The following is a 52,048-nucleotide window of genomic DNA, read 5'->3' as shown; positions in this document are numbered from 1 at the left end:
AGAGCAATTCAGAGAATTCCAAATACTGTGACTACTCCAGCCAATGGAGGCTTGAATGGTTACGAATGGAGTCGCTGGGAAGTCATAGACAATTGTAAGACAGCTGAAGAACGTTTTCAAGATCAGTGATCTGAGTCTGTTTATTTACTCTTGTCAAGACCGAGACCATAGTTTGCTTCTGACCTAATGAGCCTCCTCCCTCCTCACACCCTTTCTTTTCCCTTTCCAGTCTAACTTAGCACTTTTATTCCTCTTCTAAATATCTTCCTCTTTTTCTCAATCGCTTCACTGCTAGTTTTTTTTCGCATCTTTGGTCTGCATAGCTTCAATTTTCGTAGTACCCGACTGGCCGTAATGTATACAAAACAAGGAGCTGTGCGTGTGGTCAGAGTATTGCAGGTTACGCGGGGTAAAGTACAGTGTGGCTTTTTTTTTTAACCAACTAGAAAAATTAAAAAAAAAACAAAAACAAAAACAAAGGAGTTTGAGTGTAATAAGCTTTTGTTTCGTAAAATGAATAATAACAGATCGTCACCATGAACTGTAAACATGCAGTTGTAAAGCAATCTCAGATCACAATTTTGAGCAGCAACCTCTCATTGCCCAACAGAATCCCTCTATTCTTGAAATGTCACTGAATGTCCTGATTCAGCTCTAACCTGTTTCTATCATGTCGGTCGCCTTATTCACTAGAAACAAGATGGGCGTTTTGGGCACTGAAAGGCAAGAAGTTCATGTCTCATGATTTTTTAATATAATACTTAAAATCTTCGGTGACAGCTAGAATTTCTACTACGATTGGTAAAAAGCTGTGATACTAGACCCTAAAGCAGGTCACGTGAAACAAGACCTGTTTGTAGGCTCAGTACTGTGTTAGGTTATAACCTTCATAAATCATTCAACCCTTGAAAACCATTAATAAACTTTCTTTTTTCTTGTTTGGCTGAGCCACACAGCATGAGAGATCTTGGGTCCCTTGCCAGGGACTGAATTTGCATCCCCTGCATTAGAAGCTGGGGTCTTAACCGCTGGACCACCAGGGAAGTCCTCCAAATTGCTAGTTTTGAATATAACTTAACCCTGGCTTTTGATTTGTTAAATTGCTGATTATGGCTGTCTTTGTTAAATTTAAACTGAATTAGCTTAACTTGCGACGCAGTGATTTTTTTTCTGGCTTCTTATGTGGTCAGTGTAATCAGTTATATTTAATGGTGGCAAGCTGAGATTAAAATGTTAAATGTAACAGCCAATCACAATGTTATTTTTTTTTTCAAAGTAATGAAAACAGTACTTTATCTACTGTAAAATTGCAGGTTAATGACTTAGTCCTACAGAGTCTCAAACCTTCAATTAACTCACACCGATTTTAAAATTATAAAGTATCATTTCAAAGATTAAATAATGATGAGGGTAAATCACATGTTAAGTAGTGCCACTAAATAGAAGTTTTAAAACTCTCAGTAGAAATTTTTGGATAAAAAGATAAGAAATTATTCAACCAAAGTGGAAGGTAATAATTTTAAAAGAATGAAGTATTATGAGTCTTTAAAAAAAAAAGTATTCCAATAAATATTTTAAAATCTAAAAAAATAATAAAGTCTCAGATCCAGCTTTTAAGCTGTATGACAGAAACACATCAGATTGAAATGCTAAAGTAATGGGAAGGAAATATGTGTAAGCTTTTGTCCCCCTAAGGTTTCAGATTTATAGCTTGAGTACCATTTCAGTTTATATTTACTCTGTGAAGATTTGCAGCCACTATATCCATGACTCTGGATCAAGACCAGCTAAGCTCAAGATCTTAACCTCATCATCACATGACTCTAAAGCAAACTAATTAAACCTGTCTATGAAGATAAAAATAGTACCTGTTGTGAGGATTAGAAGAAATAATCTACTTAAAATGCTTAGCACAGTGCCTGATACATACAGAATGCTTCATAAATAGAACCGATGGATCCAGTAGCAACCTGAATCCAGAGATAATAGGTTAATAAAAATTAAGCCTCTATGATTTTAGTGCCTTGTTCTGTTTGAAGACTAAGCAATAAAATTTCCACAAGAATGTTGCTACAATGACTGCATTTCAAAGGTAATTTCTCTCCTATTTGTATCGTACAAACACTGCAACAAAAAAGTTTTTTAAAAAATTTTCCCATGACCCAATTACCTCAAAACTCATTTCCTTTCAATGTTTCCTTCTAATTTGTTTCACATATAAGTGTGCACTTACATTGTTAAAATAATATAAATTTCATGTTCTGATTTTCTTTTCATATAACATTTTTCCCTATATTTCCCAAACATAGTTTTCAAGTTATCACTTTAACATATATTTGGTATCTTATACCAATCAGTTTACTTTTTAATAATAGCTGTTACTCTGTTATGTTACCCTGTGAACTCAATTTGTCTTTGAATAACAAAGTGTTCTTTTTATATTCATTCTAGAATTGGACTACAGTTAGGTTTATATGCTTGCCATGAGGTAAGAGTCATTTAAGAGACCTGGCTATGTTTTATCATTAACCACATTTTTTTGTTGAAAGAAAGTTACCAGCTGGAAAGTTTGTCAATAGAAGAATGTAGAATTGAGCAGCAGACTCTTCTTTCCCTCTGTGGCATCCTCATCTTTGCTCTGTGTGTGCGTGCATTAGAGTTCTCCAGAGAAGCAGAACCAGTGGAAATACAGATGTGAGTTATGGAGCCTGAGAAGGTCCACAGTCTGCTGTCTGCAAGCTGGAAACCCTGAAAGCTAGTGATGTCATTTCAGTCTAAACCCAATGGCCTGATAATCATGGGAGCTGACAGTTTAAAAATCTCATTCCAAGGACAGGAGAAGGTGAGATGGGATGTCCCAGCTCAATCAGGGAAGCAAGAAACAAGCGGGGCAATTCCTCCTTCCTCTGACTTTTGTTTTATTCAAGCCCTTTCTAAACAGAGAAGCTTGGCAGGCTGCAGTCCATGGGGTGACAAGAGAGCCGGACACGACTGAGCATGAAATGCAGTTCGTGGATTGGATGGTGCTCACCTCGCCTGGGGAGGAGGGGTCTATTGGGTTGGCCAGAAACTTCATTCAAGTTTTTCCCCATAAGTTGTTATGGAAAAACCCAAAGAAACTTTTTGGCCAACCCAATATTTTACTGAGTCCACTGATTCAACTGCTAGTCTTTTCCAGAAACACCTCCACAGTTCTTGCTGTTCAGTTGCTAAGTTGTGTTCAGCTCTTTGTGACTCTATGGACTGCAGGTTTCCCTGTTCTTCGCTATCTCCTGGAGCTTGCTCAAATTCATGTCCATTAAGTCAGGAGGCTATCTAACCATCTCATCCTCTGCCCCTCTCTTCTCCTTTTGCCTACAATCTTTCTCAGCATCAGGATCTTTTCCAATGAGTCAACTTTAATACTTTGGCTACCTGATTTGAAGAACCCCTACAGATACACCCAGAAATAATGAAATAATGTTTAATCAGGCCAGTCAAGTTGACACATAAAATTAACCATCACGGTGTGATGGTTACTGTATCATACATAATAATTGTTATATAAACAATAATGTTATTTTAAAATCAGTGACTAGAATAACTTTTGTGATGAGCTACAAACTCAATGACCTTTTCAGTATGCAGTTAACAAAGCCTCCTTCTGAATGTGGTTAGTTTGTGGTTTTTATCTGTCTTCAAAGTCTGGATCTTTTCCAAGACTGGCTCATTGGCTTACACAACATCTCCTCAAAATCCCAAGGACTTTCTGTCCTTCTCCTTTGCCATCCTCTGACTCTTGACATTGGGCCTCAAGCTTGTCCTCTCAAGCTCACAGTTTAGTGGTCACAGCTCTCATCATCACAATCCACACAAACACGTGGCAGGAAGCAGAAGTTTCCCTCGTGCATTTCTTTCTATTAGAAAGAAACATCTTCCAAAGAAGGCCTAACAGACTTCCTTCTGTGGCTCACTGGTCAGTATCAGTCACATGCCCATACCGAAACCAGTCCCTGGCTGGGGTGAGTGCCTCAAATGAGACTCGCTGAGACTGGTTATGAGCCTTCTCTTGGAGATGGAGCAAAATATGGCTCCATAACTAAATGAAAGTAGGATTATTGACAAAAATGAAGGGGGAAATGGCTGCTAGGTGGGGAATCAATACATTAATATCTCTAGTAGGGAGACATTTTGTTCAGTGGAGTTCAGTTGCAGAATACTTTAATTGGACACATACATAAAACATGCAATATAACAGCCAAATGATCAGGGTGGAAATAAAATGATGAGCCGCTACAATTTAATTCAGCCCTGTCTATGAATTATCATTGAAACCAAGCCTAAAAATGACACGAGTTTAATGAGGAATATTAAATTCATGAGAGGTTGTTGGCACTGGTGCCTTGAGAAGATAAAAGCCCTGAGCTAGCCATTGCATCTTGTTAAACTGGGTAAAAGCTGGAAGGTATTCATGAACCTTTACTTCGAAAACTCTTTTAAAATAACAGTCATACCCAACTCTTTGGGACTCCATGGACTGTATAGCCTACCAGGCTCTTCTGTCCACGGAATTTTCCAGGCAAGAATACTGAAGTGGGTAGCCATTCCCTTCTCCAGGAGATCTTCCCAACCCAGAGATCGAACCCATGTCTCCTGCATTGCAGGCAGATTCTTTACCATCTGAGCCACCAGGGAAGCCCAAAATAATAATGTTAAACCAAACAAAAGTAAAAGTGCCTCCTGTCAGACACAGTCTTTTTCTGAAGCTAGTTACAGTGAGATCATCCTGGTTAGTTTTTTGCAATGAGTTTTCAAACATATTAATTTTAAAATAATGTGAAATGTGATCTTCCTGGCTATGCCTTCTTAGTTGTTTGCTTTGGGAAATGGTATTAGTTGTCTGTGGTTTCAGGGAAGTTATATTTATTAAGATGTTTGTTGTAGAAAATTATTTATCTGAAGTTGTAACATAGTCACCTGTACCTAACCTGTGACATAGTCACCTGACATATCACCAATTCAGTGTTAGGACATCACTGATTTTGTAACTTTATTAGTTTAGAAGTAACTTGACCTCATTGGTTCGCCATAAGGTACTAAGAATCCTGTTTTGATTTTCTTCCCATGGACCTGTTTATAATGAATTTGGTAGCACTAGTAGACTTATTTCAAATAAATAACACAAGTATGAGTATTTTCACTTCCTTCCTTGTGAATATTCATAATCAACAGCTGTTTAGGCCAATCAGACCTTGAGCAAATACAGCCAGTCACACAAAACCAGATATCAGAAATGGAGAACCATTTCTAACCATCATAATTGTTAATGTCACATTTAAAACCACTTATATTTATGGAAAAAGCTAATATTTCTGATTAGTGACTAGTAAAATAATAAGGTGAATCTCATCATAGAAAACGTAACAAAGTAGGAAAAAAATAAAATGGGTAGAAAATTTTAATCTATGTGTAAAAGAAAATCTTTGAATAATGCAGTTTGCTTCATATATAACTTTTTGTGTGTGTGTAGCCAATATGAGCTCTTCTAAGCCAAGCATTATTACAACTTTTTAAGCTAGAGATGAAAAAGCCACTGAAAATGAAAAGCCTACAGGATTTAGTTTCTAATAAGGTAATGTTTATAACTATAACCCATTAATCAAAAAACTCTTGGGGGATCTTCAATAATTTATTTAAAAGAGTAAAATGATCTGCTGCTGCTGCTGCTGCTAAGTTGCTTCAGTCATGTCCAACTCTGTGCGACCCCATAGACGGCAGCCCACCAGGCTCCCTTGTCCCTAGGATTCTCCAGATAAGAACACTGCAATGGGTTGCCATTTCCTTCTCCAATGCATGGAAGTGAAAAGTGAAAGTGAAGTAGCTCAGTCATGTCCAACTCTTTGCGACCCCATGGACTGCAGCCTTCCAGGCTCCTCCATCCATGGAATTTTCCAGATCTAGAGTCCCCAAAATGAGGAAATGGGCCCATTTCTTGATACAGTCTCACAAGAGACAATCATTATAAAATTTCAATCCTCTAACTCTCTGGCTGGGCTGCTTTTCAGTTCTTCTAGCTCAAGAAACTGGTTTTCAGTGACCAGAACTCTGACCACTGTTTCTTGTAGATACAGAGTTTTTGGCTGTTACTAATTTTTACTTTTCCTTCCCCATTTTCTCTTGGTTCTTTTTTCCTTCATTTTTAAAAACTCTTTTCTTCATTTTCATCTTTACTTTTTTTCTTTTTCTCACTTTTTTCCTTTTTAAAACTTTGTTTTCTCTTATTTAGATTTGTCAGTATTTGGTTTTGTTTATTGGCATGTCTGGCATTATGTTTTGGTTCCATTATAAGGATCAGTTCATCAGAGGGCATTGGGAAGTGATTTTCTTTGAGGTGATTTAGGTCAAGTTTCTGACCAGCTTTCCTCAATTTTAAGTTGACCTTGAGACACCTTGACTCCCAGGTCAGCAGTAAGTCCAACACGCGCCTGGCCTCTCAGACATTTCTGTTGAGGATGACTGCCATATTGACAATCACCGACAGTCAAGACCATCGCCACGGGCAACATGACCAAGCTAAAGCTGGCTCAGTACATCCTGACTTAGGAAAGAGGCAGTCAGGCAGATCATTGACAAGACTTAGCCAAACTCCTCCGGACTCCAGAGACAGTCCCTTGAGTAAGAACCATGAAAGACTTGAGTCCTCCCCAAACAGTTATTTGTAGTGATCCATTCTGCGTTCCTTGAGGAATTACTCAATGGAAGAGACATATTTGAGGACCTAGTGGCTCATGGAAATCCGTAAGAAAAAGAGGTTCTGGCAAATTCCATCAGTGACATACTGTCACCAGAAGTGCATTGCTCATAGAGTTAAAGGCAGAGCACCTGCTTTTGGATACTGATATGAAAAAAACATTGAAGACTATGGCTTTGGTGTTACATTCACCTTTGGCAACAAACTAGATATCTTCATTGGCCATTCCCCTTTAGGCTGCCCTGGAAGTCTTCCAAGTCCAAATAAGATAGACCCACAGTAGATGTGTGGAATCTGACGATCATCCTATATACACTGGTCTGCAAACCCCTTACCTTTTGATGGACCCCTTTCTTCAAGGAGCTGCAGGAGTCAGTACTTAATGAAGTAGACCATATGCCCTTTCACATGTCCAGGAAATGTGAAAAAACTGCTCAAGAAGTTTCTCATTCTCAATCCCAGCAAAAAAGGCACTTTATAGCTCATCAGGAAAGATCCATGGATAAACACAGGTCATGAAGACGAACCAAACCTTACATGGAGCCACTCTCTTGACTACCAGGAACCCTGATGGTGGTGTCCAGTGTGACAAAAGGGAAGAAGTCCAAGGCTCACTGATGGCTGGAAGCACAACCAAGTGATGGCCATCTATCTGCTTCTGAGGTACAAGAGAGCCGAGCAGGAGGGCCACGTCATTGCCCCAAAACCCCAGACTTTGGTAAATCTAATCAACAGCAGCCCACCAAGGAACCACCCGAAGTTTCTGCTAACACACAACAGTGAGGTGTCGGCAAGCTGGCAGCCCCTTCCACTAATTCCTATTCTAAGAATACTCAGAGGGGTAACACAGAACATAAGCCACCTGAAGAGGACCAAGTGTAGGGCAGAAGGGTAGCGGACAAGCCAAAGAGGGGAAGAGACCACCTAGCCTCCAGCACAAATCAGTGCAGGAATTGTCTGCTTTGGGAGTGAGCAAGCCTGGGCCAGGCCTCCATGCAAAAGGGCAAAGGCAGCCTAACCCTGCCAAGGTCAAGGGCTCTAAGGTGTCTGCAATCTCCCAACACCTCAGTCTCCCTGACAAAGCCATGCCTGCATAGAGATCCACGCATTACGCCTCACCAAGGCCTCAGGGCCATGCCCTACAGGGAAGCTGGGATGTGTCCCCAGCCCAGACTCCCAAGGGTGTCCTTTTCTTCCACCCACACATCAGCAGTAGTGGCAGAGCCACAGAAGGAACCAGCGTCCTCCAGGGTGTGTCCAAAGGAAGCTCCATCCATCGGGGAAACCTCTGAAGGATAAGCCACCCCAGCCTTTCTTTCGAAGGACCAGCAAGGGCTTCTTCACCAGGTTCAAGTTCAAGTTCATACTGAAACTTCTGTGTTTTGGCTTTGTCAAAAGAAATCTTGACAGTATGAGGCAGGGAGACACTTCCCCCGCATGGAGTGGGAGCACAGGCAGTGACAAAGAAAAACCGTGGGAAGGCCAGGTCGTGCTCACGACACTTGAAGACTGTGAACTTCATGGAGCCCAGCGAGAAGGTGCAGGTCTTCAACCAGGCGCTGGAAGCAAAGGGCGGTCAGTGCGAACTGAGCAGGAGGCCTGCGCTGCTGTGAATGCCTGGCACCGGGGCCAAGAGGACAGGGGTCCAAACGATCATGGCCGCCTCTCAACGTAGCTCCTTTTCCGTGGAGAGCTGAGCTTCTGCGGATTTGGAAAGTATTGTCTCCACTCCTCCTCGCTAAAAAAATCATTGCATCTTCTGCCTTCAAAAAGTGGCCAGGAGCCTCTACGGAGACAAAAGGTGGGGCAGTCCTTGCCCCCGCACCTGACTGCATCCGGGCCGCCTGGCCGCGCATCTCGGCGCCGGCTCTGCTTTCGTGCTTGTGGGGGAGGGAAGCCAGGGTTGCGAGAGGGCGGTTTGGTACCGTATCAGAACCCCTAACGGGTGCTTCCGGGGAACATCTCTTGGGCGAGTTTTGCTGAGCAGGCCTGACTAGTATTACAGCGACCATTGTGCCGAAGAGAGTTTGGAGTTGATCATAAGAGAGCCGGGATGAAACGGAAATGTGCGCGCAGCAGGCACTGCGATGCTGTTTGCGTTATAGGACGCTCGTTCTGGCTGTAGGTTAGAGACTCGAAGGATAAGCGGCCAAGTTCTCTTTGTGTTTTGAAAGTGGCCTCTTATCGCAAGGACAGTGAGGGAGACAGCAAGAACAAGGTCAGCGCAAATCACTGATGGCTGGGCAACCTCTCGTTTGTCATTTTTTCCCCATTCTACTTGATTTCTTCCAGAATACAAAAACGAGAGGATGCTTCCCCAGCTTGTTGTATGTGCTATAATTTCCATGCAATGACAAGAGAAATTCAAGAATCTTCTATGGAACTCAACTCATGGATATTAAAATTTATATAGAAGAGCAAGGTGCCAAGGACAGGCCTTCCTGAAGAACAAAATTAGGAGGCTTTAATAATTAAGACAATGTGATGTAGGTGGGGGGATAAACAAATGCAGAGCCCCAGAAACTTAATATGTTATCTCTCATGATTTCTCTTAAGTGAAAGTGAAGTCACTCAGTTGTGTCCAGCTCTTCAGGACCCCATGGACTATATCTCACCAGGCTCCTCTCTCCATGGAATTTTCCAGGCCAGAGTACTGGAGTGGGTTGCCATTTCCTTCTCCAGGGGATCTTCCCAACATAGGGATTGAACCCCGGTCTCCCGCACTGCAGGCAGATGCTTTACCCTCTGAGCCACCAGGGAAGCCCATGCTTTCTCTTAAACCCACCCTAATCAGGCTTGTTCCCCCAGCCCCCACACCCATGACTGCTTTAAAACTTCCCTTCAAGTCATCAGTCAGTGATCTGGAGAATGACCTAAATCCAATAGCTAATTCTCAGTCTTCATCTAACCTAACATACTTTGGACATGAACTTGGGCAAACTCCAGGCGATGGTGAGGGACTGGGAAACCTGGCATGCTGCAGTCCATGCTATTGCAAAGAGTTGGACTTGACTTAGTGACTGAACAACAACAAAGAAACATACTTTCTCACTAATGATGTTTTCTCAACACTGCATTCTCTTGGTTTTTCTCTCACCTCAGTGATCACTTTTCTGTCTCCTTCGTGCTCTTCTCCCCAAATATTTAGTGTTGAAATTTCCCATGGCTCACTCTTCAGTTCTGTTTCCATCTCTCCTCCATACACACTGAGTTTCTAGGGCCATCCTATCTCATTTCAGAAGTTGAACCTTTGAGTTCCAGATCTATATACCCAGACCAATCGAGACTTGAATATCTAACTGCCCATTTCACATTTCCACTTGGATGTCTGATATCTCAAATGCAGCATGTCCACAGTGGAACTTCTGATGTTTGTTGCTGTTGTTCGGCTGCTGAGTCATGTCTGACTGTTTGCAACCCCATGGACTGCAGCACGCCAGGCCTCCCTGTCCCTCACTATCTCCCGGAGTTTGCCCAAGTTCAAGTCTGCTGAACCGGTGATGCTATCCAACCATCTCATCCTCTTTTCCTTTTGCCTTCAATCTTTCCCAGCATCAGGGTCTTTTCCAATGAGTCAGCTCTTTGCATCAGGTGGGGAAAGTATTGGAGCTTCAGCTTTAGCAACAGTCCTTACAATGAATATTCAGGGTTGATTTCCTTTGGGATTTGACTGGTTTGATCTTGCTGTCTAAGGCACTCTCTGATCTTTGCCACCCCATCAGGCCAACTCCACCTATAGTCCTTCCAGTTACTCAAGGCAAACATCTCAGAGCTGTCCTGACTCCTCTCTTTCTTTCATACCAATATAGAATCTATCAGGGACTCCTGTTGACTTTACCTTCAGAATAAATGCAGAATCTGAACATCTCACCGCCTCCACTGCTGCCACCTGAGTTGGAGACACCCATTAAGTTCTCCCCTGGATTTATTATTACAGTAAGACTCTTGCTTCCAATGTTGTTTTTTGTAGTCATAGTAACAGAAGAGATTCTTTAGAAAACAATAAATAAATATAGTCAGATCATGTCAATCCTCACTCAGAACACTCAGTGGTTCTGTTTGACTTCCCCTTGAATCCAAATGCCTTCAGGCAAGGTGTTGTGTGATTAGGTCTCCATCTCCTATCGTCTGACCTCTTCTCTTGCTACTCCGCTCCAGCCCCGTTGGCATATCACACCTGCCAGGAAGCTCATTTCTGAGTACCTTTGTGCTGGATGCTGTTTTTGCAAGGGAATCTCTTCCCCAGGGATCTTCCAGGCCACTTCCTCACCTCCTTCAACTTTTACTCAAATGTCATCTTCCCAAGAGACCCATCCTGATGACCATGTTTATAACGGCAAGTCACCTCCTCACTCCACATGCACAAGATTCTCCATCTCTTCGCTCTGCTCTTTTTGAAAACGGCACCCATCAGGGGCTTCCCTGGCGGTCCAGTGGTTGGGACTTCACATCCCAATGCAGGCGGCGCAGTTTCGATCCTTGGTCAGAGAGCTAAGATCCCACATGCCTCATGGCCAAAACCCCAGAACATCATAAGATGGAAGCAATACTGTAACAAATTCAATAAAGATTTTATTTTTTAATGTTTATTTTTATTTTGGGCTGTGCTGGGTCTTCATTACTGCATGAGAGCTTTAGTTGTGGTGAGCAAGGGCTACGCTTGGTTGCAGTGCACAGGCTTCTCATTGCAGTGGCTTCTCTTGTTTCAGTGCACCGGACCGAGGCACTTGGGTTTCAGTAGTTGCAACTCGCGGGGTCTAAAGTGCAGGCTCAGTAGTGGTGGTGCATGGGCTTAATTACTCCGCAGCATGTGGGATCTAGTTCCTGGACTAGGGCATACCTGTGTCTCCTGCATTGGCAGGCAGATTCTTAACCACTGGACCACTAAGGAAGCCCAATAAAGACTTTAAAACTGGTCCAAGTCAAGAAAATCTTTGCAAAAGAAAATAGCACCTATCACCTAACATCTTTCAATAGATTGTATAATTTGCTTTTTTTATATGTTTATTATCTGTCATCCCCTACCAAAATGTAACACAAGGATAGGGATTCTTGTTTGTTTTGCTGACTGATGTTTCTCAAAAACCTAGAAGGGTGCCTGGCTCATGTTGGCACTCAATAACTGTTTGATTAGATGAATGAAAGCGTGAGAGAATAAGGATAGGATGGACTGGAACCAGGAGAGTCACAGAGGTAAAGGGGAAGGTTCTATTTCATAAATTGGTGGTATGTTCATAAATGTGCTGTTTATTTTAAAAAATACATGTGTATGTATGCATACTGGTTTATAATCAATATTTAATAATAATGAAAATAAAAATCTTTATTGTCCAGCTTGACTGACTCCCTAAGGGTTCCACAAAACTGAGTTTTCATTGTACGCAGTAAATTATGATCACTGAACAGGGGACATTGATGTTTCTGTTGTTTCTTTTTGCTCCTTGAGACAGGCCAGTCATGGCTCTGGCAACCAGTAGGAGGATGGCAACTCAAGAGAAGAACATGTCTTGAAAAGAGTGCTTAAAATAACATTCTAGACTTAGAGAATAAAATGGAGCACAGTGTATCTTCCCTCTCTTTTCCTCCTGAGTTTTTATAATGACTATATCAAAATGTCTCAGCTGCAGATGCACAGCGATGCCAGAGCTCACTGCAGTATTTCCCAACTCACACACCCTGATAAAGAGGGTTTTCCCCAGCAGACAGAGCACTTGCTCTTCTTCAGCTGTTATTTTCATTGTGCCTTTTAGCGTGCTTCTCATCACTGGGAAATTTTGAAAAAAGTTCTGCCCAGTACAGAAAAAACAATTTCTTTTTCTTTTTTCTTTTCTTTTTTTTGGGGGGGGGGCGGTGCACACCACATGGCTTGTGGAATCTTAGTTCCCCAACCAGGGATCCAATCTGGCCCTCAGCAGTGAAAGCGCAGAGCCCTAACTACGAGACCACCAGGGAATTCTCCTTTCTGTATATTGTTCTAAAATTTGCTTTTTGTCCCTTATTTGGAAACTCATTGATTTCACCATGAAAATAGTTTTGAGGAGAAAATAAAAAACCAAGGGATTTACATGAAGATGTAGCAAATAATTTTTAAGTGTAATCTTATGCAAAAACAAGGTAAAATGTTTCTTATGCAAAAACAAGGCAAACCGTTTTAGGCCCTTGAACTCCTGTATCTTGTTACATTGTTAGACATTTCAAATCAATAGCTTTCTTAAAACTGAGTTTGCCCTTTCTTCCAATCACTTTGCTCCACGAAGACTTCCATGTAATGAACTCCTCAGATGACCAGAAAATGCAGTTCCAGTTCTTCGAAAATTTAATCAGATGTGAATTACAACCCCGTTCTGTGTCTGCAGACGAGTGACACTGGGTTTGTTCCCCTGGAGAATGGGGTCATGTTGAAGAGTCCTGTGCTTTTTTTTTTTTACCCTAATTGAAATCCAATTGGGATAACTGCAGAGCGTGTTCCGAATATAAGTGGCTCTCCTTTTATAACGAGGAGAAAAGAGGCAAACTACCTCTTTTCATTCCTGATGGGCTGTGCCTAAAGACGGGTCAGGAGACAGAGACATCAGATAAATGCTGTCTGCCATCTAAGTTCTTAGAATCATGCAGAGGACAGAGGTATATATCAAAAGGAATCCCAAGTGAGGTCAGTGCCCTGGAGAGACCTCTCAGGACTTCCTGCAAACAACTTCTAGAGAATGAATACAGCGAGTCAGGGGCAGAGAGGAGCTCATTTATATTCTCTTCCCTGCGCCTTGCCAGTTGCAACCCCTGGCAGCGCACAACTCTCTGTAGGGCTTGGGCTGGGAGAAGAGCGCGGCTCAGCCGGCCCGGAGGGTGTCACTCACCGCCCAGCCTCGCCCTCGCGGGCCAGCGACCAATGGGCATAGGCCGGGCCCGGGAGCGCGCCCAACGGGAGCCGGCGGGCGGAGGCGCGCTGCCCTTTAAGGAGCCGCTGGGCGCGGGGTCCCGGGAATCCGGCGCTTGGAGACAGGCATCGTCCACGTTTAGCCGCCATGTCCCTGCAGGTGAGCTGGGTGTGCTACCGCTGCTAGGGGCGGGGAGGAGCGTCCGTCCCGGAGAAAAGCGCTCGAGTGGGGCGTGGGGCCGGCGTGACGCCCCCCTGGGGGCGCGGCGCATCTCTGACCCGCCGCTTCGGGCCGCTGCTGGCAGTCGCCTTTGTCCCCGGTGGCTGTCCGCGGGGACCCCCGAGACACGCCCACCCCATCCCCAGCGCCCCCTTATTGCGCGGAGTCCGCACCGGTGCACTCTGTTGACGGCGTGCCGGGCTCCCTATAGCAACTCTTGTGAACCCCGGGGACTGGTTAGACGCAAACCCGGCACCGGCCCGGGGAGGGCGGGCGCGGGGCTGCTCCCGGCGGACCCGGCGGACCCGGCGGGCACTGCCCAGCGCTCTCTTCCCATCCTGGAGAGGGAGGTGTGAGCGGCTGCGGCCTCCCCTTGCTCCTTGGAACCTCTTGGGGCTCTCCCAGGCAAGTGCAGAGATCTGGAAAAATCACAATCTTAAAATACTGTTCTTATGATCTTTGGAGGAAAAAATATGTATATTCAGGGTGGAAATTTGGGGGAAAGGGAACAAATATGAAGTAAAAAAGAAAAAAAGGGGAAGTGTTAGTTTCTCAGTCCTGTCCGACTCTGACCCATGGACCCGCCAGGCTCTTCTGTCCATGGAATTCTCGAGGCAAGAATACTGGAGTGGGTAGCTATTCTTTTCTCAAGGGGATCTTCCCAACCCAGATATGAAACCAGGCGGATTCTTCACCAGGGAAGCCCATAATATAAAGTAAAACATCAGGCATTCCTTCACCCTAGTGATAACCACAGTAGCACTAAGTTACTTTCTCAAGTGTTCGAGAAACATCTTTGTGATATGTGAATATATATGTTTATATACACACTTTGCTTTTTATATAATTTTGCTCGCTCTCTCTCTCTTTTTTTTTTTTTTTTTTTTTTTGGTACTATGAGCTTTTTGTCACCACTAAATATTCTTTAAAATGTTTAAATGTCTGCATTGGGTACATGACAGGGTGCACCCCATGTGACATCGGTGACACCAGGATCACTGCTACACCAAGGGTGGGGTCGGGGGGCCTTGTGAAAACATGAATGGGAGAGGGTGTAAGGAGAGGTTTTAAGGGAGTTGTTTTGAAGACCCGTCAGACACAGGCGCCTGGGAAATCCAGTGGGTCAGCTTTCAGACAGGGTGCTGAGGACTCGACTCCAGCAGAGTGAGCTTAACGGAGGTTGAAATTCCTCACCCAGAGCTGCAAGCCCAGCTCTGCAGCAGCACGACAGCATTATCCAACTTTCCCTTTGGCCCAGAGTGCTTGGAATTAAGTGTAAATGACTGTACCTTTAAATCCCTGTTTCTGGGATTTCCCTGGTGGTCCAGTGGTTAAGACTCTGTGCTTCCATTGCAGGGGGTGTAGGTTCCATCCTCGGTCAGGGAACTAAGAACCTGCATGTGGTGAGGTGTGGCCAAAGATTAAAAGAAAAAGAAAAATCTGTTTCTCACCTATGATAATTTCAGACTCTCCTAATATCTACTCACTTTTCATTCATGTATTCAACAGGGAGGTACAGGGCTCAGATGGGCTCCTACCACCTGCCAGCACTCTGTAAGGCAAGGCTCTTGCTACTGAGATGAACGTTTGTGCCTATCCTCTGTTCTGAATACTTGGGGGGAACAAATACATTCCCACCAGCCCTTGTGCTGAGCCCTAATAGATACTGTTGGGGCTGCCTAGAACCCCCTTCCCTGTCTCTGCCCATCCCCTAGGCACTCACCCCTCCCCAGGATCAGCTAAGCATCATCTCCTCGGAGAAGGTGCCTTCCACCCTCTCGACTGCTCCCTTCTCCCAGGGCACCCGCTACTCCTCTGCTTGAGCAAGTATCACATAATCACTGTGACCCACTCATCTCCCACAGGACGCTGAGCTTTGTGAAAGCTGGCTGCCCTGTTCATCCCTGTTTGCTCTCCCAAGGCCTGGCCCCTCAGAGGTGTTCAATACATATTAAATCAATAGTGTGATACAAGTGGTGAGCTCTGGGCCGGCAGAGTCAACAGAATGAAGTCAAGAATATTTACGGTCTTATTCTTGTTTCATCCTCACGCTTCCTGGCTGAGGTTGATGCCTTTTTTTTTGAGCTGAAGCCAAATCTCTCCATTGCTTACACAGGGTTCCAGGGCAGTGTGTCTCCAAGCTAGAATTAAAATCCAGGATGCTGATGCAAGCCCGATGTTTTTCCCACCACAGCTCATCGTGGTTAGGCTGGGAGAAGGCACATCGAAACTGCCATGTAAAACACGTGTGTATCACGTTGGGGTGCCAGGGAAGGGCATGCTGGAGAGAAAGACCGGCCCTGGGCCCTGCTCTGGAATGGGTTTTTCTTCTCTGCCTGGGGAGAGAGTAGAGAGGGGACCCCTGAAATTGCCTGGGAAATGGTCAGGGGCTCCACTTTTGACTTGATGGACGTGAGTCTGAGTGGACTCCAGGAGTTGGTGATGGACAGGGAGGCCTGGCGTGCTGCGATTCATGGGGTCGCAAAGAGTCAGACACGACTGAGCGATTGAACTGAACTGAACAAGGCTTTCATGAGCTTGTCAGATGGTTCCATACCCTTCAAAACATGAAGCACAGTCTTTCAAAAACTCCTTCCTGGAAGGCAGGGAGTTAGCATGGTTTCTGAAAAGCCTTAGAATTCGTATCAAGGCTTAGTTTGCCAAAAGGACTTGAGTTGCTGTCATTGGAAGATGGCACGGGACTTCACAGCAAATAGAACACCCGAGATGCCTGCCACCCCTGAAGGGAAGGATCCTTATACCTCCTGGACAGTCTCTCCCTGTCCTGCCCTTAGGAAGCTGAGGGCAGTGATGTAGCATTTTAACTTTGTCCTTATTATAGACACAATATGTGCACATTATGGGAAATTTGGAGAGTATAGATGGTATTTTTTAAAAAACAGGAAACTTACCAATAGAGGCCATTAATATTGACACATTTCAGTATATTTAGATGTCTCTTCAAGATACTGATTTCATTTCCTTTGGATAAAAACTCCAAAGTGGGTTGTGAGATCATATAGTAGTTCTTTTTAAAATTTTTCTGAGGAAGCTTCACACTGTTTTCCACAGTGGCTGCACCAATTTACATTCCCACCAGTGGTGTATAGGGTACCCTTTTCGCCACATCCTCATCAACGCTGGTTATTTCTTGCCTTTTTGATCATAGCCATTCTTACAGATATGAGGCTGTATGTCATTGTTGTTTTGATTTTCATTTTCCTGATGCTTAATGATGTGGAACATCATTTCAGGTCCTTATATATCTTCTGTGGAAAAATCTCCTGACTCTTTTAACATCAGATTGTTTTGTTTTGCTTTTTTAGTTGTTGTGGCTGTTCAGTCATATGAGTTCTGTATATATATGGAAATTAGCCCCTTATCAGATACAGTTTGCAAATATTTTGTCCCGTGCCGTAGGCTGCCTTTTCGTTTTGTTGATGGTTTCCTTTGCTGTGCAGGAGCATTTTTGGTTGCTGTCGTCTCTTGTATTTATTTTCCTTTTAACTAGTTTTGCTTTCAGTGTCACATCCAAAAATCATTGCTAAGAATGATGTCAAGGAACGTTCTCTGTCTTTTTCTAGTAGTTTACAATTTTGAATCTCATGTTCAAGTCTTTAATTCATTTTGATTCGATTTTTGTATGTGGTGTAAGATGGAGTCCAGTCTGATTTTTCTTGCATGTGTATTCAGTTTTCCCAGAATTGTTGACTGAAGACACTGCCCTTTCTGCAGTGTATATTCTTGGCTCCTTTGTCATAAACAAATGGACCATATATGCACGGGTTTATTTCTGGGCTCTTGACTCTGTTCCATGGATCTTTGTGTCTGTTTTTATGTCAGTACCATACAGCACCATACTATATATTTTGCTTACTATGTAGCTTGTAATATTATTTTAAATCAGGAATTGTGATGCCTCCAGCTTTGTTTTTCTTTCTCAAGATTGCTTTAGCTTTTATGGTTCCATACACATTTTAGGATTGCTTTTTCTCTTTCTGTGAAAAATGCCATGGGAATTTTGATAATGAACTGCATTGAATTTGTTGATGACTTTGGGTAAGATGAACATTTTACTAACTGTTAATTTTTTCTGTCCATGAACAGGGAATATCTTTCCATTTCTTTGTGTATTCTTCAGTTTTTAAACATTTAGATAAACATTTTAAATATTAAGAATTTTAGTTTGTTCTCTGTATCAAATACATAGGTGCATTGTCCATGTAACAGGTAAGGACCAGAGGAAGTATGCACAAATTAAAATAAGGATAATTCTGGTGGAACCAGAGCAGTAATAGTTCGTTTCTGATTGAAAGCTTCCTGTCCTAAGTTCCCCTGAAGCAGATAAACCTGCCAAAAGTTAGCAAATGCACTGTCTTTTTGTTTTAGGCTGATTTTGACAAGGCGGCCAAAGACGTGAGGAAGCTGAAAACCAGGCCAGATGATGAGGAATTAAAAGCGCTCTATGGACTCTACAAACAGTCTGTAATTGGAGACATAGATATTGGTATTGTGCTGTCATATTAAAAAATAACAGTACACTTTGTTGAACAGTGTAGAAGCATAAAATAACAAGTAATCCTGTGAATATATCTGTCCCTCTTTCGGCAGAGTGTCCAGCACTGTTAGATCTAAAAGGAAAGGCTAAGTGGGAAGCCTGGAACCTTCAAAAAGGTAGTTAGTTTTTAAACGTTACATGAACCTTCTTAATTTCCACATGCATCAGGCGGTGAGTCAACCTGTTTGTATCTTTCTAGGATTATCAAAGGAAGATGCCATGATTGCCTATATTTCTAAAGCAAAAGAGCTAATAGAAAAATACGGAATCTAGAATTCAGCCTGTGAGAGAATTTTCCTTCTGAAGCCTTCATAATGGTATCGTGACCTAATACTTAGGGGAGAAATGCACTGTAACTCTTGACGGATCATCAATATTTTTGCTAGTAATATGACTTGTCATTCTGAATTAGAGGTATGCTGAAACTACATGTTTAATGAAATTTTACTTGCTAAAACCAGGCAATTTTTAAGAGTTCTTTTTAAAGTGTTGCTCTGGTAGTGTGTACATAAAGACATCAATCATTGCCTGTTCTTTTGACTCCTCTGTTTTTTCTGCAGTGAACTGGTCTTACTGGTATAATCAGCACAGTTGATTAAGAACTAATCACAAGGGTCTTTGTTTCACTGTGTAGCTTTGGGGTTCACACCAAGGCGGCACCTCGGCAATACAGACACACCTGCTCCAGGCTCCCTTCAGTGACTGCCTTATAGGTAACCAAGGCAAGTTACTGAAGCTTTGCCAAAGCTCATCTCTAGGGTAAGGGGAAAATGTCGATCTCAGGGGGTAGGAGTTGAATGAGGTACCTATAATTTTCCTACCTTCATTTTAAAGTGTGTACTATATAAAAGCTGATAGCAAGCAACACAAACCTTATGAGTCTGTCTCAAGCTCTTCAAAGAAAGAAGAAAAGCTATCATGGGCTATCAACTATTCAAGTTTCTATGCTTGAGACAAAAACATCAGGCTGAAATGCAGTAGCTGGTGATGGCAGACTGTACACTATGCCTCTGAAGTCCAGCTTTATCAGAGTGAAAATGCAGAATCTGGAGTGTCTGTTGGACCAGTTTGCAGTCTCACTTGGCTGTCCACAGGCTCTCTGAAAGAAGGTGGTCTCATTTTCAGAGTCCTAACATCCGTTTGAGATTCCACAGGCTAGAAATCTTCCCAGACAGGGTGCCTGTCCCCTGCTGAAGGGTGTAGGTTTGGTGTTGTGTAAGAGATTGATTTCATGTGACTTAAGAAATAAATTTTTGGATCGACTAGATGAATTTTCAGGGAATTATGTTGGGTGAAAAAAAAAGCCAGTCCCAAAAGGTTGTATACTGTATGGTCCTGTTTATGTAACATTCTTGAATTGGCAAAATTACAAACCTTGAGGACTGAACAGGGATTGCCAAGGAGGAGGGGAATGGGGGAGGATGTTACAAGGCCAGCAGGAGGGATCCGTTGGTGATGAGATATTCTATATCAGTGTCATCCCCTGGTTGGGCAGTGACCCTAGAATTTCCCACGATGTTGCCATCTGGGGAAACTAGGGAGCTCTGTGTTGTTTCTTAGAACCCCATGTGAATCTACAGTTCTCTCAAAATAAAAAGTTTAATGAAAAACAAATCTAGCTTGATTTCTAATCTGGAAAAGTTTGGAAAGTTAAAGTGATTCTCCTCTCTACTAAGTGTTGCCTAAAGACAGAAGTCTTCCACGATGAAGTCAACACCCTCTTCCAGCGGAGGGCTCAGAAACTCTTCGAGCTGTTCCTGCGTGGACCTCACCTCCACCCCAAAAGCCTGGTGTTGGCTGCATCATGAGATTCCTATTTGTGGACTGTAGTAACTACAGGTTGTTCGAATGAATAATCACAAATCTAGATTCCTTTAGCACCAATCCTTCCAGAATGGAGCCCTGTATCCTACCAACGAGTAAAGCACAGTTCAGTGTGTACTAAACAGGGAACATAATTTCTTGAGGTTACCTTTAGCTCAAATGTATTACATGAATTCTAACTCAAAACCCTTCTCCCTGCCACAATGAATTTTGTATTATTTTCACTTTGTTAAAAAGAAACAATGGGGACTTCCCTGGTGGTCCAGTAGCTAAGACTCAGAGGTCCCAATGCAGCGGCCAGAGTTTGATCCCTGGTCAGGGAATTAGATCCCACATGCTGCAACTAAGACCCACTGCAGCCAAGGAAATAAATAAATATTAAAAAGAATGATACATTCTAAAAAATCCCTCTTGTGTGCATTTCCCTTAATCTTACTCACTAAGATTCTCTATATACTATTTTTAAACCAACAAAAACACAACCCCATATTATGTGATCCCAAACACATCCGTGCTTTAGAAGGTGACATTTTAGTGTGTCAAGCTGTGTCAAGCATTTGAAGCCGTAAGGAAGAGACACTGGTTGCATGAAGTAGGAGCTTTGTTGTGAAGACGGAGATAACAAATCAAGGTGCCAATTGAACACATAGGATTCCAAGAGACACACACAGTTTGGGACTTGGCAGAGATGGCGGGACCCATGTAGCCCTGGGGATGTGGTGCCTCTCCATCCTGGGCAGTAGGCATCTGTGAATCCTACCAGTGGTGTTCTGCCGTTGCTCTGACTCAAGTCATTCTCCTATTTAATTTTTTCCCTTTTCTTTCCTGTCTGTTTCCAACTGGTGTGCTTTCTTTCTCTGTCTGGTTCAGATGATCACACATGAAGCTGAGGCAGCCTGTTGGGTCTGGCATTTGTGTGTGACCCTCTGTACGCCAAGGGCTAGACCCCAAACAGTTGCCCTGAGTCCCAGTTGGTCCTTGCATAAAGAGCAGCAGGAACACACAGAGACAACAGGCAATCCAGGTTGGAGGATCGCCTTAGAAGAGAACCTAAGAAGGCTACGGGCATTCCAGGGACTTGGCAGGACAGGCAGCGATGATTATTCGGGGCTGTCTTATTTTAACAGTAGGCTACATTTCCTCACTGAATGGGGCACATTTCAAAAGGTGAGATCAGGCTTTGGGCCACAGTGTGTTAATGAAACAGTCATTTCGTCTCAAGCACTTCCCCTGTCTGTGATTTTCACTATCAGAATAACCAAAAGGAAGAAATGAATCATTGACCAAGCAGGAATTTCATTGACAAACCTTCCACAGATGAGACTCAAATGAGATTCTAATACAAAGAAGAAAGACCCTCCCGGAAGTATTCTTGACCCATTCGTCTTTCATCCCCCAGATACGTAAATGCTCTGTGGGGAAATACATTTGTAGATAACACATCACCCTGACAGCAGCAAATGTATCATTTTCCAATCTCTGAAACAAACTCCTACGCTACTCTGAAAAACTGGAGATGAGTAGCAGACAATCAACTGGACTGTTTTAAGGCCAAGAAGGGGAGATATCTGTCAAGAGGCGAGCACTGATATTTCTAGAGTCTTGGTTAGGTAATTCTTGATGAAGCTTGTGTTGGAATGTTCCAGAAGATAGAAGTGGTGTCCTGGAAGCACAACACTTCCACTGGTTACATCTTTCCAGGCTGAAAAAACAGAATTGTGTTTAATAACAGATGACGCCGCCACCCACAGATTTGCTTCCGGGTGTTACTTTTCTAAGAGCGCACTAGAGGTAGGGTTACTTCCATGGGCTCATGTTCCGTGCATCCTGAATTTTTAATCTCTCAGAGACCTATCAGTACACAGCGGTATCACCTGCCTTCTCTCATTTTACACACCACTGACATCTCTCCATTTACACTAGATAAAACTGGGACCACTTTTCTCCTCCATGTAACTGCCAGTTGAGAGTTTTGTTGTTGTTGTTGTTAACACTAATACTTTTGTTTGGCGTTTGTACCCTATACTGACCAGACCATTTTTATACAAGTGAATTGTTTAAAAAAGACACTTACTTGAAGTATGGCAATAGTTTAAGGATAAAAAGCATGGATATCACACATCCCCTTGTAGTGTATGAAAAAAAGTGTGTGACTGGATTTATGTACTAGTACAGGACGTTTTAAAAAATCAGATCTTTCAATTCTGGTTTCCTCGGTGTGTATGCCCAGCAGTGGGATTGCTGGGTCATAAGGCAGTTCTATTTGCAATTTTTTGAGGAATCTCCACACTGTTCTCCATAGTGGCTGTGTTTGGGAATGCATGTACACCCATGGTGGATTCATGTCAATGTATGGCAAAACCAATACAGTATTGTAAAGTAAAATAAAGTAAAAATAAAATTTTTTAAAAATTAAATTAAAAAAAATAATAAATAAATAAAATAAAAAATAAATCAGATCTGTGCTGTAAGGCATGCCAGCACCTCTGGCATGGAAATCATCAGATATCTCAATAAAACACCTCAAACCATCAAAATCATTTCACCTTCCATAACCACTGGTATATCTTCAGATCCAGAAAAGCATGTTATGTCACAAGAAAGACGAGTCTTAGAGGGTGTGTCACAGCTGCAAATATAAAGGAGCCGGTTAGTAACATTTCATAATAGACACCCCCTAGAATCTTTTCCTATTAATAAGCTCATTTAAATCAAACAAGTCCTCACTTCCTTCCCTTTTACTGTTTACAGCAATACAAACATTTTATTTTTTTTAATCCATGGCACATATACATGTCAGCACCTGTCTGAGAGTCACTGTGGTCCAGGTTATTTTCCAAGATCTTCTGGCTTCTAGAATAGTCAGGTGCAGTCAGGTGGCACCTGGGTACCCAGTCCAACACAAAATGGGACTAGCTATATAGTATCTTTAACTGTCATTTCCCTGAAATGGCCACCTCTCTATCCCCCAGCCCTCCATTGTTTGGCAGAGGGTTGCTGTGCACAGAACAGAAGCAGATTTATGGACATAGGGCCCCTGAGTTGATTCTGCTGATTCTCAGTTTCATCACAACAGCAGGAAACCATTCGCTGAGCTGGTGCTGGGTGCTGTGTTAGTCCCTAGGGACACTTGGGTAAGCACGGTCCCTTTCCTCCTGCCACTTAGAGACTGGCTGGGGAGACAGACATTAATGAAGTCACCAGACGATTGAACAGATGAGTCACCAAGTTCAGGGTGATCTGTGAACACTTGACAAGCGGGGGTGGAGTGACATCAAGCAGGGACTCCCTGGAACATGGAGTTAGACTTGAGATCTGAATAGATAGGAAAAACTTGGCAAAGGGCAGAGAGATGGTAGGGGAAGAGGGACCAGGTGAGCACAAACCAGATGGCTTTTGTTCCATGAGTGAATGGAGAATTGGGATAAATTGAGGTCAAAGAAGCAAGCGAGAGGACTTCCCTGTGGTCCAGTGGTTAGGACTCCAAGCTTCCAATGCAAGGGGTGCAGGTTCAATCCTGGGTCAGGAAACTAGGATCCCACATGCAACGTGGTGTGCCCAAAAAGAAATAATAATAAGCAAGCAAGGGCCACGTGTAGGTCTCCTGAAGGGATTTGGTCATCCTAAGAGAGTCAGGAAGCCACCAGGAGGATTTAGTGCAAGGCACATCATGACTGGACTTGACAGTCATCCGTTTTGGTACAATGTGTGGAGCAGACTGAAGGGGACAAAGGATTGTCTCTTTCAATAGTCCGGGCGAGAATTCCCTCTTCTGCCTGGAATGTAGAAAACCAGGAGCACCACTTGTAGCCTAACAAAGAAAAAAGCCCTACAAACTGCAAAACCATAAATTCTTGAACTCATCAGGAAGCTGAGTTTGCAAGGCAAACCAGAAACCGAACTCCAAGGAAAATTGGGCCCTTCTAAGGAGAGATGGGTCACATGGACTGGCTCATGTGGGCAGAGCACAGGATGAAGGGGTGTCTGCTGTCCATGTGGGTGAGAAGGAACCAGCTGCAAATGTTCAAGTGCTGGGGACCAAGCATGGGGTGATGTGTCAGATGCAGTCCACACTGACTCACAGGCTTCTGTCCACGGCCCCCACTAGGGGTTCATGAGAAAGACTAGGAACAAGGCAGGAGGTCAGAAATAGCCCTCTCTCCAGGGCAGGTGGCAGCAGGAAATTGGATATGACCATCAGATGGACACTAACCCTGCCCCCAGTCAAGTCCTCCCCTCCTACCAAGCGGAAATCTCAGTTGTCGGAGCAGGGGCATCAAACACTCCCCCTCCACGCCCCCCACCCAGGGCACATGGGAAGACCCATGGATGTAGGGGATGGAAACATAACCCTCTACCCTGGGGGAAGGAATGGGAAGGGTCTTGGGCCCCCTGTGCTATGCTTAGTCACTCAGTTGTGTCTGAATCCTTGCAACACCATAGACTGTAGCCTGCCAGGCTCCTCTGTCCATTGGGATTCTCCAAGTAAGAATACTGGAGTGTGTTGCCATGTCCTCCTCCAGAGGATCTTCCCAACCCAGGGATAAAACCCAGTTCTCCCACAGGCAGGCAGATTCTTTACCATCTGAGCCACCAGGGAAGTTTAAGAATACTGGAGTGGGTAGCCTATCCCTTCTCCAAGGGATCTTCGTGACCCAAGAATCAAACTGGGGTCTCCTGCGTTGCAGGTGGATCCTTTACCAGCTGAGCCACCAGGCCCCCAATTCTATACAAAAGCCAAGGCAAAATCTTCTACTACTGGGGAGGGACTGGAAACTTCGACCCAATACCCACCAGACCCACCCACAAGGCCTAGACACAGAGGACCTGACTAAGACTGAAGCTGAAGATTGGCTCGGATGTCCAACAGCTCCCCTTGTTACCTCAGAGGCTAGCATCACACACAGGGGGCCAAACTACAACTGTCAGTGGGGAGAGCCTGGAGAGAGACAGAAAAATTGAGAAAAATTCTCCAGTCCAGTCCCCACAGTAAGCACACAGTAACTTGGGAGAACCATTGCCCTGAAGTGCACCCATAGTAGCAACAAAACTGAAACTCAGCTCAGCTCCAGTCTGGACTGACCCAACTCCCTACATTCATGGCCTGCCAGAGGAGATGTGCTCAAATCATAAAATATATTTATGTTAGTTTCATGCATGATATTTTTCAATAGAATATCTGTTTTATGCATGATACCTAGCTTTAAATTAAAAAAAGATGATCAGACACAAAAAGCAAGAAATGACTCCATTGTCAAGAGGCAAAGTAATTAAAAGAATAAGATTTAAATGGGCTTCCCAGGTGGCCCAGTGGTAACTTACCCACCTGCCAAAACAGGAGACATAAAAGACTCCGGTTCAATCCCTGGGTGGCAAAGATCCCCTGGAGGAGGCCATGGCAGCACACTCCAGTATTCTTGCCCGGAGAACCCCACGGACAGAGGAGCCTGGCAGACTAGAGTCCATAGGGTTGCACAGAGTTGGACATGACTGAAATGACTCAGCACACATGTGCAAGACTCAAATAAGACCCAGATGTTGGGATTGTCAGACAAGGGCTTGACAGTCGCTATGATGGAGATGCCAAAGGGTTTCATAGGAAAGATGGACATAAGTGAACAAATAGGGAAGTTCACTAGAGAGGTGAAGACTGCAAGAAAGAGTCCAAAAGAAATTCTAGAAATAAGCAGGAACAGCAATAGGGCATTCCTTTGACAAGCTCATCAGTAGATTTGATACAGCTGAGCAAAGTCAACGTGAAGATGGTTAATAGAAATGATCCAAAGAGAAACGAAAAGAAAAAAAATTTTTTAAGGAGAACATCTGAGAGCCCTGGGATGATGACAGACAGCCTGACGTGTGTGTTGTCAGGGTCCCAGAGAGAGAAGAGGACTGTGTGTTCATCCGAGTAGCACAGGAGGACAGCTTGAGTGAAGTGGAGCTGCAAAGCCTTCCCTCCTGCCTCGGATTTTTCTTTTGACCTCCAGGCTTTGAGCCTTGGGGGGGTGGGTGATGGGCAAGGAGAGGGTGGAGGGACACTCCAGGCCTGATTTCCTGTATATTGGGAAAAGTTGAATGCTGCAGAGAGGTGGAGAGAGGAAAGCAGACCGAGGAAGGGGAAGGAGCAGAAGCAGAATGAAGAGAATCCAGAACAAGCTTAGGACATTTGAGATTTGAAGAGAGAATGTGAATCCTTGTAAGTAGCTCCTGAGATTTGATTTGCTGCGGAGAGGGTGAGACTGTTAAAACACTTTTTTTTTTTATTCTGCGAGTGGAATATCCTTGTGAGTGACTTTTATTTTCAGTCTGGGGGAGGTTTCTTTTGAGAGCTCTTGAGAGTTTAGCTAAACTGCTTTATAATATTGGTGCCTCAGCAGCCATGCTGTGCAGCCAGGCAGCTTGTGAGAGCCTGGACCTTACACTCAGCCCTCCTGGAGCACGTGCAGAGTCACGAACGGGTGAGTTCCTGTTGTGACCCTCCCCCAGCGGCCTAGGTGACAGCTGCTCTGGGCCCCCTAGAGCCTTCCCTTGTGTACCTTTTAGATAAACCTCCCATGAAGTTTACCAAAACCAGCTCTTTGGGGTTCGAATTGACCAATCCGGACTTAGCCGGGGAACCCCAAAGCTCTCCACCCACGCCTAAGGGCATGTCCGTCAGGTCCAGCCACCTCTCTGCCTGCAGTCGGCCTTGACCTTCCCATGTGGCTCCACTAGGTGCGCTGTGGACCTCCTCCATGACCCATGAGTCATGAACTTCTCTATTTCAATTTCTCTCGGGGTCTGTTGTTGAACCTTGGCTCCCTTTCCAACACTCAAGCTTCTTCTTAACAAATGTTAATTCCCCAAAGTCACCAGAACCTCTGGTAGTGAATTGTTGGGTTGGATTTTTTAAAATCGAGGGTGGTTTGTTGTGTGCCATATCCATGGCGTCTCCTAAACATGACTTCCTTGCATCTTCACCCACCACACCTTGAGGGGTTTACTCTCAGCATCCCTTCCTCTGAGAGACGGGACCCTGGGTCCAAATCTCACAGCCACTAGGCCAGGGGTCTGGATCCTGGTGAACAGCCTCCACAGAAGGCATGTTTGTACGAGACTTAATTAAAAAGCAGCTTTTGCCTACAGTATTTCACTAATGTCCATAGTGCTCTGGATTGCGTTTCCTTTGGTGGGGGTACGGGATCTCAGACTTGGAATGGTGTTTCTTGGATTCTGACTCTGCTAAGCCAGGAAGACAGACAGCACAGCCCTGTGGGGACCACATTTGCTCGGACGGTTGGGGTAGAAATGGAGAGAGATGGCAGACCGGGGCAGCTAGTGGCCCTAATGGTGGAGTAGAGGTGGGCATTGGCGTGAACGCAGAGATGTGATAAACATGAACAGGACTGTCCCTGTTCTCAAGGTGCTTCAGGTCTGCTCCACTTTTGTTCTTTTTTAAAGCTATTTGTATAAACTTCTACTCACAGGCACTGCCTGTGGAGGCCCTAGGTTCAGCTCCAGGCTTTGTGGCAGAAAGAAAAGGAACTCAGACCTGTGTGTCCAGCTCCTCCCCGAAGGAGACAAGAGCCAGACAAAATTGAAGAAATGCATGATGGTATATAATAGCGACTGAGGGCCAAATGCTGGCCCCACAGGACCTGCTGTGAGGAGGTTAGAAAAGGGAGAACCTTGTGGTTTCAGTTTATTAGGGCCAGTATCTGGAACATTAGGACTTCAGTCCTATTAGAAGAATCATATGTCAATGAGACCTTTTAGGAGACAGGAATAGTCAGGTGTCATGGAGCCAAATGAGTTCTGGAACAAAATTCCCCCAAGAAGCAAATCACTCCCTTGTCCTGAATCACCTCCACATATTTAATAAGTAGGGATCCCCTTCTGCTGTTCCCCTAAGAAGATGAGCATCCTTTGACATTAGTAATTTATTCAACTAATGTTTTTTATGTGATAAAGCATACTGGGTTGGCCAAAAAGTTCATTTGGGGATTTTGTAAGATCTTCTGGAAAAACTCAAACAAACTTTTGGCCAACCCAACACACATTGAACCACATTTTTTAAAAAAGATAAAGATGCTCTGTTCATCCTTGATTGATGTAATTTCCATGCCCAGGCTCCATTTTAAGGCAACAAAAATATCACAGGTGGGCCTCAAAAGAAAACAAGTCAAACTCTGCCTTCCTGGATAAGCGTCCTCAGAGAACAGCCAACCTGCGTCTTCCATAGATAATTTTTTAAAAAAGAGAGAGAGAAAACGTGCCTTAATGACTTGGATGGTATCATTCAAAATGTGAAGATCTGCTAACACTCTGGTAACAGATTCTTGACTCAGTTCCTCGTCATCAACAAAATCCTCAGGCATGCCTCCCACTTTCTTTAGTGCAAAGGCAATTTCTTCTTCACACAAATCATCTTTGAGGAAACGAATTTGGGCCTTTGACATGAAACAGTAAAAACATTAGTCTGACATTTCATTTAAAGCACCTGTTCAGACACTGAACGCTCTCTACTCTGCCTTTTGGTGACTTGAGAATTCTCTGATCAGGGCTTCCCTGGTGGTCCAGGGGTTAAGAATCTGCCTTGCGGGGAGAACAAGATGGCGGAGACCTAGGTGGAACGCAGAGTACGTCTCTCTCCAGGGATACGTCAGGACTACACCTTCAGACACAGAAGTGCTTACAGAACATCACCTGATGGCAGACAGGAGTACCTGACCACCGGACAAGAATCTGCCTTGGTAGTGCAGGGCACACTGGTTCAATCCCTGGTCCAGGAAGATCCCACATGCCGGGGAGCAGCTAAGCCTGTGTGACACAACTGCTGAGCCCACGTGCAGCAACTACTGAAGACTGTGCGCCCTGGAGCCTCTTTCCACAGCAAAGCCCCCCGCAATGAGAAGCCTGCACCACAACTAGAGAATAGCCCTGGCTCTCTGCAACTTAGGGGAAGCTGTGCACAGCAATGAGGACCCAGCACAGCCAAAAACAAACAAACAAACAAACAAACATTTTTTTATTAAAAAGAAAAGAATGATCCAGTTAGTTTGCTGAAAGTTCTCTTTTGACTCAGAATGGAGGAAAATACACTTAGAATCAATAGTTTTCATCGGAGATGCCTGGGCCAGTGCAGGCACTGACCAGGAAACAGTTAAAGTGCATTTCAGAGCAAAGATGAGAAGATGACAGTGAAAGAGATTTGAGTGTTTCATTAACCAATACTATCTTTTATTCATCACCGTGTCTACTGGATCAAAACTCACCAGAAAGGAAAACAATGACTTGATTTCCCCACTGCACTTCTCTCCTTTCCACCACCCTCCCTAAGGAAAATGAAATTACTTACATGAGGAGGGCTTATACTTGACACAAATAAATGTACTGTTCTAGATTATATTTTTATTTGAGATGTAGCACGGTAAAAAAAGCAGTATAAGATCCCATACTACATTTGGGGAAGAAAAACATGATAATAACTATTCAACAAAACTCATGGTAATACATCAGAAATCCACAAGAACAAGCATAAACACAGCAACGATCAAGAAACAGACCAAAGGAGAGCTTACATTAGTTGAATAATAGCTAACTTATTTGTAAATGGTAGGTTTTCAATGATTTGCAGCCATATCAGCAGTGTTTCAAGACATCCTAGATAATTCAAACTAAGATTGAGTACTGATTTCCACCATGTCTTGAAATCAATTTAAATTTCCTTTCCTCCCTGAAAGATAGATGTCACTATGTATTTAATATTTATCAGCAGTTTTCAAGGTATAGTCTGGGGACTTGCAGGAGTTCCTGTCACCTTTTCAGGTGGTCTGTGAGGTTAAAGCCATTTTTAGAATATTGCTAAAATGTTTCCCTTTTAAACTCTCTTTTTTTTTTTTTATGAGAGCATAGTTGAGTTTTCCATATGCTATGTATGTCATGGGTTATCAGCACAGTTGGAATGCAAAAGAGAGAATCTTAGCTGCCTTCTAATAAGCCAGGCATTAAATGTGTGCCAAAGTGTAAAATAGTGCCACTCTTCCCACAGTGCTTTTTTGAGAGAATATAGTCTTGCATAAAATATGTATTCTTTATATCGGCATATAAGGGGATTATTAATGTTAAATATCTTGAAAGATTTATAGTTTTATTTTCTAATATGGTAAATATTGATAGATAAACCACACATAAAATCTCGTTGATCCCCTCAATGCACCTAGAAGTATTGGGTTGACCAAAAGGTTTGTTCGGGTTTTTCCATACTATGTTACAGAAACACCCGAACAAACCTTTTGGTCAACCCAGTATTAAAGCAATGCCAGGAATAAAAGTTTGTGAACTGCTGTAGACATTACGTAGTTATATTGTGTAGACAGTATTGATCGAGAGCATTTTTTTGCAAATATCTTCAGGCAATGAACAAAGGAAACTCAGTTCCATGGTCATTGCTGCTGGAGTGTAAACTGAAGGTGATTTGGAAATTTCTATCAAGTGCTCTATCAGTGTGTATATCATTAACCTAAATTCTGGACATGTGATCCTTAAGAAATTTATAAGAAATGTATACTAAATTTTCTACAAAAAACGTCATCAGAGTGCTTTTATAACAGAAAAGATAGAAATAAGTATTATCTTAAAAGGAATTGACAGTCATCTTGCAGTGATAGCAGATCTCCATAGCAATAGTTTAAGTGGGGGGAATAATTAGGAAGAAATATAAAATAGGATCCCCACATGTAAAAATGCTATGGAGCCACATCAAAATTCTGAAGGATTATCTGGGATAATGGATACTTCGACTTTTCTTTCTTTCTTTTTTTTTTTTTTTTTGCTCAATCGTATCTGTGTGTATATATAATTCAGGAGCCAAAATGTACTGAGTCCTTACCATAATACCAAGTAATTTATGGTTATTATTCATTTAATCCTCAGAAATGGAGCCATTATCATTCAAGTTTCACAGAGGAAGGAACTTAATTCAGAAACCCAAGGAAGTTGCCAAAGGTCGAACTGAGTAAGAGGCAGACAGAACTCTGATATTTATGACTTAACCTTAAAATTCTACAGCTTAGTGTCAGACTTTATTTTTGGGGGTTCCAAAATCACTGCAGATGGTGACTGCAGCCATGAAATTAAAAGACACTTACTCCTTGGAAGAAAAGTTATGACCAACCTAGATAGCATATTCAAAAGCAGAGACATTACTTTGCCGACTAAGGTCCGTCTAGTCAAGTCTATGGTTTTTCCTGTGGTCATGTATGGATGTGAGAGTTGGACTGTGAAGAAGGCTGAGCGCCGAAGAATTGATGCTTTTGAACTGTGGTGTTGGAGAAGACTCTTGAGGGTCCCTTGGACTGCAAGGAGATCCAACCAGTCCATTCTGAAGGAGATCAACCCTGGGATTTCTTTGAAAGGAATGATGCTAAAGCTGAAAGTCCAGTACTTTGGCCACCTCATGTGAAGAGTTGACTCACTGGAAAAGACTCTGATGCTGGGAGGGATTAGGGGCAGGAGAAGAAGGGGACGACCGAGGATGAGATGGCTGGATGGCATCACGGACTCAATGGATGTGAGTCTGAGTGAACTCCGGGAGATGGTGGTGGACAGCGAGGTCTGGCGTGCTGTGATTCATGGGGTCGCAAAGAGTCGGACATGACTGAGCGACTGAACTGAACTGAACTAGCTTAAGAAATACATACTATTTATATCCTTTTTAATTTAAAAAATAAATAGGATATACGTTGCTGCTAGAGTCTTGATTTTACAAATCTTAATGCTTTCTGCCTAAAAGGCAGATTGTACAGACTGGCCAATTGTAAAAGCCATGGCTGGTCGGAGTTACCCAACATGCTGGGGCTATTTTCAAAAGAGAAGATACCAAGAGAAGCCTAGGATTTACACACCCTGAAGGAGAGGTTTCGTTCATTTCAGCACTAGGCCTTTCCATCTTTTCAGTCCCTACTAGGACTTCTTTCAGTCTGACTTTCTCATTTGAGAAGAGCTCTAACCATACTGAGTCAATCATTCTTTCAAGCAGTGACAAAACATCAAAACCAAACTAAAAGAACATTAACCATGGATCTGTGGTGGAAAAAAGTCCCCCAAAGGTTTTTCAAAACAGAGGTTTAAAAACAACAACAACAACAATAAAAAAAAAAAATTTAAAACAGAGGTTAAATACCTGTGGCCAAAAAATGTGAAATTTTCACCCTGGATAATCGGCAGCAGGGCACAGGCAATTTCATCAACCACCTGATGCATGTCACTTGCAAAATGTTCTTCAAACCGGCTTTCTCCCAGCAAGCCGCATGGCATGCACTGGAAGTAAAGGAAGACGGTTAACGTGTGCAGATGGCATGAGGGTTGCTGTGATACTGTGAAAGGGCTTATGTTAATATGATGGGCAGAGTTTCAAAGATGTGAATAATAGTAGTTAAATGTAAGGAGAGAAACATTTTAGAATTTGCTGAGTAAATGAACACAAGCTACAGCAGACTACATATCTGAAAAATACTCTCCAACATTTAGAATTTTTAAAAAACATTTAGAAACACTGGATGAATCACATGTGTGCAGTTTGACTCACAATAAGGTAAATGGTATAACTAGAAGAGAAAAAACATAAGAGGGAATTTAAAATTCCAGTCATGAGCCTGTGCTAACAGAATGACTGTCTACGGCTTCTTGTTGTTCAGTCGCTTAGTTGTGTCTGGCTCTTTGCGACCCTGTGGACTGCTGCACACCAGGCTTCCCTGTCCTTCACCATCTAACGGAGCTTGCTCAGACTCATGTCCATCGAGTCGGTGACGCCATCCAACCATCTCATTCTCTGTCATCCCCTTCTCCTCCTGCCTTCAATCTTTCCCAGCATTAGGGTCCTTTCCAATGAATCAGTTCTTTGCATCAGGTGGCCAAAGTATTGGAGATTCAGCTTCAGCATCAGTCCTTCCAATGAATATTCAGGACTGATTTCCTTTAGGATTGATGAGTTGGATTTTCTTGCAGAACAGGGGACTCTCAAGAGTCTTCTCCAACACCACAGTTCAAAGGCATCAATTCTTCGGCGCACAGCCTTCTTCACAGTCCAACTCTCACATCCATACATGACCACTGGAAAAGCCATAGCTTTGAAGAGACCGACCTTTGTCAGCAAAGTAATGTCTCTGCTTTTAAACATGCTGTCTAGGTTGGTCACAGCTTTTCTTACAAGAAGCAAGCGTCTTTTAATTTCATGGCTGCAGTCACCATCTGCAGTGATTTTGGAGCCCAGGAAAATAAAGTCTGTCACTGTTTCCATTGTTTTCCCATCTATTTGCCATGACGTGATGGGACCGAATACTATGATCTTTGTTTTTTGAATGTTGAGTTTTAAGCCAGCTCTTTCACTCTCCTCTTTCACTTCCATCAGAGGTTCTTGATGAGGTTCCTTTTCACTTTCTGCCATAACAGTGGTGTCATCTGCATAACTGAGGTTACTGATATTTCTCTCAGCAATCTCGATTCCAGATTGTGCTTCATCCAGCCAAGGATTTCACATGATGTACTCCGCATATAAGTTAAATAAGCAGGGTGGCAATATACAGCCTTGATGTACTCCTTTCCCTATTTGGAACCAGTCCATTGTTCCATGTCTGGTTCTAACTGTTGTGTCTTGACCTGCATATAGGTTTCTCAGGAGGCAGGTAAGGTGGTCTGGTATTCCCATGTCTTTAAGAGTTTTCCACAGTTTGTCATGATCCACATAGACAAAAGCTTTAGTGTAGTCAATGAAACAGAAGTAGATGTTTTTCTGGAATTCTCTTATCTTTTCTTTGATCCAACAGATGTTGGCAATTTGGTCTCTGCCTTTTCTAAATCCAGCTTGAACATCTGGAAGTTCTCGGTTCATGTGCTGTTGAAGCCTAGTTTGGAGAATTTCAAGCATTAATTTACTAGTGTGTGAAATGAGTGCAATGGTGCATAGTTTGAGCATTCTTTGGCATTGCCTTTCTTTGGGATTGGAATGAAAACTGACCTTGTTCAGTCCTGTGGCCACTGCTGAGTTTTCCAAATTTGCTGGCATATTGAATGCAGCACTTTAACATCATCATCTTTTAGGATTTGAAACAGCTCAGTAGGAATTCCATCACCTACGCTAGCTTTGTTCATAGTGATGCTTGCTAAGTCCCACTTGACTTTGCACTCCAGGATATCCAGGACTCTAGGTGAGTGATCACACCATCATGGCTTGTATCAGGAGTATAAGACACCAAGTTTCAAGAGTGGCTGAGAAGGACAAGCATTGAAGTGCCTTAAATTTATGGGAAAGGCAGATAGACCAATTGCACAGAATCAAGAGCTTAGAGATAGATGACACACATGTGGGAACTCACTTTATTTTTTTAATATAAATTTATTTATTTTAATTAGAGGCTAATTACTTTACATATTGTATTGGTTTTGCCATACATCAACATGAATCTGGGAACTCACTTTATAACTGTCTTGACATTTAAAATCAGTGGGAAAGAAAGTGTAGGTCTCTGAATAACCAAGTCAGCTGATTATTCATGTGAAATCAAGAAATACCTAGCTCTTACATGATATAGAAAAGTCAATTCTAACTTAAATATGACAAAACACTTAAAAATTGAGAGAAGAGAATATTGGCAAATAACTTTGTGACTGACAGGGTATACTTTTTAGAGTAAGCTGTAAGAAGTGCAAACTTTAAGAGAGATAAACTTGACTATATTAAAATTTAAGACTTCCATGAATCAAAAGACAACATGTAAAGAAAGAGGTGGCATTGACTGGGAAAGACATTTTAACCTGCAATACCTAAAAAAGTAGGGTCCTAAATATGTAAAGAATTTCTATACATCAATAAAAAGAAGAGAATCAAATGGAAAAGTAAGCATAAGAATCTGATGAGAAACTCACAGGAAAGGAAGCATAAATAGAAATATGAGTTTGAGCAAACTCCAGGAGATTGTGAAGGACAGGGAGGTGTGTCACGCTGCAGCAGTCCATGGGGTCGCAAGGAGTCGGACGCAACTGAGCGACTGAACAACAACTATGCATATATATGAAAAATGCCAGTCTCACCTATAACAAGGATTGCTCCATTTAAAATCAGAGTAATTTATCTTGCAGTTGGAAGTTGTACCTCTCTGAATTGGTTCTTTTAGATCCCACATATAAGTGATACCATATAGTATTTGTCTGACTTATTTTACCTAGTCGGAGAAGGCGATGGCACCCCACTCCAGTGCTCTTGCCTGGAAAATCCCATGGACAGAGGAGCCTGGTAGGCTGCAGTCCATGGGGTCGCTACTAGTCGGACACGACTGAGCGACTTCACTTTCACTTTTCATTTTCATGCATTGGGGAAGGAAATGGCAACCCACTCCAGTGTTCTTGCCTGGAGAATCCCAGGGACGGGGGAGGCTGGTGGGCCGCCGTCTATGGGGCTGCACAGAGTCGGACACGACTGAAGCGACTTAGCAGCAGCAGCAGCAATGCCCTCAAGGTCCATCCACGATGTTGCAAATGGCAGGATTTCCTTTTTGTCAGCTCAGTATTAACTATTATTTCATTATCTATCTAGATATCACATTTTCTATATCATTCATCCATCAATGGACACTTAGGTTGCTTCCATGTCTTGGCTATTGTAAGTAATGCTCTAATGAACATGGGATGTGTAGCTATCTCTTTGAGATAACCAGTTTTGTTTCTTTCGATATATACCCAGAAGTGGAATTGCTGGATCATATGGTAGTTCTATTTTTAATTTTTTGAGGAACTTCCATATTGTTTGCCAGAGTAACTTCACTAATTCATATTCCTACCAACAGTGCACAAGGGTTCCCTTTTCCCCACATCCTCATCAACACTTGTTATCTTTTGTCATTTTGGGAACCGTCATTTTAACAGGTGTGAGGTGATAGCTTGTGGTTTTGATTTGTATTTCTCTGATGATGAGTGATGTTGAGCATCTTTTCTTGCACCTGTTGGCCATTTGTAAGTTGTCTTTCAGAAAATGTCTATTCAGTTCCTCTGTTTATTCAATTTAAAAATCATTGTTTTTTGGTATTGAGTTGTATGAGTTCCTTATATGTTTTAGCTATTAACTCCTTCTTAGAGTTTTTATTTGCAAATATTTTCTCCCATTTGGTAGGTTGCTTTGTCATTTTGGTGATTCTTTTGTGGTGCAGAAGCTTTTTAGTTTGGAGTTATCTCATTTATTTATCTTACTTTTGTGTTTGGGCTGTAGGTGTAATCTCTGAAAAATCATAACCAAGATTAATGTCAAGGAGCTTTTTCTTTGTTTCCTTCTAGGAGTTTTATGATTTCAGGTCTTATGTTTGAGTCTTTCATTCTTTTTGAGTTAATTTTTTGAGTGAGTGGTGAGAGTGGTCTATTCATCCTTCTGTGAATATCCAGCTTTCCCTGCATCATTTACTGAACAGACTGTCTTTTCTGTGGGCTTCCCTGGTGGCTCAGCTGGTAAAGAAACCACCTGCAATGCAGGAGACCTGGGTTCCATCCCTGCATTGAGAAGATCCCCTGGAGGAGGGCATGGCAGCCCACTCCAGTATTCTGGCCAGGAGAATTCCATGGACTGTATAGTCCATGGGGTTGCAAAGCAACCAACAAAACGGAGTGACTTTCATATCGCTCTCGTCAAATGTTTGTTGACTGTGTATTTGGGAGGTTATCTCTGGACTTTGAATTCTATTGCATTTGCCTGTGTGTCTGTTTTTATGTCAATAGGATACTATTTTGATTACTATGAATACACTTTAGGGATATAATGTACAACATGGTGACTATAGTTAACAATATTATATTGCATATTGAAAATTGCCAAGAGAATAGATAAAAAATTATCACAGGAAAGAAAGCTGAAACTATTTGAGAGGATAGATGTTAACTAAACTTACATGTTGATCATTTCACAATATATACATATCAAGTTATGTCGTTCAGCTTAAACTTATTCACCATGTGCATGCGTGTGTGTGTGTGTGTGCGCGTGCTCAGTCACTCAGTCATGTATGACTCTTTGCAACCCCGTGGACTGTAGCCCGCCAGGCTCCACTGTCCATGGAATTTTTTAGGCAAGAGTATTGGAGTGAGTTGCTGTTTACTCCTCCAAGGGATCTTCCCGATCCAGGGATTGAACCTGCGTCTCTTGCATTTCCTGCCTTAGCAGATGGATTCTTTACCACTACGCCACCTAGGAAGCTCCAAGCTTATCCAGTCATTTACATCTCAATAACACTGGAAATAATAGAACAAAATCAGAATAATTTCATGCACAGATTGGCAAAAAAATAAAAGCCTTGGCAATAACAGTGTTGTCAAGGATATAAAGGGATACGAATTTTCGTGTGCTGGTTTGGCAGTAAAAATCTTTGCAGTTCTTTTGGAGGACGATTTGGAGTAGAGACATTCCTATTCCAATACCCAGAAATTCCACCTTTAAGTATAGATTTTTACCCATGCATGCATGAACACATACAATTGCCCCTTGAACAACAAGAGTTTGAACTGGGGGAGTCCATTTATATGCAGAGTTTTTTCAATAGTAAGTACTACGGTACTACAAGAAATGCAGCTGGTTCATTCTGCAGATGCTGAACCCTGAAAACAGAGGGCCAGCTACTCATTATACGTGGATTTTCAACTGTGCAGAGCTTCATCATCCCTAACCCCTGCACTGTTTAAAGGTCAACTGTATATGAGACTGCTCACAGAAGTTATTACACATAGCAGAAAAAGACCTTAATCCCTATAAAGAGAAGACTAGACACATATAGTCACACAGTGGAATAATATATTCCTAGTTAAAAGCCAGTGAAGTAGTCACATATCCAAGGGATGAATCTCAAAAAAAACAGAGGAGAAAACAAGCTTCAGAGGAACATTTACAGTACGTTACATTTATATAAAGTCAGAAAAATATGTGAAATATCTATCTTATGTCAACTGTTGATTGAAAACCTCATATGAAATTGCCTTCAATAATTTGTAAAATATATTTATATATTAGTAGCGGGACTCTCTTCCTCCAGTGCATGGGTTTTGGGGAGACCTCCGTGGCAGAGCATTGGTACCTGGAAATGGAGAGAAAGGGGCTTGGAAAGCATGAGGGAGCAGAGTTGTAGTGGCTGAGAGAGGCACCTTGGAAAGGGAGGGACGTCCCTTGCAGGCCTGATGGCAAAAATAAAGAAGGAAGTGGCTGAAGAGAAAAGCCCTACAGATGCCAGGTAGCATCAAAGAATCAGAAGAATGAACCCCCCAACTCTACGTTGTCATTTATTTATAAACTGCACATCACTTATAGTGACAGAAGAGGGCACCCTTGAACTAATAAACAGAGTAAGCAACTAACTGGGTGGTTTGCTTTTTCTTACAGATTTCTTTTTTTTAATTTCCAGGGCACTTTAAATTCATACATGGTTCAATATTCAAGAGGTACAAAAAGGCTTGCAATGCAAAAATCTCTCCAAATCTTGCTCTTCAGTTCAGTTCAGCTGCTCCGTCTTGTCCAACTCTTTGAGAACCCGTGAATCACAGCACGCCAGGCCTCCCTGTCCATCACCAACTCCCGGAGTTCACTCAGACTCACGTCCATCGAGTCAGTGATGCCATCCAGCCATCTCATCCTCTGTCATCCCCTTCTCCTCCTGCCCCCAATCTCTCCCAGCATCACAGTCTTTTCCAATGAGTCAACTCTTCGCATGAGGTGGCCAAAGTACTGGACTTTCAGCTTTAGCATCATTCCTTTCAAAGAAATCCCAGGGCTGATCTCCTTCAGAATGGACTGGTTGGATCTCCTTGCAGTCCAAGGGACTCTCAAGAGTCTTCTCCAACACCACAGTTCAAAAGCATCAATTCTGCAGCACTCAGCCTTCTTCACAGTCCAACTATCACATCCATACATGACCACTGGAAAAACCATAGCCTTGACTAGATGGACCTTAGTCGGCAAAGTAATGTCTCTGCTTTTGAATATGCTAGGGGCAATCAAAGGTATCAATTATTAACATAAGCCTTGAAAGGTATTTTATGCATATGTAAATGCAAGTTCATTTCCTTCCTCATCCCCTCCTTACAAAAATGTAGCATTTGAGTCCCACTGTTTTAGAACTTGAGTTTATTCCTCAAAACATCTCAAAGTTCCAGAATGACCTGTTTTTGTGGGTCAGGAAAATCCAACATACTTCATCATGAGTAGAAGTAAGCATAACACACCAAACGAAGAAAGTAAGAGTCAAACTTTTTCAGCTAATGATTGAACATGCTTTTTAAAAAGCTCACAGAGCAAAGCAAACAATACAAAACTCTAATATAAATTCAAATGAGAAATTGCAGATATGAAAAAACACTATAACTCAGAAATTCAACATCCTGAACAGAAATAGACAGTTGCACAAAGACTGACAGAATACTGGAAAGAAATTGATTAAAGGGACAAAAATGATTTTTAAAATGACTGAATGTTGTCTGTGAGGTAATAGATGCAATGTATTTAAATGGATATGGAGGATAGGAATAAAAGAGCTGGGAATAAGAAAACAAAGAAAGAAGGAAAAGATCCCAAAAGAAGGTGATAATCATAAAAGGCAGAAAGTATTCCAACACAGGAATAAATGGCGACTCTCAAGAAAGGTAAACAAGATAAAATACTGGTAAAGAACTAATATTTGAAATTATAATCCATGTAAATGTCTCTGAAATATAATGACATGAAACTGTGTGTGGAAGATAATTGAGGAAGCTGGGTGAGGGATAGTTGAGAACAACTTTGCAAATTTTTCATAAATCTAAAACCATTTTTAAAATAGTTACATTTTAAAAAGATTAATAGAGATCTTAATCAAAAGTAAAAATAAAATATGAAGCAAATATTTCAAAATAGTAGTATTGAAAAGACAGTAGTAATTGATACTTGATGGTTTGTTTGATTATGCTATTGAACCAACTTTCCAGTTCTGAGAAGTACCTTACACAGCATTATAAATCAACTGTATTCCAATAAAAAATTAAAGAGAATATAATTCAGCCATAAGAAAAGAATGAAACAATGCCATTTGCCACAACATAAATGGACCTAGGACCTAGAGATTGTCATCTCTAGTGAAGATGACATTCACTACTTCAGACACTTGCTTCACTCAGAGATTGTTATCTTCACTAGTGATGTCAATCTCTGAGTGAAGTAAGTCAGACACAGAAAGACAAATATATGGTATTGCTTATATGTGAAATCTAAAAAACTATAAATGAACTTATTTACAAAATAGATGTGAGTCACAGGTGTAAAAAAATAAACTTATGGTTACCAAGGGATAAGAGGGATATAAATTGGAAGACTGGGATTGACATATACACACTAGTAAATATAAAATAAATAATAACCTGCTGTATAGCACAGGGACCTCTACTCAATACTCTGTAATAGCCTATATGGGGAAAGTGTCCATAAAAAAAGAAAAAAAAGAAAACAGTGAATACAGGTATAACTGAGTCCCTTTGCTGCACACGTGAAACTAACACAGCATTGTAAATCAACTATAATCCAATAAAAAAAATTTTTTAATGTCTTACAGAAGAAACATCCTCTCATTGAACAGGTAGGGAAGCTGAATAACACACACACACACAGTACCTGTTTGAAGGGATCATTGAACTGCTGGGGCAACCTGGACCTCCCTGAAGAAAGGAAAATTCTGGAGAAGTGAAGTATGATTTCTCCAGCCTCTTTCCTGTTGTAGAGATGTGTAAATTACCTGGTACAGGTTGCAAGTTCTAGACTGCAGGTGGAGGCCTACTTTTTAAATTTCTGTTGGAATATAGTTGCTTTACTTTTAAGAAGCCAAGAAGTCAGTAGCACTGTATGTATTCCCACAGGGCTAGAGAGGGAAAAGTTGGAAAAGTGCAAGTTGCTCAGTTGTGTCTGACTCTTTGCAATCCCATGGACTATACTATCCATGGAATTCTCCAGGCCAGAATACTGGAGTGGGTAGCCTTTCCCTTCTCCAGGGGATCTTCCCAACCCAGGGACTGAACCCAGGTCTCCTGCATTGCAGGCGGATTCTTTACCAGCTGAGCCAAAAGTTAGAAAACAGTGTTGCAATGTCAGCCAAGAATTAGATGCTGTGACCTCAGATATAAGGGACTTCTGTGGTGGCTCAGACTATAAACAATCTACCTGCAAAGTAGGAGATCTGGGTCCGATCCCCGGGTGGGGAAGATCCCCTGGAGAAGGAAATGGCAACCCACTCCAGTAGTCTTGCCTAAAGAATCCTGTAAACAGAGGAGCCTGGCAGACTACAGTCCATGGGGTCCCAAAGAGTTGGATACAACTGAGAGACTTACAGTTTCAGAGAGGTAAGAGGTACAGTGTTTTGTCCCTCAAAGCTTTCGACTTAAGCTACCCATGTCAGGGAATAAGAAAATATAATCAGAAAATGAGTGGTGTTTAATTCACTTTCATGCTGCTGTGAGAAAAAGTTCAAGTTCACAGTCCACCAATAAGCTCAGTGGTAAAGAATCTACTTGCCAATGCATGAGACGCAGGTTTGATCTCTGGGTCAGGAAAATCTTTTGGAGAAGGAAATAGCAATCTACTCCAGTGTTCTTGCCTGGGAAATCCCATGGACAGAGGCTGATGGACTGCAGTCCATGGAATTGCAAAAGAGTCAGACATGACTTAGAGACTAAACAACAATAAAAAAAGAAAGATAATTCCTAAGACAGAAAGCGTAATAGACAGAGAGACAAGGGGCAGAAAAAAGTTGAACAGAGTCTAAACAGAATCTCAGTGACCTATTGGCCTTAACAAATGGTATAACATGTTTAATCTGGTAGCGGAAGATAACAGAATTTCTTGCTCTGGAAATAGAAAAATCACATTATTGAGCAATCTTGAGTATCTATTAATATTAACTATCCCCCAGTGAGGAAACCTGTATTGTTTGTATGTGCATGTTATCTGACCTTGCAAATTACTTACTGATAAAAGTTCACATACCTTCCACAAAATTAGGAATATCTTGGCCCCATTTGGCAAAGTAAGTGGAGCCACCTCTTCCCCAAGGAAAGCAAACCAGCCTAAAAAGTGCATTAAGATTCTGGTGTAAGCAGTTCACAACTTTTTCATTCCTAGGGAGAAAATTGAAATATTTAACATGATATAAAGTCAGTTCCGGAGAAGGCAATGGCACCCCACTCCAGTACTCTTGCCTGGAAACTCCCATGGATGGAGGAGCCTGGTGGGCTAATAGTCCATGGGGTTGCTAAGAGTCAGACAGGACTGAGCGACTTCCCTTTCACTTTTCACTCTCATGCATTGGAGAAGGAAATGGCAACCCACTCCAGTGTTCTTGCCTGGAGAATCCCAGGGATGGCGGAGCCTGGTGGGCTGCCGTCTGTGGGGTTGCACAGAGTCGGACACGACTGAAGCGACTTAGCAGCAGCAAAGTCAGTTCACCTGTCCTAACTGAATTAGGTGTATTTTAACAGAAATTTTAATTCATTATAAGGAGACTGTATTCATATATAAAGGGATTGCCTTTTTTTTCCAACAAGAATGGCCAAAAAATTTTTTCATGGATTCATTTTTAACAGTTTATATAAACTTTGATAGATGTAAGTGAAATAGTCAATTATATCTAATATTTAGGAAATACATTTCATATGCACATTTAAAAGGGATAGACATGCTAATTTAGAAATCACCTTTTTCCCAATTCAGGGAATAGTTGTATCTACACAGTTTTATCTCAGTGTCTTCATAATTTCAAGTCATCTGTAAGTTTTCCAAAGCACGTAATTTTCACTCCCTTCTGAGTGTTAATTAAATACACCTTTTTGCATCAGCATATAATTTTTGGAAATTTTACCACAATGTCCAAGTATCCTTTCACCTAGTATTCCAGATAATTGCTTTTTTAAAAATTCAATATATATATATATATATATTCAACATAAATATATGTACAAAACATTCAATATATATACATGGCATCATCCATAATTTAACACTTCCTGTAAAGTTTACAAATTGATGATTAAATTATTTATAAAGTTATATAGTCTTGTCAAATGTGAGATAATCAGCTCTACTATGGTGATTAAATCTGTCTCGCCTCTCTCTTTTTTAAGTTCCCGTTTAGTCAGTTGATCTCTGTGCTGCACTATGCTTAGTCAGTCGTGTCCGACTCTTTGCGACCCCATGGACTGTAACCCTCCAAGCTCCTCTGTCCATGGGGATTCTCCAGGCAAGAATACTGGAGTGGGTTACCATGCCCTCCTCCAGGGGAATCTTCCCAACCCAGGGATCGAACCCAGGTCTCCTGCATTGCTGGTGGATTCTTTACCCTCTGAGCCACCAGAGAAGCCCAAGAATACTGGAGTGGGTAGCCTATCCCTTCTCCAGGGGATCTTCCCAACCCAGGAATCGAACCAGGGTCTCCTGCATTGCAGGTGGATTCTTTACCAGCTGAACTACTGGTGATGCACGCCCAGTTGATCTCTACAAGCATCCAAAACTAACAATGATTGAGATTTTGTCAGCTTTACATGTGTTCTTTAAAGAGGATTTTGGTTTTCATGATAAAATAATAGAACACTACCAATTATGAGAAACTTTACACAAACTTAAGCATAAGTTAAAACCTTTCTTGGGGGGAAGAATAACTTTTGGAGAAAATCTCCTTGGCTTGTATCAGGGCATTTATGTTAATAATTGCTAATTTAAAGAGAAAAAAACAAAAGGACAATTTTTTAAAAAAGATTTTTTAATGTGAGCCATTTTAAGTCTTGATTGAACTTGTTATAGTATGTTTTTTATGTTTTGGTTTTTTGGCGGCCATGGGGCATGTGGGGTCTTAACTCCCCGACCAGGGATCAGGCCCACACCCTCTGCACTGGAGGGCAAAGTCTTAACTCCTGGATGGTCAGGGAAGTCCCCTCAAAGGGGTAATTTTAATGTTTTCTTGTGAAGAGGGACATTATGTACTTGAGGCTACATTCCTTCTAACTAATCCTATTATCAACAAACTCACTGACCATGGATCAGCCCTAAATAAGAGCTTCATAGGTATCAACCAGTTACTGGAAAAACGCTAGAGTCATTTTTTAAAGGAATACAAAAGCCTTCCATAGTGCCTTCCACAGTTTGGTAAAAACTGCATAGCTAATGGGTGCGTTTTATGAACCTTATTTCTGGAAGCTATTGAAGAGTCTAGAAAAATGATTTGAATTCAACATTACTTTAAAACCAGTCCATATTTTTTAAAGCCAAGGAGCCCTACTTCAGTCTATTTCAATGACTTGCATTCTCATGAACAAAAATGTCAGGATAAGAATAGTCTTGCCATACCTGAAGACTGTGTAACCAGCAGAAATAGGGGAGTTCTATAAGGAAAACAATACAAAGCCATAAACACAAAATTAGGTGTAGACACTTTGATCATTGCTGTGTTTTTTGTTTTTTGTTTTTTTTTTAGTTGCTAAGTCATTTCCAACTCTTTGGAACCCCGTGGACTATAGCCCTCCAGGCTCCTCTGTTCATGGGATTTCTCAGGCAAGAATACTGGGTTACCATTTCCTTCTCCTGGAGATCTTCCCCATCCAGGGATCAAACTTGTGTCTCCTGTGTTGGCAGTCAGATTCTTAACCACTGAGCCACCAGTGAAACCATTTGATTATTCGTTTCAAGATGAAACCACCTTTCTTTGCCTTGGGAGTGGGGGTAGGAGCTCCCTTCACTTATTTAGAGCCAGGCCAGTGTCACAGTGGGCCCTCAGAACCCACATTGATGGGGTGCCTGTCCTCCATAGCAACCCACAGCCAAGATCTCACAAGAAGGTAGAGCCACGGAGGGTAGTGCTCATTGCTGCAAAGCCTGGATGAAGCAGAACGCTCTCATTCTTGGGCTTTTGCCTGCCCTCTGCATCCATCCAATCTCCTGTGTTGCCTGAGGAAAACAGACGAAGACCAAGAGAAGCTAACCTTCCTGAGCCAGTCCTCTGGGTGGAAGCCTTCTACCTGCACTTGCCTTCTCTTTGTCTTCCCCTTCTTCATTTTTGGTTTTGGTTAAATCATAAAATTCTAAGACTTTAGAGTTGAGAGGGATTAGTGATCATTTAACTCACTATCAGCAGCCTGATAGCTCAGTTGGTAAAGAATCTGCCTGCAATGCACGAGACCCGAGTTTGATTCCTGGGTGGGGAAGATCTGTCGGAGAAGGGATAGGCTACTCGCTCCAGTATTCTAGCCTAGAAAATTCCATGGACTGTATAGTCCATGGGGTCACAAAGAGTCAGACTACAGCTGAGTGACTTTCACTTTCAACAGCCTGTGGAAATAAAGAGATCTGAATTCAAATCTGTTGATATGACACTAGGAAAATGACCTGAGTGACTGAAAGTCTCAATGTCCTCATCTGTAAAATAAGGACAATCATAGCATCTTCCTTACATTTTGATTAAATGTCTCAAAAATACTTAGCCTGGTTTTCAGTTCAGTTCAGTTCAGTCACTCAGTCGTGTCCGACTCTTTGAAACCCCATGAATTGCATCATGCCAGGCCTCCCTGTCCATCACCAACTCTCGGAGTTCACTCAGATTCATGTCCATCGAATCAGTGATGCCATCCAGCCATCTCATCCTCTGTCGTCCCCTTCTCCTCCTTGCCCCCAATCCCTCCCAGCATCAAAGTGTTTTCCAATGAGTCAAATCTTTGCATGAGGTGGCCAAAGTACTGGACTTTCAGCTTTAGCATCATTCCTTCCAAAGAAATCCCAGGATTGATCTCCTTCAGAATGGACTGGTTGGATCTCCTTGCAGTCCAAGGGACTCTTAAGAGTCTTCTCCAACACCACAGTTCAAAAGCATCAATTCTTCAGCGCCCAGCCTTCTTCACAGTCCAACTCTCACATCCATACATGACTACTGGAAAAACCATAGCCTTGACTAGATGGACCTTAGTCGGCAAAGTTTTAGTAACCCACAAAACAAAAATGAATGTTTTCTATTAATCCTGGTTTGACAGTTGGAGAAACTGAGGCCAAGAGACATTAGGTTACTTGCCCAGGGTCACCTGGCCAGTGACAAGTCAGGAATTGGAACACAAGTCCTGTTCATCCTAACAGCTACTTCCCTACTTTAGCCCTTTTCTTATTTTCTCAGCATCAACAAACAGGTGGACCCATAAGTGGCAGGGAGTGGATAGCATACCTGGGAGGTTTCAGATGACAGAGCCAGGGACAGAGACCTCTACTCTACGTCTGGGTGTAAATGGAATCCTGCTTTCACATTTTTGGCCAAGTCATGGATTTACAATTTCACATTAAGCTCACCACCAAGTCAGTACCATTTTACATAGTGAGTAGTTGGTGCCATTTACAATACCTTACAGGACTTCACTAGCGGTCCATTGGTTAAGACTCTGCACTTCCAACGCAGGGTACATGGGTTCAGTCCCTAGTTGGGGAAACTAGGATCCCACACGCCACATGGTGTGGCAAAAACACAAATACCTTGCCTTGGGGACGATGGCCATCTAATGAGCTTTCTCTGAGAAGCCCCTTTCCATGTAAAAGGGCAACCTCCAAAGGCAGAGTGTTAGAGCACCTGGGACTGGAAAGACCCAGACTGCACGCAGTGACACCCCCGATTGTCTCAGCTTTGTCTCTCCTCTCCATTTTTTGAGGAAATGGCGCAAAACTGCTCCTCTCAGGAACTTTCTGGTCAGTGCCAAATTCAATACCTCTTTGGACATAAAACGTCTGATCAGCCTTGAGCACACTTTTAAATCTGTTGATTATTTTTTATTATTCCAAGCCCTATTTTAAAAAGAGGAGAAGAAATGGATTAGAAGCAACATGACAGATGTTATGTTGGAGTCACCTTCCTCAGCTCACATTCAGTCATCAGGAAGTGCTTCCATTAGCTGAACCCCTGCCTAACACAGAGAAACACAAAGATGAACATTACTAAAACTCTAGCTAGTAAACACCCTGCAGCCAAATCAAGCCAAGAACACTCAATACTTACTAGAAAATTGGAGTCTGAGGAGAGGTTTGCTTTTAAAATATTGGTGTCTTCATTTTCTAGATATTTATGAAGTTTTAAAACTTAAGGGAGAATTAGGAAGTCTTAGAGAAACTTTACTGCTAATACTAAACTTCTGGGACTTCCCTGCTGGCTCAGTGGATAAGAAGCCACTGCTAATGCAGGGGACATGGGTTCAACCCCTGGTCTGGGAAGATTCTATCTGCTGTGGAGCATCTAAGCCCATGCCCCACAACTACTGAGCCTGTGTGCCTAGATCCTGTGCTCTCCAACAAGAGAAACCACTGCAACAAGAAGCCCGTGCACCGCAATAAAGAGTAGCCCCCACTCGCTGCAACTAAAAAAATCACACACACTGCAATGAAGACCAGCGCAACCAAAAATAAGCAAAAAAAAACAAAAACAAAAAACACCAAACTTCCAACTCTGCAAGCTGCAAATATTCAGAAAAGAAAGGAAGAATAATTACCACCCCCAAGTGGACTTTATCCTTTTACTTCCTAGAAGCTCCTTGAATCATGTCAAGGCCCTGGATCACTCAGCTGTGAGCCTCAGGAGTGTTTCCCAGAGACCAGGCTGATCTCTCAGTATGCTGACTTCTTATAGTGCAGTGCAGGGCACCTGAGGAACTGAAAGACCTGCTTAACTAGAGGAAGAAAGTTCCCAGAGGTGGGGAATCACTTTGTCACTCAGGCTGTTTTCTTAGTAAGAATGGCCTGGAGAAATCACAAATTCTCCAAAAAAATCACCTGTTTGATTCATTAGGATTTCACTGACTCCTTAAGAAAAGATAAAATGCCAGAAGAGACAGCTTTGCCTACCAAGAAAAATTGGCAATCAGAGGTTGGATGCATATTTTTAGTGTTTATGACTGAAGGCTCTTACTGAGGGCTACAGAACTTCAGTAAAATGAGGCTAAATTCCATCAGCTGTTTCTAATAGAAATAAGTAAAACCTATTCTTCTTTCTGATATCACCTTATTTTTGACTTGGCACATCTTGTTATCAGTTATAGGCAAGAGGAGTGTTTACTCTTGCTTAATAAGTCTTCCCTGGTGGTCCAGTGGTTGAGAATCTGCCTACCAATACAGGGCACATGGATTCAGTCTCTGGTCCTGGAAGATCCCACATGTCACAGAGCAGCTAAGCCTGTATGCCCCAAGTGCTGAAGCCTGCACATGCTAGAGTCTGTGCTCTACAACAAGAGAAACCACCACGATGAGAAGCCCATGCACCACAATTAGAGAGTAGCCCATGCACAGCAACATAGACCCATTGGAATCAAAAATAAATAAAAATTAAAAACTTAATAGACATTTTTTTGACATGCCAATTGAGTAAATGTCAATTTACTCAGTTGACATTTTACTTCGATAGATATCACTGACGTCCTGGGTCATTTCTCAACATTTGCAGTTATCCTCAGATAAAAGTAATAGTGACTCTGTCCTCAAGAAAAAAACAATAGAAGCATCTATTTGACTGAAATCCTGGAGGAGAGAAGAGAGGGATGAGGTAGGGATAATATTCAAGAGACAGTGGCTTAGATTTTCCCAGAACTGATACATAATACCAGTCCAAAGAGTAAAGATGCCCAGCACATTCTGAGCAGAATAGACTACAAAGAAAGAAATGTATGTAATGATGAAAATGGAAAACAAAGACAAAGGGCAAATATTAAAATCCCAGAGGATGAGGGGATGAACTATAATCTGGAAGGAATAGCAGAATGGAAATCTAGAAGAGAGCCTAATCTCTTCAAGTGCTAAAAGAAAAATTGCTAACTTGGGATTTTCAGAACAACTCTCAAGCAAGGAAAATCATAAGAATCAGGCTTGAGAGAGGTCAAAATGTGTAGCAGAAGGATGTAAAACTCACCTCCCCCCAAGTCTACACAATGTTGGAAAGACAGTCTCTGCAACGGGAAAACTGGATAACTACATGTAAAAAAATGAAACCAGATCATTCTTTAACTCCAGGCACAAAAATATGCTCAAAAGGGATTCTAAGCCTAAATGTGAGACTGAACACTCTAAAACTCCTAGAGGAAAACACGCTGACATGCAGCATAGCAACATCTTTTTTGACTTGTCTTCCAGAATAATGGAAGTAAAACCAAAAATGAACAAATAGGATCTACTTAAAAGCTTTTACACAGCAGCACAAACAATAAACAGAATAGAAAAACAACCCACAGATTGGGAGAAAGTATTTGCAAATGATGCAACCAGTAAGGGATTAGTCTCCAAAATTTGCAAACAGCTCCAAGCCAGGCTTCAGCAATACGTGAACCGTGAACTTCCAGATTTTCAAGCTGGTTTTAGAAAAGGCAGAGGAACCAGAGATCAAATTGCCAACATCTGATGGATCATCGAAAAAGCAAGAGAGTTTCAGAAAAACATCTATTTCTGCTTTATTGACTATGCCAAAGCCTTTGACTGTGTGGATCACAATAAACTGTGGAAAATTCTGAAAGAGATGGGCATACCAGATCACCTGACCTACCTCTTGAGAAACCTGTATGCAAAGGTCAGGAAGCAACAGTTAGAACTGGACATGGAGAAACAGACTGGTTCCAAATAGGAAAAGGAGTACATCAAGGCTGTATATTGTCACCCTGCTTATTTAACTTATATGCAGAGTACATCATGAGAAATGCTGGGCTGGAGGAAGCACAAGCTGGAATCAAGATTGCTGGGAGAAATATCAATAACCTCAGATATGCAGATGATACCACCCTTATGGCAGAAAGTGAAGAGGAACTAAAAAGCCTCTTGATGAAAGTGAAGGAGGAGAGTGAAAAAGTTGGCTTAAAGCTCAACATCCAGAAAACTAAGATCATGGCATCCAGTCCCATCACCTCATGGCAAATATATGGGGAAACAGTGGAAACAGTGACAGACTTTATTTTTCTGGGCTCCAAAATCACTGCAGATGGTGACTGCAGCCATGAAATTAAAAGACACTTACTCTTTGGAAGGAAAGTTATGACCAACCTAGACAGCATATTGAAAAGCAGAGACATTACTTTGTCAGCAAAGGTTCATCTAGTCAAGGCTATGGTATTTCTAGTAGTCATGTATGGATGTGGGAGTTGGACTCTAAAGAAAGCTGAGTGCAGAAGAATTGATGATTTTGAACTGTGGTGTTGGAGAAGACTCTTGAGAGTCCCTTGGACTGCAAGGAGATCCAACCAGTCCATCCTAAAGGAAATCAGTCCTGAATATTCATTGGAATGCTGAAGCTGAATCTCGAATCCTTTGGCCACCTGATGCGAAGAGCTGACTCATTGGAAAAGACCTTAATGCTGGGAAAGATTGAGGGCAGGAGGAGAAGAGGACGACAGCGGATGAGATGGTTGGATGGCATCACCGACTCAACGGACATGGGTTTGGGTGGACTCCAGGAGTTTTTGATGGACAGGGAAGCCTGGCATGCTGCGGTTCATGGGGTCGCAAAGTCAGACACGACTGAGCAACTGAACTGAGCATGATATTTAACAGCCTCAAAAGAAACAACCCACTCAAAAAATGAGCAGAAAGCATAAATAGAAGACATTTCTCCAGAGAAGATATACAGATGGCCAACAGCACGTGAAAAGATGTTCAAGACCACTAATTATTAGAGAAATGCAAATCAAGACTACAATAAGATGTCACCTCACACCAGCCAGAAAGGCTATCATCAAAAAAGCCACAATCAATCAATGCTAGAGAGGGTATGGAGAAAAGGGAGCCCTTCTACACTATTGTAAATTGCCAGTTTCCAGTTTAGCAAATTGCATAGCACGGCCGAAAAAAAAAAAAAACAAAACAAAACACCCAGATAATAACAGCAAAATCCAGATGTGGAATAGTTCCTATTGAAAGCTAATTAGACACTAGCACAAGGACTCCTGTAACAATAAAGGCTGTAAGAAAGATATACACATAATTGGGTAAAACAGGAAGAAAAGCATTGGGTCAGGACCTGTGCCCCTTGAAGGGGGCTAAGAGGAAAAGGGGGATTGGACGTGTGGATGCTGCCCCAGGGAGTGAGCAGATTGAGGCTCAGACTGAGCATCCCAGTCCTGGGGTCCTATGTGGAGGAGACAAGCCCCCTTACCTGGTTGGAGAATTGCTGGCACAGGTGAAAAGGCTGGCGCAGCCCAGACACCGCTCAAGAGTGCACAGGTGCTGGCTGGCCCCCAGGCAAGGAGGGGAGAGGTCTTCCCCAACTACCTCCATGTGTTCCCCAGCCTGCATGGAGCAAGTGTAACAACACAGATATCAGGCAAAATAGACTAAAACAAAATCTGTAACAAAAGGCAAAGAAAGGCATTATAAGAAAATCAATACAAGAAGAGGATATTACACTCATTTACATATACACACCTAATGCAGGAGCACCTAGCATATAAAGCAAATACTAACAGACATTAAGGGAGAGATTAAAATAGTACAGCAATAGTAGTGTGTTATTAGTATATCGTTATAATAATACAATGGTAGTAGTATATTATTATAAAAATACGATAGTAGTAGCATGTTAGTCGTATAGTATTATTGTAATAATGCATAATACCCTCTGACATCAATGAACAGATTGTCCAGACAGAAAATCAGGCAACGGTAGTCTTAAGTGACACAGTGCAGCAGTTGGACTCAATCTATAGGACGTTGCATCCAAAATCAGCAGAAAACCTATTCTTCTTTTTTTTTCTAAAATTTTATTGATTTATTTTTGGCTTGTGTGGGGCTTTCTTTACTTGTGGTGAGCAGGGGCTACTTTCTAGCTGCAGTGTGTA

The 52,048-nt window shown here is 42.3% G+C and overlaps 2 protein-coding genes across 2 annotated transcripts; one reads left to right on the top strand and one right to left on the bottom strand.

Annotated features, from left to right (window-relative positions):
- The first annotated feature begins 13,707 nt into the window (after nt 1-13,707).
- Nucleotides 13,708-18,915, top strand: ACBD7 (acyl-CoA binding domain containing 7). Its single transcript, XM_027976659.2, has 4 exons — nt 13,708-13,764; nt 18,214-18,331; nt 18,436-18,498; nt 18,582-18,915. Exons 1-4 carry the CDS (start codon nt 13,753-13,755, stop codon nt 18,653-18,655), a joined length of 267 nt encoding a protein of 88 aa, XP_027832460.1. The 5' UTR covers nt 13,708-13,752; the 3' UTR covers nt 18,656-18,915.
- Nucleotides 18,916-21,657: 2,742 nt separating this feature from the next.
- OLAH (oleoyl-ACP hydrolase) lies at nt 21,658-51,488 on the bottom strand. The gene is given in 7 exon segments (XM_042230389.2): nt 21,658-21,908; nt 22,753-22,835; nt 28,508-28,613; nt 32,263-32,483; nt 32,485-32,506; nt 42,216-42,346; nt 51,367-51,488. Coding segments are annotated over 7 exon segments (816 nt in total). The 3' UTR covers nt 21,658-21,777.
- Nucleotides 51,489-52,048: the final 560 nt, after the last annotated feature.

The sequence above is a fragment of the Ovis aries genome, chromosome 13, assembly GCF_016772045.2.
Source record: "Ovis aries strain OAR_USU_Benz2616 breed Rambouillet chromosome 13, ARS-UI_Ramb_v3.0, whole genome shotgun sequence".
In the NCBI taxonomy this organism is placed as follows: Eukaryota; Metazoa; Chordata; class Mammalia; order Artiodactyla; family Bovidae; genus Ovis; species Ovis aries.
Note: the sequence above shows the minus strand (reverse complement) of the source record. Positions and strands in the feature narration are given on the sequence as shown.

What these genes read in the sequence shown, in the direction of transcription:
- ACBD7 (XM_027976659.2), top strand. An exon ending in AATTGGAGACATAGATATTG is followed by an intron (nt 18,332 to 18,435) that starts GTATTGTGCTGT and finishes CTCTTTCGGCAG; the next exon opens with AGTGTCCAGCACTGTTAGAT. An exon ending in AGCCTGGAACCTTCAAAAAG is followed by an intron (nt 18,499 to 18,581) that starts GTAGTTAGTTTT and finishes GTATCTTTCTAG; the next exon opens with GATTATCAAAGGAAGATGCC.